This window comes from Cygnus atratus, chromosome 12, assembly GCF_013377495.2.
Source record: "Cygnus atratus isolate AKBS03 ecotype Queensland, Australia chromosome 12, CAtr_DNAZoo_HiC_assembly, whole genome shotgun sequence".
NCBI lineage: Eukaryota > Metazoa > Chordata > Aves > Anseriformes > Anatidae > Cygnus > Cygnus atratus.
In genome coordinates, this window is record NC_066373.1 from 3,904,940 (window position 1) to 3,977,028 (window position 72,089).

The window sequence follows — 72,089 nt, forward strand, 5'->3', positions numbered from 1 at the left end:
ATTATTATTTTTAAATTAAGAGTACAGGAGGGCCAACAGTTACAAAATTAATGAGCTAAACTTTAAAGTTTCAGGGCTGGGAAATTTAGATATTATCCCGACTGCAAACTCCACCAATTCTGAGCCCAGCTGACAGCCACGCTCCTCAAGCAGCCCTGCCGCAGGGACTGCAATAAAGGGAACCATTTCACCTCTGAAGGGAGAAAAGTCAGAGGAATATTTAATATGGCATTCATAATTATCCAGATGAGGTAATGAATCTTCCCCCCTCCTCGTATTTGCTCTTATTCTGTAGAACATAATAAACAAGAGGTCGTTTTAGGTTCAAAAAGCTTACAAGCATGTGAAGGAGCAACAGTGGAGGCTTCATTACTGCAGAACATCGGAGCAAGAAGGTGGTTTCTAAAGGCATCGAGTGACAGGATAATAAAACATTATTGATTTCCCTCTTCAGAAGGAAAACTGAATTCTATTTTAATAAATTAAATGACTGTGGACACAAGAATAATGCCTGTGTGAATTCTAGGCCCAAACCTACTTTGGCCTTGTGCGAGCAAGAATCAGAAAACAGAAAAAGGCCAAGCTGGGCCTTAGGCTTGAGTTGTTTTCAGTTACCTATAACTTCATTGTACTTTCAGTTAACTGGCACTTCTGAAGTATTTATATTTAATGGGTGTCATTGGGATAAAACCTCCAAAAAAAATCACTAGAAATTTGTGTGTGCTATTGGTACATGTGGCCTCTTACATGCTGCTTGGCCTATGCTTTATTTTTACTAAAAGCTATTCATTTTCCACTCAAAGCTTATCTGTGTTAAACTGCCAAAGACAATGGCAGATTTGTAATTATCATTAGTGTCTAGAAATATTTAAAGCTGAATTCAGTACATTTTGAAATGAACATTTAAGGAAGAAGACAGCTACCATTTTACTTTATGACACGCAGTCATGCATTAATCCCTAAACAATGTCCCAGATTTCAAAACCTATGAGAAATGTATTTCTGAAGTACTGTGTGTATAACTGCTTTTATGGTGCCCCTCCACTGCAAGCATCATAAAACACTGAACACATAACAAATAATTCATAGCTAATAGAGGTATGCGTGGTATTTGCCAAACTGCAGGACAAATCTGCTTTTTGTCAAAGTTAGCTTGCCAAAGCACTGAGTGCTTAAAAAAAAAAGGTTAAAATATAAGCTTAAATAATTTTAATATGACTGGCTTCAAAGGTATCATACAAGGAGACCTATATTTTTCAGTTATTTGAGTTTGAAGGAAAAAAGCACGATTTTTCTTCTAGTTTTTCTCTTTCTTAGAGGTGTCCTTGGGCTTGAGTAAAAATATCCTGTGTCAGTGGACTAGTACAATGCTCCCTTTTTTTTATCCAGTAATAAATTTGATGGGGCCTAGCAACGTAAAAAGAACAGCACACATTTATTAATTGTTCTTTCCTGAACGGGATCCAGACAATCTTAATACAGTTCAGCACAGGCCACTTCTAGCTCAAGCACAGCTTTCCTGGAGGCCACTTTCCATAACAGCCATCCTAAGCTTCAATGAAAATTACGTACCATAGCCCTACACTGAGAGAAATACTTCTGTTGTTGTTACCATGATCTGATATATGGCTAGAATGAACATCAACACTAATAAAATATTTAACAGCCTAGATTTAACTTGGCTTGCTATAGGGTACAATGAAGCTTTTGACTTGATTAAATATTCCACTTGAGTGTGGGATGCAGGTTTAGCATTGTTTAATTCTTCCCCAGAGCACCATGCCAGGTTTTCATATAATTAAGTGGGTACACTCCAGACTGTTTACAATTGGGTCCCTGATGAGACTACTGCCTGAAAACTTTATGTTCTTTTCATAACTACATATAGGCTATTAAGTTCTTTAATATTTCCTTTGTAGGGGCTGTTTCAGAAAGAGTTTTAAGTAATTTATCATTAAAGAAGCCAAATAGATGCCACTACCACCTCTCTTCCTCGCATTTTTTTTTATTTTTATTTTTTTCTAATTTGTTCTCTGCCATGGGTTTATGACTCTTACTTACACAAGTAATTAAGAAAAAGCTGAAACGGAACTAGCTTAATTTGAGGCATAGAAATGAGCCCTTTTACAACATATTAATCTGTGGAATAATTATAAAGCAAAGAAAAAACCTTTAGTTCATTTGAAAAGAATGACTGTCAAAGCTTCAGGAAGAGAACTATGCTTGATACATTAAAAATATTAAATTTGAAACACTGTCATCAGAATCAACTGCTATTGCACGGAAATACTCTAATAGCATATGAAATCATTCTCGCAATATATATATATTTTGTACAAATTTAATAAGAGAGAACAGTTCCTTTATTCAGAGGTATTTGTGCTTTATCAGTCTGCTATCCTGTCACATATTGTTAGGATGCAAGTATATATGTTAACAACAACAACAAACATCAGATTGGAAGGGGATTTCAAATAAGAAACACCCGTTCAAGGTAAGTACAACAGTAGACAAGGTAGGAAGCTTGTACACAGAGCAAGTCCTAGAGTTTTAAAAAAGATACTACTACCTACATTGTCTTTGTACAATGACACACAACCCAACATTTGCTTATTAAATATTTTGAAAATAAAGTACAATTATATTAATTATAAAAATAACATACAATTGATAATCTGAAATTTAATCCTTAAGTTTTTTATTTCCCTGAATATTACACAAAGCACTACACATCACTTTTTTAAAAAGAAAAAACACTTCTGTACTAATCTTTGTTAATCCATATATATATACACACACACACAGACCCCTCGATTATCAGTGCAAATATCGATTATCAGTGCAAATACCAAACTCTTTTGAATACATGGTATTACCGTGAATTCATTACACACACATTCAGCATTAACTCATGTTCTGTTGCACGCACATGACGGTGCACATCTTTGCACTAAATCCTGGTTTGGGCCCTGCAGTTATGGTGCAGAAGAGTTATCCACCCACTGTACAAAGGGAGACCAGACACACAGTACATCCTTGGTACAGCACTCAATTACAAGGGCAGAAATACAGTCGCATATCAAGAGACACAAAATCGCAATTTCCTCCTAAGAGGAGCATTCTCTCCCAAACCTTTTCAATTTCTAATTTTGTTATGCTTTAAATTGAGGTTGTGGCCTTGACTCTTTTTTTTCCTATCCTTCAGAGATTTTGCCAGCCACCATTGTATTTGCAAAAACCATCTGCAGCATCAGACAAGTCTCCCTAAGATTCCTCTCCCTCTTGTATAACTATATTTACCATCACATTAAATGAAATACACCTCCGCACAGCACGTTTTCATGCTCCAGTTTGTGGGTAATTTCTTTGGGGTCAGTAATCAACAAAAGTTTAAATGAAAACTATGAACTAGACCCAGCTGCATTTAGATCCCTAAGTAACGGCATAACAGTACTTTCACACACATTAGTATAAAATTCAGAAAACTCCCCTCTCCCCTAAACTTGGGCACAGAATTTACATTTCAATCTCTGCTCGCAAATCTCACGGGTACACATGAATTACATCAGCTGCATGCAGCGAGGCTCAAAAATTCAGGCCTAGGAACAAGGACTACATCACAGCCAAAATTTAATTCTGAAGGAGCTCTCTGCACTGAGTATATATTACATCTGAGCCTTAGCCCTTGGACTGATTGACATAGAAGTGTCTGGTTTTCACTTTTTCTTCTTTAATGACAGCACAATGAGCAGTTTCATTCGAAATTTGAGTGTTTGCTGGTGTGAGATACTTGCTCAAGCTTACAGTTTCGAAATCACTTCATTATTCAACACGTTCATCATTCACTTGAAGGCATTCTCGTGTTTCCAAACCACCAACTTGCCTTATATTGCAGCATGACTGCACCTAAATATTGTCCACTGTAAAACAGAGAGTGCAGATCTTTTGTTCTGGTGACTGTGCAACCCCAATGGTAATAGGGACAGGCCACTGACATCTGCCATTTCTGAATTACCGCGGTAGGCTTCTGTGGGAGGGAAAAATCGGCTGGAGCCTGACAAGAAAATGATGTGCAACTCTTGGAAGTAAGTACACTAAAACACTTTTAATCTCCAAGATACCTTGTATAAGTACATAAACAAGAGCACGATCCATTCTTGGCAGGCAAAAACAATGCACTAAGCAAGAAAGATTTCAATGTCTAGCAACAACCACCTCGGTGCCTGCTGGGCCGTGGCTTATGGAGCCATACCTCCAGCGCTGCTCAAGTTGAGCAGCAATCACTGGCTACTTGACACGGCCTCCTACAGAGCTTAGCAAAATCCCCTTCCACTGTCTAGGAGAAACAAAGGCGACCTGCTGGCCTGTAATCTGAAGGCATAAGGGGAATACATGCTAGCTAGTTCAGCTGGGTGATGATGGCTACAGGCACCAAGATTCCTCCACTGTCAATTGGGTGATAGGAAGGCATTTAATTCCCTTCTGCAAACCCGGTGAGATGAGCAGAAGAACAGAAGCTAATTGATATCTATTTCCTGCTCACCAGTGAGAGCTCCTTTGCATACACCACTTAAAAAGACCAGATTAAGTGGCTGACAAGACTTTTGTTGTTGTTGTTGTTCATTCTACAGTTGTAGCAACTTTAAGAAGCTAAGCAAACAGTATGTAGTACATACATGATAACAACAGAAATAACAAAAATTAGTATCACCATCTCCTCACCAGCAATTTACACATGGGAATATATATATACACACACATAGAGTCAATATAATATATACATTAACCGTGGGAATAAGGCAGAGAGACCTCAATGAGAACCAATCTTTCAGAGACCTTCAGAGGCGGTGATGAAGACTAATACGCTGGTATCATCAGTTCTGACACCCTTGCAAATTTGGTATTATCGGTTTTATACACAAAGTAACACTGTAAACACTTCAGTGCATCACCTTCAGCATTACACATATGATTAGTCTTCTGGCAACTTTATGAAATATGACCCTGGGCTTATTTCACATTGCAAATCATTGTGGAACAACAGAAGTGAGTCCAAGCACCACAATTATTCCAATACACAACTTTCAAAAATAAAAGTTGCCTTCCTTTCTTCTTTCCAGCAACATAAAGTCAAGTCTGTTGAAGACAATAATATAAAAGCATTATTTTAATTGCCATCAGTATAAACCCAAAAGATTTCAAAACACTTTGTTTTCTGAACATTAGGTGCCATGTTGTGCAAAGTGATTGCCACTTCTCTTAGTTTCCCAATATTGGCTTTATTCTGTTAAAACTAGTGAATGTTTTTAGCAAAGAAGAGACCACGTAAGTTTTCATTTGATTATAACAGCCAGCCTGCACTCATCCCCGCAGCATTAAATACCAATTGTAGAAGAAGAAAAATTTACAGGGTAAGTAACTATGTTGCATCCTGAATTGCTCCTCATATGATCCAGTAAATCCTTTAAGTGAGCAAATGCCTGAAGCAGAATTGGATGGAAAAAAATAAACAGAAATCACTCTAATCAGAGAGAGGGAGGGTGAGAGACTGGTCATCCAGGGCAATGCCAAAGCCACTCACAGGCAATGCAACACTGCACATAATCCAGTTACAAGAAATTAGGCCTCTAGTACAGTAAGAATGCTTTGACTGTCAGTGCTTTGGGTCATGTTTTGCTCTAAGCTCTGCAGAGCTCACTCTGGCTCATCGGGCTGTATGGAGCTATCCATCTAGTCTTTTATGATGGAAAATTAAAAGAAGAAAGCAATGAAAACTAGAAAATTCACATATTCTAAACTGCTTCACAAACTAAGTTAGAGGACAGGTGAGTTTAGCTCAACATCTAAAACCATGTCATGACAGATGAAAAGCTGTATGTCCTCCCACCAAGAGTACCAAATATTTCATTATATTTCTCATCCAGCTGCTGTGACTGAACACAGGAATGAAATACAAAGTAGTTTCCATATTCGAGACATGCAGCTTCTCCTTCTTGATACCCTTAAGTTCAAGGAACTGAACAAACTGGGTAAATACTAATAGAAGTACTATCTAAAAATCGAATCATGAACTAAGATTTCTCAAAAGTCAGGAAAAGACCAAAAAAAAAAAAAAAGAAAAAATGGCAATTTGCAAGAGGGCGGGGGGGAAAGGAACTTGTTTAACATTTTCAAAGTCTTCTATTTTTCATGCTAAAACAGAAGTTAATTATCAACAGAAGATGGAGTTTTATTGCTGTTTCTCATCAGTCCAGAATAAATGGGAGGAAAGAAAAAAAGTCAGCTTGAAGTCTGTATGTGCCAACTTCCACACTAATTGCAAGGACTCTGGAGTAATAAGGATGAAGTTCATACACAAACTCATTCACTAGATTCCATTTTTATTTGTTACCAAATTCTGTAAGAGCACAATCAAGCATCAAACAATAAAGTAAATAAATGTTCATCTGTAAATTAGTAGCTTCCAACACTGTAGTTAATCCCCATCACTGAAAATAAAAATATCACATTTGTTTTCAACTATAGACTGAAATCTTAGAGAGACTTCTTAGAATCAAGAACATTTCTTTTTTTTTGAAGTAAAATTTGAGCATGAGAAACGTACTCACCCTACTGAGTTATAAATATTCTTAAAGTTAGTAGAACTAGCAAGATCAGATTTTTTTTTTATTCATGAAAGCTCTGATTTTTCATGAACTTGTAAAAAAAAAATCCTTAACTTCTTAACCATTATTTCAGAAAACTGCTCAGAACAGCAAGATTAATCACTTGAGACAAATATTACAATGATCTGATCTTAAAGACAGACACCTATCCTGTTCAGTAATTCATTTTGTTACCTAGAGAACTACTCTCTGCAGGCAAATTAAACAAGTATTTTGAAGATCTGAAGAATCAGGAGTGAAAACACTGAACTCAGCTAGCCTTACAATAAAGCTCTAACAAAATTGTTCAGTTGAAAACAAAGAATTTAATCTATTGCCTCTGTGTATAAGCCTCGTGTTTAAAGACAAATAATTCTATAAAACAATATCATATTTATCTAAAATTAAGATTAAAGCTAAACAGCGGCTACAGCTCGCTATCTATTGAACATTGCTATCTAATTTTAAACAGAGAGATCTGGGAGTTGTAACAAAACAATCCTCAAAATTGCCATATAGAATTGCCTGTCTGGAGGGCCTAAATAATTGAAGGCCAACTACGAAAGCTGAAAAGATCCTGCTTTTTACTAAGTAACTAGAGCAGCATTTTTTTTCCAATTATACTTCCTGAGATTTATGAAATCTTCAAAACAGGATATTCTCTCATTTAAAGTCATTTTACAAACTCTTTCCAAAGCCATTACCAAACTCATTTAGAGCTTGCAACACAGCTTGCCACTGTGTTATAACACTGTAAGCACTGCTAACTCACCAACCTTGAAAGAAAAAACAGGGGAAGAGGCCTTTTATCATCTTTCAGCTTTTTTCTTGATATCAAACTGAAAAAGGCTGTTTTTCAATAAAAATAAATAGTTTGACGTTTTTAATATGTTCTGGTAGGTACTTAAAAAAAACCAAAAACTTTAATTTGAGAGCTCTGCTTAGAAAAAGAAATTGTGTATATGCCTGATGATTAAACGTAAGAATAGAAGTCATGATACCCTTATGGCAGGTGTGGAGTAACATTGCTTTATAAATCTCTCTAGGATGAACAGTTATAAACACAGGCTTTATTGGAAATGCCTCTTTCCATCTTCTTTCCTTTGAAGTTAATGGAAGTTCTGCTATTCTTTTTAACAGTACCACAGTTTTTTCCTCATTTAAGACTCCTATTTTACATATACTTGCACGCACGTAAGTGCAAATACTAAAACCTACAGGACTGTATTCACATCCAACATAAATCAGTCTATCTTAATTACAGAAGAATTACTGAGCAGAGAATCCAGGCTATATTCTTTATTTTTACTTAACATTTCAACTGATTAAAATGAGAAAAAAAAATAATTCAACAGTCAGATTGACTTATCTTTTTTTTTATGCTTCTCATTTTGCTTGGAGACAAAAGTTACAATTACTAAAGTATAATTAGTCTCTTTCAATCTCCAGCTTTCTGATAATATATATATATATTTCAACAAAGCCAAGAAAATACTTCACTTTTTAAGACTATCTTAAATTAATTTCCAAGTATCCCAAGTTTAGCAAAGCCTTTGTTATTTCAAGGAAGGCAAGTTCTTGAAGCAGCAGGGGTTGGCTGCTGCCTACAGGCCAAGGAGCTATAGCCAGTAGGAGCCCCGCCACCTGAGCAGGGTGCGCAGGGTAGGCCTCACTAGCAGCCTCCTTCAACCAAGAGGCCAGATCAACATGTAAATACAACATGTAAAGTCAAGCCAGGGGCATGAGTCAGAATCAGACCTCGCAACAGCAACCAGAGTCAGACACAGGACAGTAACCGCTAGGTAGGCCCACGGTGGCAGTCCAAAGCCAGGCCAGGAAGTGGTGATGCAGATAGGAATCAGTGAGGCCCGCGGCCAGGCACAGGCAGGGTTCTGCCTGAGCTGGAGACCTATGCTCCTACAACTTAGTTCAGAAAAAGTCTGAAACACTCCAGGCTGAGTCAAAATGGGGCTCCGAGGGCCATGGCAGGGTGTGAGAGGAGGCCCCAGGTGAAGCTGGTCAGGCCCCTTAATCTCCATTAGTGCCCTCAGGCCCTGACAGAAAGAGACCTGTTTTCATTTTTGAAGCAGCAGCTGACAATGATAATAGTTTTCCCAGGGGACAAAAGAAGTAATAGAAGATTTCAAAAGAAATCTATTACCTCACAAAGCCTTATATCTTACATCACACTGTATTTTCTTGCAGATCAACTAGGTAGCTAGTTTTTAACTGCCTGTAGGTTATACAAGAGAATTATGTTATTTCAAGAATAACCAAGGCCAGTCTGAGAAGGTCGTCAAAATGGATTTCTGCGTAGGATTTTTAAAAGCCAGAAATACTGGCGTAGATCCCAAGAAATGCTGTTTCTTGGGAGGTTGTAAGGAAGCCTTCAACTTATACCACCACCCTCCCTTTATTAACACTTCTGTCTTGAGCTTCCTAAAGTTTCTAGGAATCATTGAATCACACAGAAACTGAATTGGTGTGTAAGGCTTCCTATATTTTTGTAAATACCTTAATACTTTGATTTAATTTATTTTACTCATAGATACACAAGTGTCCTGAGACACTAAGGAGGCATGTCTTCCTGTAGTTACCTATGTGGATAAGTCTTTAGGTTTTCTGGCTGATGAGGCAGAAGTAACCATTTTGTAATACCATTTTCAGAAGCTGATGTGCACTACCAAGAACAGTCAGAAAGACTAACTAGGCACAAGCAGTCTTCTGGCACAAATTTTAGGCTTACATTAACAAAATCTGCATCATGGGTTGTAAGGAGGTTTATTACATGATCACGTATCTGACAAACAAATACAGCAGTTTAAAGATAACTATCAAGCATACAGAAGAATATGTTCAATTTCTAGCCACCCTGATGTAAAAAAAATATAAAAATAATAAAATAAAATAATAATAAAAAAAATCTTTCCACCTCTCATTATGGAGCATTGATGAATAATGGTTTATTTTAGTTTTCATGTGGAAAAAGTTGTGCCCAGCTAATGGGTACCCATTTAAAACCGCAGCATCAATGTTTCTAAACAGTGCATGTGAAAATATCATCATGTTAACTGGTGAAAGTCTCGGAATTCCTCTCTTTTGGAAAATATTAGTGTGTGAATCTGACATAGACAGAAGCTGGCTCTGACAGCCTGTTTCATTTAGAGGAGAAACAGAAGGAGTAACCAGCCAACTTTTGAGGGTTTTTACTTTTACTGAAAATGAAGTTATAAAGTTGTTAAGGGAATTTCTGAAATGTAAGTCATTGCCTCTGGATTTTTTTAGAAAGTATTTTTCATATATTGTAATCCTTCTGAGTCATATTTCCCTCCCTTAACGGTATCTAAGCTTATCTTATAACCCTCAGTTTCCCAGTGCTACACTGCTGACATCACTTCATTTTTTTTTTATTGTTATTTTTTTTCTTGGGAGCTCTAGAATATTATTCTAGAAAATTTTAATTATACTTCACACAAGTAGTGGTGCTGTTTTTATGTTTCTCTGTTCACTGGTAGAGAGGGCTTGATACTGTTTTCAATTCTTCAGCTGTGGAGAATCAAGAATCCTTATATTTCCCAAAGTGAGGACAATTGCTGCTCAGTCCTAATCTCACTGACAACAATCTGACCTACATGTTTTTCTTGGTTTAATGGGCATGTCATAGTAATAAGGATAGAGCATATGGAATGTCAGAAACAAATACATCTTTGTAAAACTGGACGTATAAATCCCATAAGCAGCATGTACACATTTAACTTAGTTCGTAAAGAGTCCTGTCACACTCCTCCCAAAGAGGATTTTTGGGTTTACCACTGGAGGCTTTTTTACAGGTTCCAGAGGGCACACTGCTTTCAGGACTACATCCTTAAATTACAAAACTGAATTTGCGCAATCTCATGCACTTATTTCAGACTGAAAATATGTCACCAGGCCTGGCCCAGATGTCCTGGGACTACGAAATAACCCTTGTACCCACATTGCTCAGCCACTCAAGCTGGCAGTCTTCCAGGAGCCCAAACAGGTTAACTCCCTTAAGACCTTGTGGACATGCGGTTTTAGATGTTGCCAGTCTTAAATCAGCATTATCCATGTTGCCAAACAAAGTTTTGTTGTCAGGGTCTTTGGCTCACCATGGAGCTTGGCCTAAAGCACAATTAGCTCATGCACTGGGTATGGAGGAGCCGGGAGGGAAACAGCAGTGTGCGCATGGAAAACGGGAGCAACAGGTGAAAAAAGAATAGGAACCATTGGGCTGTACAGCGAAGGCTAGAATCATAGAATCCTAAAACGGCTTGGGTTGGAAGGGACCTCGAAGATCTTCTTGACTCCAAGCCCCTGCCATACGCAGGGACACCACCCACTAGATCAGGCTGGCCAAGGCCCCATCCAGCCTGGCCTTGAACACCTCCAGGAATGGGGCAGCCACATCCTCCGGGCAACCTGTGCCAGTGCCTCGCCACCCTTTCAGTGAAGAAAGGAGGGCGAGAAAAGCTTTGTGCGATGAAGGCGAGCCACGTAGCACCTCTGAAAGAGGAAGACCGCTCACCTGCGCGCCACTCTCAAAATGGCGGCAGCAGCACCCCTCCACCCCTTGCCACACTCTCCTGCGCTTCTCCTTCTCGCCTCCGATTGGTGGGGGCTGCGACGGCAGCCAATCAGCGCGCCCGACGCAGCTCCGTGGGCGGTGCCGCGGCCTGGCCCCGGCGGCGGCCGTGTGAGGAGCGGCGATGCGCGGGCTGCGGCGCGGGCTAAGCCGGTTCGGGCCCCGCCTCGAGCCTTGGGCGGTGCCGCGGAGCCTCCGTCGGGTTTTGAGGGCGGCCGGGCCGTGGAGGGGTCAGTCCTCGGCGGGCTCCGTCTCCGAGCGTGGCGGCGCAAGCATGGAGGAGGTGCTGAGCCGCTCCGTGCCGCTGCTGCCGCCCTATGAGACTAAGGAGAAGGCGCCGCCGCCGGCGGAGCGGCGCAGCGCGGAGTTCGTGCGGTACTACCGCGGCCTGGAGGCTGGGTCGCGCAGGGCCGAGCTGCTCGGCTGCCTGGCCCGCGACTTCGGCGCCGATCACGGCCGGGTGGCGGAGTTCAGCGCCAAGGTGCTGCAGGCCCGGGAGCAGGAGAGGGAGCAGGGGGCCCTGCTGCAGGCCGAGGACCGGCTCCGCTATTACCTGACCCCCCGCTACCGGGCGCTCTTCCAGCACCTGGGGCGCCTCGAGGGCGGGCTGCGCTTCCTGGTGGAGCTGAGGGGCGACCTTGTGGAGGGGCTGGCGGCAAAGGCGGTGGATGGGCCTCACGTCAAGGTGAGGGCTGGGCCAGGGGTCCCCAAAATGAGTCGGGGGAGGCTTGAGGGGATGTGGCGTGGGGCGTCCTGTGATCCCACTTCACTGGTGTAACAGAGCAAAGCTCCTTCCCGCAGGCCATGGCACCAACAGGAGCTGGCTTTGGTGACACAGCTCAGCCTGGCAGGAAGGGAGCGGCTGGTGGTGTGAAGTAACGGCCTCTCCAGCGGGAACCTGGGCTGCGAGCTACTGTGGGCTAGCTTTAGGGCACTGGAGGAAGGGCCACGCTACCACAGCATGACATAGCGTGGCTGATGTTACAACTGCCAGGCGGTGTCATGCTGCACCAGACACTTATCACAGAAGTGATGTGACTTCTGAGCCTGGTATAGGGCCGCAAGTGACATAGCAGCCATGCTAATGGTGAAGAATATCAACAGGAGAAAGGAGTTCTGTCGTGGCTCGGTTCAGTACTGCGTAGAAAATGGGTGAGGTGGAACATCCACCATGATTATATGGTGCAGCAAGGTGTAGTGACCGTGGAAGAAAGAACAGCGTAGCAGCCAGCAGTGGCGGGCAGTGACAGGACTTTGTGAAGGCAATGAAGATTCTCGCTGGAAGAAAGACAAAGACAATGAGTTGGTCACATGTACTGACTAAAACTTGTCTACGTTTAGATCCAAGTTAAGTTTGTTAAGAAAAGGATGTTTTTGATGTCAGTGGTGAGTTCCTAATTTTGCTGGAAAAAGAGATATTTGAATGAAATGTGGTCAACACATGACTGAAGTAGTAACAGAATTGGTAAAACCAGGCTGAATTTGTAAAATTAGCAAAACAAATGCATAAAACATCTGAGTGTGTAGCAAATAATACGTTATGTCAGAAACACGCTAAACCCATTTGAAAGTAGGAGAATATTGTCTGCAAAACTGAAGCTTCAATAAAAGGGTTCTTCTCAAAACATTTTTGAAAGGTTTGGTGTTGTCATATGACTGTGCTTAGTTCTCCAAATCTGTTCTTGCAGCCTTTTTTTGCACTTGTTGGTAAGTTTTATTTTTCAAATGTAATAAGGGCTAAAGTGAGAGGTGGCGGTAAGTAACGCATAGCCAGGAAAGTTTAAGCTAGAACTGGTTTGCCTTGTTTTTTTTTTATTGTTTGTGACCATTCTGGCTGTGAGAATTTACTTCAGATACTGCATCTTTTCAATGTGGAGGTTCATTTATGTTAGTCTGATCTGTTTTCCGCAACAACCCAGACATGAAGCTATGTGTTACTCCACTCTTCTTGCTAGTTTGTCTGGGAGAAGTTAGGTCTTGCTTCTGAATTGCTCGGCCTTTAAAATCTACTTGCTTCTATAGCAAGCAACCATCAGAATAACTAGGGACTATTAAGGGAGTACCCAGCCCGTGGGAAGTTTTGACTGTCTCTGCAGTGGAGCTGGTTACTAGCAGGTGGTCAGCTCAAGTGGGTTATCAAGAAGTTGTGTGCAGGAGTGCGTATTTATTTTGACAACTCAAGATGTAGGTGTGAGTTAATGAATTACCCGTTCTGAGGTTAAATGTCAAGAATAGAGAAATCGATACGGCACAATATTCAGGCTATTTTTGAAGTGGGGATTATTGTTTTTTTTTCTATTTAATTAAGGATTTAAGTCTTGAGTAGAGAAGGGTTCTCGTGATACAAGATGTATCTTATGATCTTTCAGTGGACGGTTTTAGAGTGGCTCTTGACTGGATTCCCTCACTACAAGAAAGAGATGAAAAAAAGTATATAGAAGCTCTGGAATTAGGGATGGATAGTAAATCCTGCAGTATCATCATTACATATGATGAACTCTTGTCAATCTAAATTTCTTAAAATATATTTTTAGACCAAGAAGATGCAAAATACCTGGCGACTGTTTCTCCATTAATGTCATTGTTCTTGAATCATTAACACAGTAGATGAAGCTCTGCAAACCAGGGCAGTGGTGTTTTTTAGTTACTCCTGACTATAGACACCTTCATAAAGCTTTCAGTTGCCTCTTTCATAAATTACTTTTTACCTTAAACATCAACTAAACTTAAGTGAAGAAATACGTTTGCTTAAGTTACTCTGATTTTATGTACTGTGTGATATGTGCATCGCTGCTCTGCTCTCCAAATGGCGTCTCATTATTAGAGTTGTGGAAGGCTCAGAGCACTGAGGTCACTGAACTGTATTAGCAGTGTCCATTAAATCAGAAGTCATAGAAAAATTCTGTGTCTTATCTGTCAGGATCCAGCGTAAGGCAAATTGGGTTAGAAAGGCTCATTTGTAAGAAACAGAGAAGAATGGTGACTGCCTTACTGGAAGACCTCCATAGATCCTTAACATAAACTCTGAACAGTGTGTTGGAAATGCTTAAAATGGCATGCTGCGCAAAGAAAAGGCACGTGCAGTAAGCAAGGTTCAGTTCATATTTAATTTCATTATTATAACGCAAAACTGTCACCTAGATCAAGACAGAGAAAATTATTGGTACTTTCAGTGACAAGTTGTTATGACATAGTCAGTGTCTTTCTGTGGATGTTTAAAAGGCGATGAGCTGTTGATAATCAGATGGCAAAAATAGGCAGTAAACTATATTTTTGAAGCCGTGCAGCCTCTTTCCTAAGGAGTCCACCAAAAATACATAGAAGATGTATTGAAAAGAATTTTTTTTTTCATAACATGTCCCAGAGGTGGGTTTTCTTTTCTGTTAAACATATGGCTCCGTTGTTACTATCATAAGCCTTATGGATAATGTTACAATGACCATTTCCAAAAACCAGTAGTGTCAGAAGGCATTCTTTGAAAAGTTAAATTACAGTGTAGCTGGGCACAATTCTTTTTCATGATGCTGTTTGGAATTTTTCCCTTTCTCTCTTCTGGTCTTTTTATGTGTTAACCTGCCTTCCACCACAGGCCGTGCACGTTTTCTGGTGTCTTGATACATGAGTTAATTTTCTGATGCCTCCCCCTTACAATGCTCAGCATGAAGTTTGCTGAAACCCTCTCATTTGAGGGTAGTGCTCCCAGGTACATTACTTCTTTTTCTGCCCCAGCTCTTTCCTACTGAGAGGTGGTTTTTTTTTTTTTATATTTTTCTTGTTTTCTCAGTTCTGGCATTTGAAATATAGACTCTGGTGAAGAATTCATAACATTATCCTTGGTAGCAAACAGTGATCTATTGCATTTAGAATTTTCTTCATCTTTCTATATGATTTAGGAAAAAGTCAGTTGAAAGTTCAAGTTGCTGGCAAGAAATAATGGAAAAAGATTTTTTTATAAATAAGCCTGGTTCCATAATTAAGCAGTAGTTAAGATGTATCTGCAATACTGTGGTTCTCATATTTGTCTACTAGAAAAAAGGAAGAATCTCACAGTTGTTTTGACTTTTTTTTCCCCTCATAGCAGCTACTCATAAATACAAGGATCTAAAGTTACATATTTTCTTGAATTATTATTTTTTCTTAATTGTCTCAAAGGTTTGAACACTACATATAATCAGGGAAAATGGTTTTAAATATTCGTGGAGAAATTGGACTTCTGGGGAGAATTTTTTTTGGTACGTAGGCTGTACATGACTATCTGGGGAGAGGAGATATTTGTGGCAATAGGTGTTTTACCTACATACATCCACAGAAGGATGTATTTATTTGTACGTATTTCGCACAATTTTATTGACTTGAAATAACTGTAGTCTCCTTGACAAGGGCACCAATGTTCACTCCGAATATTGAAGCAGTTGCCTTTAAAGATCTAAGCAGCCCTTATCTAGAGAAACAACCAAAAGTTAAAAGTTTTTCCATGAAAAAAATAAAGTGTTTGGTATTTACCTATCAAAAGGCATCTCTAGCCGTTCAGTTACTGTAGATTTGATTTAAATTCTAACATACATAAAAGCAAACTTGCAGCAAGAGTTTTATAACCTGTGTATTTGTATCTGCATTGAAAGCGAAATGTGGAAATAAAATCGAATGGATCTTCATGATGCTGGAGGGAAATTATAGAATGCGTTATATGGCCGGCTGGGATTTTGGTTTTGCCCAGTCCAAAATATTTCTTAGATAGTCTTAGTTCTTACTTTGTGGTGTGAAAGGCCTATTAAAACAAGGATTACCCACTACTGTGGTGTGAATATAAAACACTTTTGTATTTCCTCCAAGCATATCAGTGCAGAAACAGCTTGGACTGTTTGATTGTAGTTGATAAAGCATTAATATTTTGTTCAGTAGAGTATATTAAATAACATGTACAGGTGATAAAGTCACTTGAAAACACTTGCGTACACTGTAATCATTGTGCAATTGAGCAAAAATGATGCCCCAAAAGAGGGAAAATTAAAATAATAATAAAAAAGATTTAGACATCCAACAATATAAAACACGAGACAGCTGACCAGCTACTGATGGTAACTGAGCTGTCTGCTTGATCTGCATGGAGTGTTAGTTGCTGCTGCTTCGTATTACATTTATTTGTTAACATGTGAATATGAATTTTTATTGTAAGGGATATTTTGTTTTGGTAGTTAAAGAGGGAAATGGAAATAATAGTTTCCTCATCAGAGGACGGTTTTCTTAATTAAAAAAATATTTTTCGTAAAATTTCCCATCTGTTGCCCAATAAATAGGGACCTGTCGGGAAGATCAGAAAGCCTGTGTTTTGCGACCTTGTAGCAAATCACTATTTATTATACACAGTTACTAGAAACCAAAGTATAGCTGGTAATTTTTAATACTAATCTGAGTATGTCTTGTTGCTCACATTCAAAATTGGGCTGCTAAATAATAAATGTGTGATTTTTTTTTTTTTTTTTTTAATGAAACATTGCCAATAATTTTATGGCTAGAAAGTTCTCTGAAATTAAAATAATTTTTTTTACAACTACATTTATGAAAAGGCAGAACCTTACTTGAGAATGTTGTTATTTGAATTGAACCTTTCAGTGACTTAGTGTATGTTACGATGTTAAACACAACTCAGTATTTTGCTCAAAATGACTTGAATTAAACAGAATTTTGGATCCTACAGAGTATGTTGTGTTTCCCTACGCAAAGAATTTTTGTCAGTATGCACAATTCTTTGGCCTGCATGCAGTCCTGTTATTGTATGAAACATTATTATTTACAAGTGACAGATTATTTTAATTGAGCTACAGTTGCCCATAAACAATATTCCTGTCTGCCAAAATCATTACCAAAAGCACATCTGCTTCATTTTCGTTGTTACAATTGCATGGCTTTTATACCAGGGTACCTTGGACCTAAAGCAGCTCAATAAAAGGTTCTGCATCTTGGAAAGCAACTTTCAGTTCAGCTGGGCAACATTATGTCCATCATATGGAGCGCACTTGCTAAACCTGTACCTGCTTCAAAGAGGCAAAATGCATCAGATTCCTGCCTTTTCCACTTGTACCAGTCTCCCCGTAGTATAACTGGCCTTCTCCCAAGCCACTTGTTGCCATCTGAGCCATGGTTGTGCCAGTAGACGCGGAGCAGTGCGCTTGAAATGACTGGTGGGAGTGCAGCCATCAGCAGCTTTCCCTCCTAGCTGCTAGCCTGCAGCTGGAAGTGCCGCTGCTTCTCCAAAAACCAGGTGGATGCCGGGAGAGCCGCAGGAATCTGATGGTTTGACCCCAGCTCCGACAACTGTAGCTAACTTTTTCTGGCATGTGTTGTGCCCTGACCAAAAAAAACCAAACCAAACAAAAAAATCACCAACAGTCCTGAAATATGTGGAGGTGGTCACTACACCAAGGGATATTAGACCAGTGTGATGTACGGTTATTTTTGAAAGTCTTCAGAGCTTTCAAAAGAAAAGCAAGAAATTTTATTATTATTATTTTTCTTCATTTATTAGCGCATATTGCCTTGTGATACAAGCACAGGTGGAAGTATATAGTTTGACAGAAGACTTTCAGGACATCTAGCTAGTCTATTATGTAACTTAAAGACAGCTCTACTGAGCAAGACCCACAAAGAATTAATTTATTAAGTTAGTTTCAGGTAAGCCTACGGTTCTGTTCAGGCTGCTGGTAAGGTGGTGCTGTTATCACACTGTGTCCTATATGCAAAGCAAAAATAAGAAAGAAAAATAAGCTTTAGAATCTCTAAGGAATATTCATGCTGTGCTGAGTTCAAGAATACTTTCTAAACTCAAAGAATTTTAGACAGAAAGTCTTTAATAATGTAGGCAGTAGGAAATTAGTACAGAATATAAAATTCATTATTATGATGAATGCTTTTTGAAAGTATTCGATATTAGAGTCGGCTTTAATTTAGTATCACACTGTTTCAAGTCTGTTGTGATTTTTGAGTTCTGTAGTTTTATGCTGCTCCTTTTGCTTTTCTTCCTCAAAATTTTTCATGTTTATATAGACATTAAAAGAAAAATTCTGTAAATCCTATGGTTTTAGGTACATAGTGGTCAGAGGTATGCGTTTTTCTGTTTCATTATCCTGAATGGGCGGGCATGTGCAGCTGCAGTGCTGTTGGATCTAGTGCGGTAATCGTCCTAAGGCATGACCTACTTGAGTACTCAGAAGAGATTCAGAGGTAGAAAATTTTCTTTAATTTAAAATCCTTATTTTCATCAAATTTCCTATGACTTGTTTCGTGACACTTAAATTAATGCATCTGAGCACCTGTGCAGCTGCTGCTTTATTGTCAAGACTACTCAAACACTTGCGTTTATTGTTTGCTTTTTATCTACGTTGTTTTGCGTTATCTTCCATTTTCCTATCTGCAGTTTACTACTGATGGTAAATTCATTTATCTTCCATTTTCCTATCTGCAGTTTACTACTGATGGTAAATTCATTCTGTCTGTAAACAGTCGTTGTTTTAGTCCCGTGTGAGAAAAGCTGAGCAGTTAGGCCTTTCATCAAATAGATGTATTGTTTTGCTTGAACTTCCCAAGGATGTAGTTTGAAGCAATTAAGGTTGTTTCTACTTGCATTTGTATGCTATACCTAGCTTACTTAGCAAATATGTCCGTCTTTCTTCTGTGTGCAGGAAATGAGTGGTGTTCTGAAGAACATGCTTTCAGAGTGGTTTTCAACAGGATTCCTAAATTTGGAACGGGTCACGTGGCAATCACCTTGTGAAGTGCTCCAGAAAATCAGCGAGTAAGTGCTGAAAGTTCCTAATGCTCATGAGTGAAGTGGTGATGAAACGCATCTAACTGTAGAGATCCACTATTTTCAAGATAACTGCTTCTTCAATACTTTGCCATAGGCAAAGAATAATTAAGGAGTAGTTGCATTTAATGCACTTAAGAGCACACTTAAAAAGATTGAATTAAACAGTGAAGGGGGACTGTTGTCCCACACTATGATCTTTCAGCATACATGCTGCATGTGTAGACAGCTGTCTTTTCTAGTAAATGAATTTCCTTTCATCCTTCTCAGTCACTCTCTCTGCCATACTCCCTGAGTTGGTTCCCTGGTTGGAACTGGTGAGGTGTGCAGAACTGGTGGTTGTAAACTCTATGTGAAGAGCACCCATTTTATTTTTTTTTTAATAAGCATTCACACAGAATCACAGAATTGTAGGGGTTGGAAGGGACCTCAAGAGATCATCAGGTCCAATCCCCCTGCTAAAGCAGATCTACAGCACTTATTCTTGACCTTCTGTCTAATACTTAAAATTGTAGTGATGAAGTTGGAGATGATTGAATAAAAGTTAAATTGTATGGCATTTTGTCATATTAAAATTTTTAAAAAATGAATCTATAAAGAAATTTCTGTAAGTACGTGACTTAAATGTTGATGAGGCAAAGAAAATAGGTCTTATACAAGCTGATTTTTCTAAATAAAAAAAATTTGTAATATGTCACTTAATCTTCAGGTTGTTTTGGCAAACATACTAGACTTTCAAATATAGTAGAGAAAAGAATGTTTTGAATGATTGTTTGAAGGCATGGTCGTGGGAGGGCTAGTAGAAATTTAATTTCAACTAGGTATATATATTGTTTGTCAAGATACATTAAAGCGTTTGGTAAGCTTACTAAAACCTATTGAAATAAAAGATGTTGCATTCTTGTATCTGCCCAGTACACTACATAAATCTTCAAAATAACAATTTACAAAACACCCTGGAGTAATATCTGAATACTTTTAAAAGCAAGTGACACTGTAATGTATATGGTTGGTGTATTAGTGACAAACACGTTTTAGAATAGGTTGAAGTAGAAGAGCAGAAATGCTCTAAGATATGCATCAGGCGGAGCTTTTAAAGTTGTGTGCTAGACAGCATTATTACTGGAAATCCTTTTTCACTTTTTTTTGTGAAAACTTTGAAGTATTCTACAAGGATGATCATATCTCTACTTTGTAGTTTGGGAAAGCTAATTCCTTAGAAGTGTGTTCACACTCATTCAGTGACTTAGTCATGTGAATCAGGTATCCTACACCAAATAGAAGGCGCAAGTGAAATCTTGTAATGCGCATATCCCAAAGCTAGAGAGTATTGGTATGCAGTAGGCTTTTACAGTTGACTTTGTCACAGTTTGGTGATGGATTTTACTTTTTTGAATTGCAGCCTTATTCTCCTTTTTTGGTCTGAGAATTTTGTTGCTGATATCAGTGGGAAAAGTACTGAGCTGGTAGGATTGGCAGCTGACCTTTGTTTTTAAATGAAAAAAAAAAAACAACAAAAAACAAACACTTTTTTTTCTTTTCCCCTCATTGAGTTCCGAAGCTGTGCATCCTGTTAGAAACTGGGTTGATTTGAAGCGCCGAGTTGGGCCATATAGAAGATGCTACTTTTTTTCTCACTGTGCAATCCCAGGAGAACCACTGATAATCTTGCATGTTGCATTAACCAGTGATATCTCCAGCAGCATCCAGGTACAGTCACTGATGTATTCAGTACGCAGCAAAGTGCTCAAATTACAATGTATGCCTTGGTTTGGTTTCATTTTTTAAGGAGTTGAGAGAGTTGGTTTTCCTTTTAAAAATGACAGGGATACTCAGAAAATTTTGGTGCTTTCTTCAATCGCAAGAAGAATAAGATAAGAAATAAATTAAGAAACGACAGTAAATGAGATTAAAACTTCAAAGCAGTTACAATTGCTTCTGAAAATTTTAAACCCCATTACAGTTATTTCCTGCACTTCCTAATGGATAAGTAGCTCTTCTTAATACTTTTTGATTAGATTTTTGTTGTTTTTCACAGAGAATAATGAATAAAACAGTGGGAAAATGTGTTAATACATTTGAAAGTTAAAAAGAAAGGTCCCCTCACCATAATTAGAGTAATAACTACAACTGATTTTTTTTTCTCGTTTTCCAGTCCATAGTAAAAGATGTGGAATCTTTAGAAACAGAAGATGCAGACAAAATCACAACAGCAATTTTCTACTCCATCAGTTTGGCTCAGCAAGGACTGCAAGGTGTAGAACTTGGGAATCACCTCATCAAACGGGTCGTAAAGGAGCTGCAGGTAAGTGTGGCCCGTAACATAACATTTGGCCAATGTGCTCCCCTTACATTGCTGTTTTAGTTTCCATTTCCTCACATCTATCAGTGTGAGGAACTGCCAGATCTGATACACTTTTAACTTCTTACCAGAACAGCTTTTGAAAACGTGGAAAGAGTTGGAAGAACATTTTCTGCGATTGGTTGATGTCAGCCAGAGGTAGATAGTGTAGATACTTGGTTGACATATGCTCGTTCCAGTTGGATAGGTGCTTAAAAATCAAATTAGTACTTTTCTATTGAACATATCTCTAATTTAGCTATAGTTTGACGTGTGTATTATCAGATTCACTGTTGTCCCACAGTTGAGAGGGTGGATTATTGTTAACGCATGCTAAACAGGAGCCCTCCTGTTCAGCATGTGTTAACAGGGCCTTGACCAACATCTTCTCTTTTCAGTGTACCTAATTGTTTATTGTTTGAAATCTAATGGCTGCTCCAGTAGGAGTAATTTCATTACAAAAATGAATTATTTTTCCTGTTTGTTACACTGAATTGCTGCTAGTTATGTGTAATGTTCACGTTTGCCTGCTAAAAAATATATAATTTAAAAAAAAATCTCTTTGCTCAGACGCTCCTTAAAATATAGGAAGATGTCTTCAATGCTTGAAAGTTACAGGAATCAGTTACTTTATGAAAACCTATGAATTTATACAGTATCGTGGCATGCTGTAGGGTTATTGTTTGTGGCTTTAGGACTAGTTCTTTTAGAGCCGTCTTCCAAGTAACAGGAGAAAAGAATGAAAACTCATTTATACAGAGTGCTGTGAAAGAGACAGATTTCTGTTTTAAGTACATTATTTCATTTAACAGTCTTTAAGTATTAAATTATTAACAAGGATACCACTTCAAAGTAATGGTCAATGCCTGTGTTTGTATTCATTGTTCCAACTTGTGGGTTAGCAATGATGCCTGGAAAATTGTCGATGATTTAGAACTTCAGTTCTATTTACAAAAATAACTCAAAATTGGATGCACCAAATTTCTAGTACTACAAAATGATTGATTAGTCAAGTACTGAATCATAGCTGGCTGCCCTGAAGTTTTTTTTTTTAATGGATATTTTGGCTGAATTTTGTTGCTTCTTGCTTTCAAAATGGCTTTCAAATTAATTGTCTAAAGTGCAATAGTCCAGGTATAATTAGGCTGTGCCATCTGTCTGATCTTGACTGAGGGGAAATTGGAATAAATTCATGCAGTTATCTACTTTCACATCTGAAAAATAATTTCTGGATAATTGAGTTGCTCTCGTAAAATAACCCCACTGACAATGTATTTGTCCATCACTAAATTGCTTACAACACTGGAAGAATTATGAGTGGGTTACAAAGGAAAATGGACAAACCGTGCTTTGATAACATAGATCCAAGTTCTGAAATTTGATTTGTCTAACAGAAGAATTGGTTTCTTATTCGTAATTAAGACAAAAGTTTCTACGTTTCAGCACTGTAAAATGCAGCCCTCCTTCATTGTTCGTCAAATACATGATGAATAGAAAACAGAATGGTTGAGATACCTTTAAGAACTGGATTAGGCTGTTCTCTTGTGATTCAGGAACAACTGTCATTATCTGTGCTCTTATTTCTCATTCCTATTCCCAAAGCTATTCCATGCTGCATGGATATAGTTTATTCTATCTGGGAGTACAAAAACTGATAGTTGGTTGTGTGTTGCTAGAAATTTTAATCTCCTCATCTCGTCAGAACAAGGCCAGATACTCTTCTTCATCCTTCAGTCAACCTAAAATGATCAGGCTGAGTGCAGGTGAAAATTTATGAAGGGGAGCGCAGGCCAGTATTTCAGGAGGCCTGATCTGATTGTACAATTTGACGTAGGCTTTAATAATCTGCCAAAAACAGCTTTTATTTACAGGTCAGATTTTTCCCTTTAGGTCAGACCTTTTAAAGTTAAATTTCATCCTCCCAATCTCGTCTTACTTCTAAAAATGTTAATGGCCTTGCAGACTTCGCATCTGGACAGTAAGTCACCTCTGCCCATTATTACCTCACCCAGTACACTTGGCTAGCCACCGATGTCCCTCAGAAGCGTGAAACTGCAGTAACAGTCAAACTGATGGTTAGGAGGGAGTGTGTAAGAGTATTTTCCCCCAGTTTTCATGTCTTCTTTTTTTTAACCATATAGCAATAGAATTTTCAATCAGCATAGGGAGGGGCTGTCCCTTTTTAGATTGAAGTACATTTGAAAGATAAAGATTTTAGTATTTTTTTTGTTACTTTCTTGCTTATCATAAGATTGACATTATAATAAATAAAGTTTCTATGTAGTGTTTTATTGTTTGTTATCAAACATATTTATACTACATTGACATTATGAACTTCTACGCATATTATCCCCATTCGCTTTGCATCTCCAGCCCTTTTCTTCTACTGAATCTTTTTAAGGCATAAAATAACTAGCACTGTTGTGTCCCATTCCTTGATCGGAATTTCTGGTCCTCTGCCTGTTACTCTTGAGTCACGTTTCATAAACAAATAACATTATGTGTAATAAGTGAAGAAAATAAAAAAAAATAGTAGTTTTGACACTAACCTTGGGAAAAAAAATCAGTAGTTTGTTGTGGCCATTAACAGCGTGTAAGACGTGTATATAATTGGAAATGCAAAGGAATGCTTATTTATGTGTAGGAGTTCAGATGCAGAAGCTGAGTGAATATTTTAAATCGCACAGTGATGAGATCCATCTTTGTATACGCATTATTAGGCTTATTTGGCCAGATACCAGTCACTTTTTTTTTTTAATAGCAACAGTCAAAATAAGGTGGTATTGTAAATCCAAGTTTTGTTCTGCATTGTGATTTAAAAGTATGGCACTCATCAGTTGCTGTGCCTTCCGAGCAACTTCATATAATGTTATTTTTAACCTGCACCTTGTAGTTAGAGCTAATTGATTTCAATTTTTCTTTGACCAGACATACAGTCTTACCAGTCTTACAAAATCAAAAGTCCACCCAGTTACTGTGGCTATTTTTAATAACAGTAATGATGGGAATTCAACGCAAGAAAAGACTTTTTTTCTTCCTGACTCTTTGGCACATTTCTGATTCAAAATCAAAGCATGGTTTTCGCTTACTTTGAGGTGGGGAGAACAGATAGATAGCTTCACCTCACATCCACTGCAGATCTGTTTCTCTGCTGAATGGATATGAAGAAAGTGTTTACAGAAGTGTAAAGTTACAATACATTTCATGCCTTCTTCCAGAAATCTTATTTGGTGTAGTATTTTATGACAAGCTTGTAAAGCTTGGACAGCAAAGGACCCCTTCTTGTAGGTAGATGGCAAGCTGTATAATTTTTGTGAGGTCTGGAGTGAAAAGATAGAATTTAGTCCCAAACTGCTTGAAGTACCACTTGCAAGCACGTGGAAGTGTTGTTATTTTGGTTCTATAATTTGTGAGTTAAAAAGGGCCTAAAGCCCCAATCTGTTGGAAATGTACAGTGATTTTAATGAAAGGCCAAGTTAAAGGCTGTTTTACATCTGTAACAACCACCGTTCCTTGTCTTCTTGGGGTGCCGTTGTAGGGCTGAACAGAGCTAGAGAGAGGAAGGATAATCCAGAACTGTTTATCCATGATGGATATGGTTCTCTAATATTATTTTTCACTTCTTTGGTATTTTTTTCTTATGTTCCCAATTCTTCCTTTCTTCGTCTTCATTCCAGAGCAGAGTTCTTGAATTTGTTGCCTTGAAATCTGCGAGAACCATTTCCCATTACCTATTTCCCATCTGTAAAGTGACTCTAAGTTCTCAGGCTGTTGTTATCAGTGTTTGGGGTGAGGAATTACTTAATGTACTTCTGTGATGCCTACTCATTCAGCTTTCCTTGTAAATGTGGTGACTTGCTTCAGTGGACTTCACCTTTCAGAGAAGAGAAGCTGTGTGCATTTCAGCTTCAAAATACTTACAGTGTGAAATACTTACACTGCAGTTAGGTTCAAGGCAAAGGCAGGGCATGTGATCGGCACTGCTCTTGGCAGGCAGCCTGTTTTACCCTCCTCTGAAAGTCCCACTTCAGTGCATTAAATTGCATGCATATGCACTCTTTCTCTCTGGTCGGGTCTAAGTAAAGGACTTTCCAAGGTTGTGTATGTTCAGATTGAACATAATTCTTTGCAGCAGCATAATAGTCACTTGAGAAGGCACACATGATATAACAGTAGTGCTGAGTTGACTTGGTGACAGCAGCTGAAAGTCTCAGCAAAAAAAAAATCTTGTTAGTATCAGAAATTACATCTCATTAAGCTTGCAGCTGCCTTTGTGAAAAATAGATAAGGTCTCTGGTAGGAAAATATTTTTTTCTGTAACCTTTGCATTGCTTTGGAATAAACAAATCTCTCCTTAGAGCACTGCTAAATGTTCAGGTGTTGTAGGTTATGTATGTTGAGCCTGTCTTTAAATTAACTAATTAAAAAAATACTTTGCAGAGAGCATTTGAAGGACTTGAGGATTTTGTTGTTCATTGTATGTGAGCAGTTGATGCTTAATACACTTTTGTAACTTGATATTTGTTTGAATTAACTTCTGTGGACCTCTGTTTGATCTGCAGAGTGTTATCCGATTCAAACTTTCCCAAGACACTGCAAACTCTTAAAACTTTTTTACCTTCTAGTAAAAATCCTTTATCTGACTTTGCCTTAGCTTAACCTGCTCTGACACTTCCACTTGTAAATGTCTTTGTAACCTCAAAACTGTATTCTCATCTGTCATTCCTCATAAGAAAAGCTCTGAATCGGGCATGTCGTGAATGTGTATCACTGGATCAGAAAAAGACATGCACTAAGTTAGAAACATGCTAATAGCCATTCTTTCCCCCTCCCCAACGAAGCCTTTATTTGGGAAGACTTTTGAAAACTGTACTGAAACATTGAACTAGACGGTATCTACGCTATAAAGTTATGTCTATAAATTCAGTTAGTACCAGATTCCTTAAAAGAAAATCTCATTAACGGACAATTTAGACCTTAAGTTTTAGAAAGCTTCTTGCTAATTCTCCTGAACCAGTTACGTACATTGCTGACTTATATAGGGTAGCACTGCTCACCTTCAAAGACTGTCTATCACAGCTTGCCTCGTGAAAATATTTCTTGCAAATGTATTTTTATTAGGACCATTCGGGGAAAGTGCAGCAGTAGAGGCTCTGGTGAGGATTACAACCCTCGGTGTTAAGCACGGTTAGTCTGAGGTTCTGCACAGAAGCCAACGGCCCCCCCTTTGAGTCCTGCACTAACTTAAGCAGCTGGAGGACATGTGAAGTTGAGTCACAGAAATGGGTCCTCATTTTCCTCTCTTTATATGCGCACATTCAGTAGGTTGAATCCTTAATCTCTGCATAGTCATTACGATTTGGCGTCTGCCACAGGTATTGTAATACAATTGGGTAAAAGGGAGGGATATAACGGGGAGAATAACAGGGCCTCAGGGAAGGAGCTTGTGTCATGTACAAAGGAAATACTGGGCGACAGTGTGCTGCTCTAAATATGGCTTTTTTTTGGTAGTTGCTTGATGAAAGTTTGTTACACAAGTAATTTAAAGGGTTTTGTAAACGCCCTTCTGTTGTTGTCTAAGTATGTGCCTTTTGGATTATTTTGGGGCAAGGAGTGGGATGAATTCATTCATCCACTGATGGTACTTTAGTCCCAGTTCTCCCTATACAGATCTGAGAGTAGGCTACATGTTCGTTCTTGGCTATGCTTTATATATATGTAAGGAAGGGAGCAGACAGCTTAAATAATCTCTTCTATTTCTTATATTTAAGCTTGTGTTGCTACTGGAAATGAAATGGATTCTGAAACAATCTCAGAAAACTAGTTTAAAGAAAAAAACAGTGGGTGCTAGAAAACAAGCAGGCAGATGCCTTTCTAGCAAGCTGATAGGTGCTGGCAAAAGAGTAGACAGACAGATTTCTCATTAGACAGACATTTAATTCAGAATGTTTTTATAGCTGATCTAAGTGGTCTGCAGCTCTGCAGAAGGTACATCATAGCAATTCAGTCCACAGATGACAGACACAGATAACTGGTGGAGCCTTTGAGAAAACTGCTTAGAATTTTATAGCCTGTGGCATTTGGGGGAGAAAACTGATAGCTACTATGCGACTCAATAGAATGCTTAACAATTGGTGGCAGATTTTAGCTTTCTGGTTGGACTGTTGATAATTGCTACCTTAATTTGATCTAGGTGACCTGGGGAGATTATGATTTCCAAAACAGGCTTTGCTTTCATTGATGAAAAATGTGACCTTGGACTACAGCTTTCAGAGTGCAAGACAGTTTCAGATGAGTTTTAGATAATAGGAGAAATCTGCACGCTTCTGCAATTAAAAAAAAAAAAAAGCCCCAAAACTAAAAGACAGTCAAAACGAAAAATCCACTCCAAAACAAAATGAGCAGCTGCTTCTTAATGGTGTGTGGGTTTCTGACAAGAAAATAAACATTAATGGATCTCCACCAATAGTCTTAGAAACTAGCACATCAATTTAGCAACAACATAAATGTGCACACTTCACTGCATCTATTTATTTTTACAAGAAGTGGCCGGCTAAGATAAGCTCCTACACTCAAGAATTTATCAGATATGTAATAGTCTGTACTGTAGCTTCAAAATGGGGTCACTTTCCTATGTCTTATCTGTCCTAAGAAGTTAAATAAATAAATCCATTTTCTAGCTATTAATAGAGCAGGAGCTACCAACTTCCTGATAAATATTTTTGCGTTGGGTTTGGTGAGCAGGTCGCTTCTGGAAGTGAATGATAAATAAAGAGCAGTCAACATCATAAGAAAGCGAAATGGCAGTACTTAATTAGGAACTTTGTAGTGGTTAGTATTAAGACACAGGTATGGGAAGAAATCATCCACTTGTTTCGTTGTAGTGGATGTTGCGTTACCCTCTCACCTCTGCAAACTGGGAGATGAGATCAGAATTTTTACCCTACGTAAGCATAGGGAACGTTGTGTGAAGAGCCATTAGTTTTAGTTCTGTTCAGTACCAAAACAGTATTTTCAAATACTGCACTTTCATAGAGGTAGTGCAAAAGACTTCTAGATTTCACTTTCTGGTAAGCAGCATTTTCTCTCGGTCCAGTTTTTCCTTTTAACCTGAAAGAATAATTTCAGCTTCCCAAATTTCAACACTACCTTCCATCTTCATCTCTCAGGTTTTAACCCCAAACATCTGTGAAGAACACATCAAAAACCTAAGCAATGTGTTCTCAAAGGCACTACTTTTTATAGGATGAAATAATATAATCAGGGGAAAAAAAAAAAGGAAAATCTTTAAGGAATATAATCCCATTTTGGGGTCAAAAGAAACACATCCTGTATTCCTTGAATTCCTGCCTAGAGAAAGATAGTCTCTAACAACCTTCTTTTTCATTTTCTTTTTCATTTTCAAACATATACATACATATTTTAGTTTACCATGGTCATTACTCCTTTTTTCAAAGGCAGAGGGGAAACTTTCCTAAAAATGTTGAACCGTCTACTCCAAGGAATATTTTTTAATTAAAACATATTTGCTATATTAATATCTTATGTGGCCGTGGTTTGCAGTAAGAAATAACACAACCATAATAAACTGTTTTGCTTTATAAATGCCATATTCTCTAAAATTGTGGAAAGAGATACTAAGATATCACCAGAAATTACCTTCAACAGACATCTCTTTCAATCAATTTCCAAAGAATGCTTTTTCTTTTATGAAATCCAAATGCAGTGAAACCTTGTAGTTGTACTGCACGAATCTTGCTACAAACACACGCTTCAGAATGACTCTAAAATATTTTCATGTCCTTGAGTGGAGACTTGAAAAAGTCAGAGATCAACGCCTCAGTAATACTGCACTCTGACTGTGGTAGCTGTAGTTGTTGGGAATATGACCCAGCCAGGATCTCCCGGGCTCTCTGATTACAGAAATGCTTGTTTTGTTCAATGTGATACAGAAATGAGTGTTTTTATTAAATAATTTGCTTTTTGCTTTATCCAGTTCTCCAAGGAGATGAAATGGGATGATTTTTTGTAACTTCTGTCTCCTGATCTTGTTCCTGTCTGTTCCCCAAAGAATTCTTTGCCTTATGTACCTGTGTTCTATTTAATGAACTTCAGATGAGGGGAGGTGGTGAGGTTAGTCAGTTTATGCAGTTGTAACTCATAAAACTGAGGAGATGGTAGGTCTGAGATGACTGGCTGTATCGTGGTGCTGGAAGCCATCAGAATAGCAGTATGCTATTTGGGAAGCTCCATGTGGAAAGGAAAAAGATGTAAATAACCAGCCGAGTATTATTTCAATTATTGAAGCTATTAGGAACATTGCAGGGCTTAGTGCTGCAACTCGTAATGGGAATATGGCACGTCTGCTTCTCCTGGCTTCTGTATCCTCACAAAACAGACCACAGACAGCAGCGGTGTGCGGAGCACAGTGGTACCTGAGGCTGCAGCAGTGCAGGTGCAGTTCAGGCGCCGTAGCAGCATGCATGCCATTAACATTTGCTAGCATAAGATAGCGTCTAAGCGATGATGACTTTTTAATGGTTATCTGGGAAATGCTTAAAGTAGAACAAAATGTGGTTTGTAGTCATTTAAAGACAATTTTCCGTTGACATTAAGATGCTTCTGTAATGCTGATAAATGTCTCTGTTCTTACCAGTGCCTCCTTTATGAACAGTAATTAAAACACAGTGGTTGTTCCACCTCATCAGCGGCTTATCTCAGTTCCTTGTCCCCCTGCTCCTTGAATAGGGTTGACTTTTGATATCAGTTTTGTTAAAACCAAGTAAGAGTGAGTTTAACAACCTTCTCTATTCTTTGCTATTGTGCCTCAAAACTAACATAGAGTGAATAGCATGAAAGGTAGCTGGCATGTATAAAGAACCTCTTCCAAAACTTCAGGAAATAATTATTTCCTAAAAAACAAACAACAACAAAAAACATAAACCCACCAAAACAACAGTAAAAAACTAACATCATACCTCTGCTGATTTCCTCATGGACTGAAATCATGAACCGTCTTTCATTAGTTAAACATAAAAAGTAAATTATTTAAAAGGTTTTGAAAACTTACATGTTGATTTATTTGTTTTTAAATCTTTTTCCTCTGAACAGCATCCTTATGGCACATGATTGCATTTGTTTTGTTCTGGCTTATCATTTTATAGGCAGAAATAAGGTTTGGTAAGTACTGTGTAAGTACTTTTAAATAGATGGTGTGTGCGGACTGTAATTCAGTCAGTGTTAAAATTTTCTTAGCGCTCCAAATGCTTTTTAGTCACTTAACTGTTACTGTTAGTGTGATAGATTTTTTTTTTCTTCCCCCTTTGGTCTATGTGTATCAGTTAATTCTCAGAACCTTCATCTTCACTCAAACGTCTAATTGTGAGTCATAATAAAACTCATGAGTTTTTTTCTCTTTTTGTCTGTAGAAAGACCTTCCTCAGATAAAAGCTTTTTCTTCTCTGTCGCCTATCCCTGGATTCACAAAATGGCTTGTTGGTCTCCTCTCCTCACAAACAAAAGAACTGGGAAGAAATGAACTTTTTACGGAATCAGAACGCCAAGAAATCTCTGAGATCACGGAGGACTCTACTACTGAAACTCTAAAAAAGCTGTTAACTAACAGTGAATGGGTGAAATCAGAAAAATTAGTCGAAGCACTGCATTTGCCACTTATGAGATTGTGTGCCTGGTATTTGTATGGAGAGAAACATCGTGGCTATGCTCTTAATCCGGTAGCAAATTTTCATCTTCAGAATGGCGCTGAGTTGTGGCGGATAAACTGGATGGGAGACACGAGCCCTCGGGGCATTGCAGCTTCTTGTGGCATGATGGTAAACTACCGATATTTCTTAGAGGATACAGCCAGTAATAGTGCAGCGTATCTGGGGACAAAACACATTAAAGCTTCAGAACAGGTTCTTTCCTTCGTGTCTCAGTTCCAGCAAAATAGCAAGCTCTAAGTACTAAGAGAACTAAGAACAGGTATCTTCACCTATGAAGAGCTTTAAAATTTACAGTGTCCATATTTACATGAGAATATCCTTTATAAATCAAATTTAGTCAGCACAGCAGGATGCAAAATTATTTAAATTATCAGTTGTTCTACTTACATTGCCATATATTCAAAGTCTGATTTGTTGTGGTTGAGTCACTACGAGTTCTAGACATCTGTTACGTACAAATGAATTGGAGGTATGTATTAAAGGGTGACTAAATTCTCAGTCAGTTTCAAGACAATGGTGACTTGTATGGAAAATATTAGAGCAATACCATTATTGTGTTGATGATAAACCTGTATAAATGTCATGCTTTTGGTGGGGATAGAGTTCATTTTCTTCACAGAGGCTCGTATGATCCAGTGCTTTGGATTTTTGATGAAAATAGTGGTGATAACACACCTATGGTTTTAGTTGTTGCAGAGCAGTGCCTACCCAGAGTCAAGGCTTTTCTGCCCCTCGTGCTGTAAAGCCGGTGAGGAGGCTGGGGGTGCGCAAGGAACTGGGAGGGGGCACAGCCAGGACAGGAGACCCAGCATGTCCAGAGGGATATTCCGTGTCATATGGTGGCATGCTCAGCAGTAAAAGCTGGAGTAAAGGAGGAGGAGGCGATGTACAGGGCGATGGCGTTTGTCTCCCCAAGAAACCTTTACGTGCAGTGAGCCCTGCTTGAATTCCTTGGTTTGCTTTGCCTTGTGGCTTTTGCTTTACCTGGTAAACTGTCTTTATCTCAACCCATGAGTTCTCGCACTTCTATCTTTCTGGGTAAGAGAGGTAAAAAACTCTGGAGAGAGAGTGAGTGACCAGCTGCGTGGTGCCCAGCTGCCTGCCAGGTTAAACCACAACGCTAAACCACAGCTTCAAAAAGAGCTGTGCTTCTCTGTTATACCACTACCATAAATAAATCAGTACCAAAGCACCTGGAAAGAAGCACTGTATGAAAGTAATTTTGGGGTTAAACATACTAGCAAAACAGTAGTCTACAATTTTATTTCTATAATACCTTTGTTTTTTTCCTCCATCACTCTTACATAAAACATCTTACTATTTTCCTTTATCAAACCCACTAAAAATCTCACTGAATCTGCTTTGTTGGGAGCATAGAAAAGCCTTGCATTAATGTTCTTGAAAATCGGGTCTTCTCAGGGAAGCAGGTATGTAATATTATTGCACTTTAGTCTGCTAAAATATAATGAGCAAGAAGGCAGTGTTCAAACAAAAGACTTGATAAAGAGCTATTTTTAATGAAGCGGTAGGCATGATGTGTAAACCAATAAAAACAAGATTTCTCATTAAATCATGTGTTGTGTATTTCATTGTGTACCTTGATTTACTTAACAGCTTCCGTCGATAATAGTATCACCAGAGAAGTAAGACCATCTTAGCACAGTTTGATGCTGTCATATAATTCCCGATTTCTTCCCTTTCTGGTCAAATCTTGTTGCTGTTTTTGAGAGAAGAATTATACAAGGGAATCGAAAGTCCCTGCTCATGTATGAAAACCGGAGTGAAGAAAGCTGTAAGTTTATTTACTACGAGAAATTAGCCTTTCTCCTAAAATGAAATTATATAATTGGTTTTACAATTTTTTTAAATATTCATTATTAGAGAAAAATCCTATCCTCCAGACTGGTAACCGTTACATGGATCTTTTTTATAAATACCTTCTAACCAGAGAAAAGCCAGGTTAACTAGCTTGTGTTCATGGTAGATTTCACAGTACCAGTGGTTAAAGGAAAGGGTATATCCCCTGCCTGTTACTCTCTTGAGGGGGAAAAAAAGACATTTTTATGCAGCAGCTGGTCATCAGAAGTGGCAATTATCCTATTCCAGGTTGCCTTCATTGTGTTTTTGCGAGCTGGGGAACTAAGGCCTAAGGTTAAAACAGTTGAAGTATTGGTAACTTTCAGTAAAAGACTTTGAAAAAACCACCTCCATCCTGGCCAATGTGAGGAAGTGATGGTCTAATTTTGCTTTTGGGGCAATAGTTACAGTAAGTAGTCTGCACAACCACATGTGTGTATAGTCTTTATGGTAGTTCATATGGAAGCTTATGAAATTAAAGTATATATATATGGTTTCCAGTTCCATCTGAAGTTTGATGTGCAAGTTTCAGACCTGGAACTTGAACATATGGGAGAACACTGTGTGTTACATATATACATATACACTCCATATACATCTTTCAAACACTTCATAAAAGGTAGCTATCTACAATTTAGAGCATCAGAGCAGGTGATTGAACAAACTACTTACACACTTTCTTTTGAAGTAGAATGGGCATTTTGCTAATCAGATTTTTATATGGAGCCTTAGGGTGAACATATGCACATAACTGTATTAGTACAGAAATTTTCACTGAACTATTACAGGATCGGCTACTTTTGTTCTGAACAGTAGTCAGAAGATGTCTTCATTCTGTTGTTGGGTTTCCAAGCTTTGAAAAATACTTTTTCCTTTACAGTTCAGGTTTCAAGTTGAAATTTAGTTGCTTGTAAAAATATGTACAAGGTACTCTTGGCAGAGAGGAATGAAGAAAGAGAACCCTTTCTCTCTCTTCTTTTTGTTTAAGCTCTTCAAATTTGAAGAAACCAGGTTACTTACTTCAAATGGAAGAGTTCTGAAAATGCATTTTTTTTTTTTTTGAAACAGGAGGAGCTATGAGGGCAGTGAAATGTGCATCCACCTCTCCACAGTTCAAATAGTACTATGGCTCCTGCTTATTGCAGATGGAAGTAAAAGACAATGCAATAGTCTTAATGGCTGGACTTACAGGATAATGAATTTTTTCCACTTGAAGTCCCAAACAAATGTATGAGAGTTAGTTCAATAATTTGATAATATCTTACAAGGAAGAAAAACAAAGCTTGCTAGCTTTTTGTTATCATTTCAATTATGTCCCCGGACCTCTGGCGTACACCCAGTGCAGAAAACACATTATTCTGCAGTGCTTATATCTGCCCTTGGCTTGAGGGAAACATGCACGTCTCTTTCTTCCTATCACTCCTAAAATTGGGAAGATAGATACTGTCATTTTGGCATGTCAAAACAGCCACAGAAGTTTCTCTAAAATTCTGATAAACTCCTGTACCCCATGGTTCCCAGACTGCCTGCATAGCTGCCTACCAAGGTAATTTAGCTGACATGTTGTGAACAAATCTGCCCCTTCCGCCTTACCTTATGCGTATGCCCCATTTCTCATGAATTGACTTACCAGTCGCTTCCTGCATTAGCAGTCAACTCAGTTTAGTCAAATTCTTAGGAGTTGTTCTAAGGTGCTTGAGATGTGGGGCTGAGCAGAAGATTAAAGGCAAGGATCTGCAGCATCTTCCAGGAGCCATTATGGATAGGTACGTTTGTTACCCAACATCTGTTCTCCATCAGAGCCCTAGTACCTGCAGAGATATTTCCTCTTCAGCCATTGTTATGGTTTTGGTTATTGATTGTGTTTTGCTTTCTGAGGTCACTTCATCTGTTTTATTGATAAGCTAGCAATGGGAGGCTCAATTTCCTACTGCGAGTTCTGTACCAGATTCACAGTACAATTTTAAATGCAAAAAAATCAGATGAGGGTGAAGGTGGGACAGTCCCTGCTCATAAAAGCCACCAGCTGTTAATTGCTATTAGTTTTCTTTCATTGGTCATTGACTCCTAAGCATCTAGCAGTGCTTGGATTTTCCAATTTCTAAAGAGCGATTTTAGCATGAATGATGCTGAAGAGAAAAAATAAATATTCACCATCTGTACTACGTCTTATGATAATAAGCATGTCATTAGAGAGGGATTTTATTGAATCAAAGGGTGTCTTCACAGCTCAAAAAGACAAGAGGAGGCCAGTTTCTTGCCCTCCTTCCTCTCAACGTGTAAAAATTGTTACTCTGGTTTTGAAGAGCAGGCTGTTAGCAGCAAGGGCATTGATAGCTGTCAGGTAACACCCACGGGTCTCTTATGGGGGGACAACTGGCAAAAATAAAAGAGCAGTAGCTTCAAATCTGTCACTTATTGGTTCTAAAATGAGACATACTAAAAGCTGAGAATGGTTTGGCAAAGTTACAGCTTTGTACCAGTGCCGTGTGTGACCATGCCAGCAGCCCTCCCAGCACTAACACTATTCACCTGTCCTCCCAGGTTAACACGCAGGTTTCTGCTCTGGTAGGAGGCAGTGCTTTTGAATGCAGGTTTTTAACCAGCACTGCTGAAATAACTGTGACTTTAGGCCACGATGTAACGCTGTAAACAGTGTTTGGGCTGCCCTGCTTGGTGCAGTCCACAGCGTGAAGAAAAGGCCAAAGCTGTAAGGTGCGGTGCCCTTCGTCCCTCACAGAAATTCATCTCGCGGCCTTGCCTGCTCAGGCCCTCACAACGTCCTGTGAACGCCTCCTCAAGGGGGCCCATTTTGCCAGTAGCTTTCACCGACCACCCTGGCCCTTCAGCCTGGATCCCTGACCTTCTCAGAACACTTCTGTCACAACTTGGGGTACCATTTGTCTAGAAGGAAAAAGCGGAGGCTGGTTGTGGTGTCTCGCTTCCTCAGTAAGCAATGAGAGCTGCTGTGCTGTTAGGCACATTGCGGTTTCGCAGCTGCATCCTGCTCTTGAAAGCAAATCAATAGAAATGATGTTACTTTGTCACTTAATGCTTGTTTTATGACCAACTTACACCATTTTTCTTCTCACAGGAGTAGGGCCTCTATCAGTACAAGTTGTGTCGAATTTAGCAGGAACTGTGCTCTCGCGTGTGCCCTGGAAGGGTAATAAGAGGCCAAAATACTGTTTGAAGGGAGGATATTCAGATTAGTTGCAGATGCTGAGCTATCACAAAGTTAAAGAAAGCAGTAAGTGTTTCTTGAATCAGATAAACTTTCTATGTATTTCGCTATACTCTTTTAGTTTATAGTCTTTTGGTTTAGTTCAGACTTTCACGGCCTACAAAACATGCCGCCTGTGGTCTCTTTGTGGAAATGAGTACAAAGATTTAGTAGGCCTGATGAACTAAGATAATGGTGGTCCGATTCTTCAGTGCTTTGATAAGGAAACCTCTGGAGCAGTTACACATTTTTAGCATTGTTTTCTCTAGAAAAATACGGAATGAGGAGCTATCACATTTACTGAAAGATTTTTTTTTTAAAAAAAAGCATTTGAATTTTTCAACAAATTAAATAGTACAGAAATGTTATGTCTCCAAGATACTCATTTCCAAACATAGCAAAAATCAGGTGGAAGAAAAAATCTTTATTAATGTTACTCAGAGGTGGTTTCTCAAGCAGGTGAGCCAACCACTAGGCTGTTGTACGGATGTTTCTCACCATTTAGTACCCCTCTTTGAAAGAGGACTCATGAATGGACCTAAAGGGAACTCCTATGTCTTAAGCACGTTCAGGCATGTTTCTGCACTTATTCAGGTGCCTGTCAGTAGATATTTTTCCACATGCAGCTACCATGAAACTTCCATCAAGCCATCTACATCCATGGTACGCAGGGTAATAAGGCAAGCTGAAACGTCCCAATAGTGTTGCATCCAATCTAGGTGCCTACATTTAGATAACTGAGCAATTGCAAGTGGGTCAGAGTCAAAGTACTTTGCAGTCAGACTTTTTTTTTATTATTATTTATTTAGAATATCTGAAACTCTTCAGAAAAAAAAAAAAGCTTGTTGCCACATAATATCTAATAAATGATAAAGCAAAAATATACTTATTCATCTTAAAATAAATTTGTATCAGCGTTAGTTAGTAGTTGGAGAATGCTGTTGATACAGCAATATGTAATCTGTCTTGGTAGTTATTAAGTTAAGTTATTAAACCTTATGTACTCAGATTTTAGCTGAGAGCCCAAGGAGAGCTTAACGTGGGATTGGGTTCCAGGCTCTGGTTTCAGCTCAGGTTTGTTACGGTAGTGCCCAGAAGCCATTACCCGCCTGATGAGTCTTGCAGCAGACAGTAGTTCACACAACACATGTCAAACCTCGCTGAAATTGTCACTGTTCATTGCCTTCTTCAAACTTGATACCAGCCCATCCATTAGCTACTACTCCGGAGCTTGGCTAGTTTCCTACAGCTCTCCTAATTCTCTCAGAGGTGCAGGGCTGGAAGAACAGCTGGTATCTTAGCGAGCTTTCTCTGGTTATCAACCTCAGTTAAAGCCTGGTATCAGCACCAGATGCTTGCTGTCTATGCAGATTTCTTAAGGTAAGGCTCAGAAGTTCCCTTTAATTTGGCTTGCTAAGCGCTGGAATCTGCTGATCTTATTTAAGCACTGCCACTGTTGAAGTCAGTGGGAGATTTGTTCTCTTGGAAAGAGTTGGATTTGGATGTATTGATTGTTTTCTCACAGAGAAGTCCTTCCAAATGCAAACACGAACTACATGCTTTCAAGACTGTAATAAATGCTGCAAATGCAATTTTTTAAAGGAGTTGCATTAATTTTTCATCTGACTGGAGCTGCAGTAACTGCAGAATGCACTATCTCACTGCAATAGTTCACATCACATTGAAAACCAGAAAAAGGTATTGCCTTTTTGTATTCTGTATAATATTTATGAATGTCCATCTCTTCCACTTTTTCTTATCCTATTAGAGCCTTTTAATTTTTTAATTTTTATTTTATTTTTTTTTAATGAAAGAACAGAGAAAAATTAAGGTAACTATTTTGCTGAAACAGATATGCAAAGTTCCCACCCCAATGTGATTTGTAAACCAGAAAACTCATGAACCCAATTACTGGGGATTAGGCTGGAATCACGTACTGAATCTTAACTGGAGCTGGAATTTGGGAGTGTTGGGGATGCAGGGGCGATAAAGGGGAAAAAATGAGAATTAAAATGACCTAGGTTGTTTCTGCTTAATTACAAAAAAAAAAAAAAAAAGATGCTAAAACTTTAAATAGTGAAAAAAATCATTAAGTTGGTACGATCTGTATCTAAGAAAATATTTAGATGGACTTTATGTTCCAGGACAGTATTTAAAATGCAATTTAAATATTTAAGATGTTTGCTTAATTTTTTTGTTTTGTTTTGTTTTGTTTTCATTTGTGTATGTGTTTTTTTTTTTTTTTTTTTTCTCCCCAAAGAATATTCCCCAGAAGAGATGGCCTTGTTCAAAGTTCATGTACTTACTGGAAGTACAGCTCTCATAAAGACTTATTTTAAAGTTAAGAGAATGGCTTTAGTGAAAATATAAGGTTTTAACTTGGTTTCTGAAAAAAAGTATTTTGAATTCTAACCAAATTTCAAATAGTTCTGTATTCAAAATACGTATTACACTATAGATCTTTGATCTTGTACTGAAATTCTGAAGCTCCCTGCTTTCTTTATGGCACACTCTCAAGCCTTTCTGTAATGTGGTAGTTGCAGACTTGGTCATGGGGTGCATGTCACTGTGCTACTTGACAGGGTTGTTAGCTCTGCTGGGGAAGAGGCAGGAAAACTGCTGCAGAGCCATGTGTGACAGAAGTGTCCCATTAATTTTGGGAGCCCAACGTGAGATGTCTGCGACTTGATTCGAGCTAGTACTCTCGTAGCACATTATTTGTGCAAAGTGGAGCGTCTGTGTTTTGACTGTTAGTCTACACTGCTTGACAACTTTATGAACTGGGGCTCAGCTGTCTCTTGCTTGACACTTAAAAACAATGGAAAAATCCCCTGCTGTGCCTGTGAAAGTCTGCTCTGGGGCTAACTCTTCAGAATCCCAGGGAAAATATGAGAACAGGCCCGAATAGCATTTAGGTCTGAAGGTAGACACCAGAACTCAGGTTCCCAAGGTGCCTGTTGCCCCCTTTCAGCACCACTCTCCTTCCTGCTCTGCTTTGGTCACACTCCTTCCCCTTTTTGTTTTGGTGACTCACAGCAGAACTGATGCTGCGGGTGACAGTTTGCTTGCATCCCATTGACTTGCCCCGTGCTGCACGCTGCCCTGGGTGCCAGGGACTCTACTGTAGGGCTAATCCTTGCTCAGACCCTGCAGACCTGACAAGGAGCATGAACTCAGCAGTACAGCCGAACCGCTTCATGGAATTAGCTGATTGGTTTCCCCAGAGCCTGGGCAAGCAAAGATTGTGGAGGCTTAGTGGGGAGGGAGAGCCTAAAGCATCTCTGTGAAATACTGGTAATATGCACTTGAGCAAACTGATACCTGTTCTCCCTAACTATATTCTGACGGAAATATCTAGCGCTTTTCTTGCTCACATTTTTTTTAACCAATAAATAGTTGTCCACTGTTTCCTTTCATTTTTTTTTTCCAGGCAGCCTGTAGGGGGATGCTTGACCGAGCCATGGTGAAAAACAAAGGTTAGATTTGAGCATAAGAAATTACTCTGTGAGTCAGAGCAGCATAGCTGTATTTCTCTATGTTTTTTGTTATGAATCTGATTAAGATAAGGTCACTCGGAAAACCAGTGAAAACAAGAAAGGCTATTGTAGTAGGCCACAGTTACAGAGTTCAATCAGGAGCCTGTGAAATGTCAGGTGAGAGAGCAATAACCACAGAATGAATGATGTAGGAGTGAATGCTTTTAAAACAGAACAAGGTTGTTGGAACTTCTACATAGACGTATCATTTCTTTTTCGGAAGGAAATGATACGGAGGATTTGAATATGTCCAGGCTGAAACAAGTGGCTGAGAAAGGGAGTACTGAGAGAACAGGCTTTTGATAGAAAATATATTGAAGTAAGTTATCATGTGAACACTTTGTGCCTCCCTGAAGTGCACACTTGTACGTGTAGGTCATTGTTAATGTAATAGGATTTATCAAGAGGGATTTATTCATTGTGTTGGCACTTCTGCTCTTTCTGCTCCCTCCCTAATGTACAGCGCATATACCAGTAAGTATTTGACGCATGTATACCATATATACATACATACCAGTATGTATGCTTTGATGCATACGTAATAGAAAAGTAGGAGGAAAGGAAGCGCTCATATTATCTTGTTTGTAGAAAAGTTCCTAATGAGAGTAACCTAACGTTTGAGAGGAATACATATCTGTGTCTGTTCCCTGAAGCAATCAGGCAATTTTGTTTCTTTAGCCTGTACTAAACTCTAGGGTGGTTATGGGTTCATATAAGGAAAACAAATATTAGAAAAGAGTGAACCAAATCTTGATTATTATCGTGTTGCATATGTATTTTTTCTCAGTAAGCTTATTTATTAGCGTATCAGTGAGTATCATTTGCCATGGCCAAGCTTATAAAAGGGAGAAGAGAACAATAATTAGATAATCTCCCTGACTCTTATAGGATTAAAAACTTCTGAAATACAGCTGAAATACTGGTTCTGTTGAAATCAACACTAGAACTCCTAATGACTTTCAGGGAGCCAATAGTGATTTGTCTGTCTGCTTGCTCATCTGGTCTATCTTGATTTATCTCAGGTTTGCTCTTCCTTTGTGTGCTTATTGCTCTTGATGCAGCCTATCAAACCATGCAACCCCCTATGATAGCTCTATAGAGATATATTTAATTTGATTTGCTGCTGTCCCCAGGAGCTTATTCTCTGTCAAACAGCTGCCTGTTGCAGTGAAACCACAATATAGAAGAGTATAATGGTTTACGGATAGAGCATTTAACCACCACCACTGAATGGCATATGTCTGATAAATATGTTCAAAATATAGTCTTGGATATGCAAAGGCCATTGTTCTGTGGCAGGTCCAAAGATACGGCTAAAAATGCAACACAGAATTATCTGGCAAACTTAGTCAAGAGTTTAGAAACGCTTCTGCTGTTTGAATGTTTCCACACCGTACATTTTAGTTCATTGCTTCTGCTCAGGTTGTTAATGTAAGAATAAAGTAGTTTCAGTATATGTTCCTGTGCTTTGTTCCTCTTCTATTCTTAATCTCTCTCCACCCCTTCTTCTTACTCTCTCTTCCCTCCTCCTCAAAAGGTGAAATAAGTGTCTACTAAGGCTGGCTCAAAATCTATGTTAACAGCAAATTAACTGAGACTGCTAAACCAAAAAAAGACACAGAAATGCACATCATTTGCATGTGTTAATAGGAATAAGGAAACAAAAGAAAAAATAGAAAGTGCCTGTACTCCATCACTGCCAGTGCAGTCATTTGTAGCTACCCTGACACTGATCTACTGACACTGGCTTCATGCCAGAGTACATCCAGTAAGTGAAGTCCTGCCCTTGGTGAAAGTGCTTTGATATTAATTTCAATAGGGCCTGGATTTTATCCACTTATTTTAACGGAGTAATTAATTTCTATTATTCCCATTTGTATGTTGCTTCCCACACGCTCTTGGGATCATATAGATGAGCAGTAAAACTAAAAATGGAAACACTGGAGTGTCGTGTTAGAATGACATTTTCGACTGGTCGTAAAGATGTTACCTTAAACCTTAATGAAGTTTCATGGGAGTCTGATGGCACATTACCTAAAAACTTGCCTGCCCACCCTTTCCTTGAGCTGCTTCCCACCCACACTGCTCCCCAGCACTTCAGGCAGTTACCTCTCTCCCTAAGACCCTCCAGCTTGATGGCTGTGAGGAATGTTCACTAATATATTTCAGTGCTCCAAAGATTCCCCTGGAATTTAAACTATTCGAGCCAAACCAGCTCATTGTGAGGAAAGTATTTCCCAGAGTAGCCAAGATGGTGTTTCAGAAGGGTACCAGCAAGAAGATACCATGGGAATGGTTTGTGTGAACAAGCCCTTCCTGTCCTTTAACAATTCTGACCCCATGGATCAAATCCTGGCTTTACACAGAGTAGAGGAGATGGTCTGTGTCTTCAAGGACCCTTTTGAAGTTAAGTTGAGTTTCACATAGGCGGTATCAAATTCAAGTTTTCCTTGCCTGATGGGTTCCTCTATTGCTTCCTCCCAATGTTGCTCTATTGCTCTTTTGTCCCAAGTTTTTGCTACTCTCTTACACCTGATTTACAGACTGGATTTCTGAAGTCTATGTTCATCCAGCTCCTCACACAGCAAGGAATTACCAATACGTGGCTTAGGCACTCACATGTGTTCAGGCAGCTTCACTTTTGAGAACATCTGAACAGATGCAAAAAGTCAATCTTCTTTTCTAGATTCCAGCATTAGCTTTCATTCTGGCCTTGGTACTCATCTCATAGGCATATTTACTCACAGGATCTTGAGTAAATACGGTCCAAAGGTCCTCTGAAGCCACTACCAAAGGGTCTTTTTTCAGAAATATTCATCATGCCAAAGGCATGCTTTTGGGGCAGATATATGCTTCTAAAAGGTCTTTTGCTGATCCCAGTTCTCCAAAATGCAGAATTCTAATTAGATTTTTTTTTTTTTAATAAGAAGAATGACATTTTACTTTTAAAGTGATAACTCATTTCTCACAAAAAAAAAAAAAACAAACAAAAACAAACAAAAAAAAGTTTCTGTGCTTTTGTTAACTGCTGACTAATGCTCTTAATAGCAGCTCCATGCTAATCATTGCATGACAAAAAGGCCTATAAATTTATTGGGCATTACAGGATTGCACCTCCTGTTTAGATTGTGTTAGTTTTCGTTATAGGAGGTGTCAGCAGCCATCCTCAAAGTGTTTTGTTATTGAGCACTAACTGCCACTGTGTCTAGCTTCATAAGCACAAATTTTGTCATCAGAATTTCACTGGGGTGAGGAAGAGAAAAATAACACTTCCTTACATGCTGCCAATCAAGTGACTGACACTTATATTACAATCTTGGCTGTGCTCTTCACATGAAACTATGGCACATTACTGCAAGCTTCCAGGGAATTGCCCTTTTTAAAGAGAAAAAAGAGAGGAAAAATGATATTTGCCTTCTTTCACCAGGGTATGTCTGTACACAGCAAGCACATTTCATAAGCTTGTTCTGTGAGTAGCAGGCTATCCTAGGGTGGTCACACATGTTCTAGCAATAAGAGGCACAACACATTCGGAGGGGAAAATTTGCAGAATAACTCTAATCCAAGTAAATCAGAAAATAGTGATAATCAGGAATAGGATTACAGTCCTAACCCAGATCTTTCATAATTTCTGGAGAAAATGCTGTTGCAAAATTGTACCAACGGTGTAGCCAATACCCATGCCAGAATAGAGGAGGTGGTGAATAATGATTAAAAAATATCTATTTCCTTATTTTTAATATATTTTTAATTTTACTGTATTTGAAATAACAGTGGAGATGAACCAGGTTTTGCTTCCTTGCCCTCCCACAGCCTCATGGTCATGATCAGCAGAGCCCACGTCGTGCCGCGGGCATGGCTGTGGTGGGCCGGCCAACAGCCAGCTGCTGCCGTGTTCGTGTCCAGCTCTTTGTCCCAGAGGAGCTGTGAGGATGTGGGGGTACCAGCTGTCAAGACCTCCTCATGTCTTAGATTGATGACCACATGCAGGTTCTGAACTTTTTTTTTTTTTTACCTGCAATCATAGCAGTCTTTGCCTTTCCATTGCAGTTCTATCCCACAGCTCGAAGAGGTTGCCTTAGCTGAAATCCCCAAGAGACATCTATAGATTGTTAAAGCATTTGCAGTCTCTGCAGTAGCCTTTATAATTCTCTAATATGTGCACTTTTTTTTTTTTTTCTGTGCGCAGTAAAATATTGCATTGCTACTCTTTTGCCTAGCTTTAGTAATTGTTTTATACAGTACTTCAGATAGTAAATCTTTTTGGTGTAATGGTAATGAAAAATTCTTCTGACAAATTAGTATATTTAACCAGTTTTATGGGATACGTGTACACCTCTGAATAATGAGATCATTGTTTGTGTGCTTTCAGTTTTATTTGGTGCCGTGGGCTTGAGGTGTTTTGCTTCTTGGAGAGTACAGAAGCTTCAGGATGTAGCAAAGAGGTCTGGGGAATGTTTCAAACTAAGAACGAGGGCATCAATGAAGACGAGTAAGCAGAAGGTGGCTGTAGAAGAAAACTGGATTAAAGGGAAAGTTATCATAGGTCTTACTTCTGCTGGGTCAGTATCAGTCTGTCCTGGATGCTCTGGTGTTCTTGAAGTTTTTCTTGATGAATTTGAAATGTTGTTTTGTGTGTGTGTGCTCAAACAAAAAATGTACTTATATATTTTTAAACAAGGTGTTGTTTCTTCTGGATGTATTGTTCTCTGAGTAGAGTTTTGCTGTGCATTTAGAGTGGGTGAGCACTCCAAGTAGATAAGCGTGAGGTCTGATAAATACTGCTTGAAGAGGAAAATGAAAAAAAAAAATCAAAAGGCCTGGACAAAGCCTGTCCTTTGAATGTTAACAACAAAAAAAATGAGGACATGAGTGCATGTTCAGGTGTTGTACATTTATTGCAGGTTATTATAGAGTGATCTGGGTTATAGTTTGAAGCTTTTCTTATTAATAGAGAAGTGTGGAAGAATGTAATATGTTTAGTTTGTCAGAATATCCACTAGAGGGTGAAAATCAGGGGAACCTTTGGAGGATTTAGCACTACCTCATTGATTCAGTGGGACTTTACCAGCTTGCCCTGGCTAGAATATAACCCAGTAAGTGTAAAAAATACATTAAGCCACACGACAATATGAAGTTAAGCAGCATGAAGATCAATCCTTCCTTAAGTGGCTTGAGGTTACCATTTCATGAGTGAAGGAATTTGTTTTGAAATTTGTCCAGAGTGACAGGGAGCAGCTGAGCATAGAAGCTATGAGAAGAGGAAATGTAAACCAAAAAAATAAATTAAAACCTTCATTTTTCTCACTAAGTAGCCACTCGTTAATCCAAGTAAGTCTGCTTACCCCCTTCTTTCTGTTCCAAGGCTGTACTTTGTTGGTAGCCCTCTATGGTAAAACATGCACACTACCTGTTCATGTTTTTTTTTTTTTTTTTTTTTTCCTCCAGTAGGGTCCCATAATTCTTTCTAATCTACTTAAAGGATTTAGCCAAAGTATTAATGTGAGCCCGAAGGGATAATGTTGTTATTTGATTATAGAATAACATTGAATATCCTTTAATGTAGGTAATGTCTATACTTCATACCCCACCTTTTCTATACTTTACAATTTCCTTCCCTCCCCTTGTTCTTTGTTTTCACTTTGGCAGTAGGTCAGTTCTTTCCATCTGTTTACACATATGATCAATAATTCAACATGAGATACTTCCCAAACAAACCCCTGAAAGAGGTCTAGGTGAGACCGAGCACATTGTCAAGGGATCTTTCTGAGTGTTCATTCTAGCAGCCCCAGTGCAACAAGCTGTGTAAGCATGTGCCAAATCTAAAGCCTGTGAGTGGTCCCATTTCTTTGACTTAATTACTGATGTACCCTGATGAATTAGGGCTACAAGTTGTACCAACATTGTATCAAATAATATCAGACAAATCCAGCCTTCATAGTCTATGCTCAAAGCTGGGCAGCTGTGGGCTAGCTCCATTGTGGAAACTGTACATGCCTATTAATAAAACAATTGGTTGGAGCTCATAAGCTTTGTTAATGAGCTAGCTTGGGCATGAGTCTGGACCCATTTATTTAAATGGTTTCAGATCGCAGCAGGCTTACATCCTACCAGTTATAACACACGCAATCCATGTTTGCCATCCTCTTCCCTCTTCCAAGGGGGGATGAGAGGGGACAAGCAATGACGCTAGAGTCAATGTGTGTGGATGAGTGGCTTACCCAGGGCTCAGCGAGGTCTCCTCTGCCAGCACCACTGGGCCAAGAGCTTGTATTTGTGTGTCGCATCCGTTGCAGAACCTGGAGATATGCTGACAGTAGTTATCCTAGTACAGCATTAGGCTGATGTTGAACTGGGAGGGTTCTAGACTGGTAGGTACTAAGGCTTCTGCTCCATCCCTTTTAAAAACATTTTGAGAGGCAGAAAATACATTTTTGCTTCATTTCAATGCCTCTGCAAAAGATTTACTATAATCCTTGTTTGCGGTAGTCAAACATAACCAATGATTCTAAGGTTTGATTTGGCAATTGAGCTTATAAAATAATGAATATAATCCCTCCATCCTCTACTGAACAGCTGGTGCAAACTTATTAAAAGGCAACCTCATTTTGCACTGGCTTCTGTTGGATTTTTAGCTATTCCATCCTCTGCATGGTGTGCTTACTCCACACATTCTTCTTTCTTTTCTGTATTTCCACTAGTCTTTTCTCTATTTACTTACTTTAAGAAACGTTACTTTCAGTACCTACTGTTCTGTATGATATTACATGCATCACTTCGTGTAGTATTACCTTTGATCTAATGCCTACTATCGACCCAAATGCTGTCATCATTCTCGACTTCTCACTCTATGATGTTTCTCAACCACTTTTAAAATCAACACTTCACAACCTTCTCTAATTGATTTCCCTCTACTACCACTCTGTGTTTGAAAACTTCTCATATTCTTGTCATGCCACACCTCCTCATTGCTGTCTGTCATCCCATCTGCTCACTTTCCTATGAGACCTCGGTCTATTCCATACACATTTTTATATACGTAGTGTGTGTTGGTGTTATTGGTCCTCTGTAAAGCAGTGGATTCTTAGACAGCCTTGGTGTTCAGCTTTTCCAAAATAATATTTAAGCAATACTGAAGCAGGTTATAGGGTTATTTTACTTAAACTGTGTACAGTAGTCCTGTGAAGAGACAGTCACGCATGTAATCACTCCAGTAATTAACCCAGACACAAATACCTGGCTCCTACACCAGAAGTTTAGCCTAACTCTGGAAAGAGTTCACTTCATACTGGATACTGTCTTCTCACCTACTGCAGTTTTAGCCATAACGCTTACATCATTTTACTACTTCTTGAGTAAGCAGTTCTTCCATGTACTAAGACAAAATAAAAAGAAGTGTAGAAGTGCTGTTTAATGGAATGGTTTCCCTATAACAATGTAAGTATGGGTGCAAGTGTCTCACTAAACATATAAACGTAGATAATCCTCGCTTTCTAACTCTCTTCTTCCAAGCTACATTTTTTCCTTTATAACTCATCCCCGGAGGAAGGTTCATAGTGAAAAATCATTGCTAACTTCATATTTTCACCTTCCCTGTGCATTTCTTTCCTGGCGCAATAATAAGAAATAATGGATGTAATGCTTTCCTACGGAGTCCATAGTATGTAACAAATAGTCTGTTGTTTTATTTGTTGTTGCCATATTTAATTTAAGTGTATTAATTTTTCTCCTTGCCTTATCTATTTTCTTTGTAAGTTCCGAGGGCCTTCCAAACCTTTTTGTAATAATATTTTAGGAGCAGATCAGTTTTGTAGTTAGATGAGGAAATTAAGATTCAGGTCTCAAGTCTCTCCCACTTCCTTTCTGGATTAACTTCCACAGTTCCCATTTTTCCTGAGCAATCATCAATAACAAGTTGTAGGTATCTAGCTTAATAAATTGATTGTGAACCAAAATCAATCAGAGTCTACAACTTAAACTGACACAGGAATACAGATGTTTTCTTGGTGTCTCTGAAAAGCAGGCCAGCTGAGCCACAGAAATCAGCCTTGTTAGTCTTAATTCCCGTATGTCTCAATTTTCAATTTCCTTTTTTTTTTTTTCTTTTGTAAAATGGTTGTAATATCTAATTTACAAGGAAGGAGCATTCAGTCTATTTAAAGCTTGTGAAACATTCACAGCTCTGAGTGGATTGCAGCTGATGGGTGCTAAGTTAAGTGACATTATTTTCTGTCATTAAGTGATTCTTCTGATTAAAATAGATTTGGAAAAAAATGGCTGGATGGGCAGATTCTCTTGTTATATCTAAGCAAATTTAGTGAATCCAAGGACAAAAATATTTCCTTAGTTACATCTTTGTGACCCTGTTTTCTTCATTCGTTCAGAGTTAGAAGAGACATTTGTATTATAAATGGAATCTGTAATAACTTACTGTTCACTTTCTGGATTACAGGTTCAACTTGGTTTGACTAGTGAGGATTCCCACTAAGTAAGGGTAGAAAAATAGAGACTGGAGAATCTAGGTCTGCACCATCTGGACCAGACTTGCTGGGACCCGGTTTATTCAGATAGTCCCTGTCCACCTGGACAGAAGGTTGGAGGGACAGCGAGTGACAAAGCAAACCATGCAGGCCTGCTAAGCGCTCTGGCGGTCCTGCAGCTGAGCAATGCAGTCACAGAACACAATTCATCCTCATTCAAGGCTAAAGTGGCACTCAGGTGTGCAATTGATTCTTTGTGCTTTGTGTCAGTAGTAGAGGAAACACCTCGCTGGCCTTTCTGTTCTGCTATGTACCCACACCATTCCTGCATGCTGCTGAGGCCCAGGCTTACCAGTCACCCAGTCTGATAAACATCAAAACACAGAGGAGATTTTTTTATGTATGTTAAAGAAAATGGTTTGCAGGAAGATAAATTCTCCTTCAGAGCTCTTAGGAGAAAAAAAAAAAAAAGGAAAACAAACAAACAGAGGTAAATAACGCACATTAAAATGTTGGTTTAAAATTTTTTTTCACTATCTCTTTAGATCTGAGGAGACTATATCTGTAGTCATTCTGTGGCATTTTCTTTTCTGCTCCTTAGGGTTGTTGAAAATAAACAGCTGCTTGCTGTTTATTTTGTATGTACTTGAGTACAGGCATTGTTCTGGATTATGCTGCAAATAACTGAAGACTTTCCCTTCTTCCTGTGGTATCCTTGCAGGTTCAGTTGTACAGGATCACCATAAACACAGAGTCACTGCTTGAGCACTTCATCCAGCATAGGGGAGCTTCCATTTCATGGATGTAGTTACCAAAGGAATGTAGTTGCAGGAGTGAGAGCATGACTGAGAACTGCTTAATTCTTTGGCTTATGGACCAAGGCTGGCAGGGGGTGCTTGTTTCCTCGTTTCTTTCTGGCTAATATTTGCTGAATGATTTTTCAGAAATAATTTAATCTTTTTTGGCTCCTTTGCAAAATGGGTAGCATTTTGTTCTTGCCCACATAAATGCTGTTTAATGGTACACTGAGATCCTGGAATGAAAGCTGCTATATAACTTCAAAACATTGTCAAGCTAAAAGTGCAGCAGCATCAAGTATGGATTCAGCTACCAATGCTGGAGGCTTAAAAAATGTAAAGAATTCTTGCTCTGGTATTTGAGATCTAGATGACTTGTCAGTGTCCTAGTAGATTGTCCTTAAGCAGACAATATTCTAGTGCCTCATCCAAGCAGATGCCCAACAGTATAAGCAGGGGAATTTGAGGTCTTCATCTGCAGCACAATGCTTACTAAAGATAGTCATTTATTTCTTTTTCTTCAGCTCCCATTCCAGATGGGAAAGTTTTCCCTAGCCAGCTCAGTTTGTCTTTTCAGGTAGTTCTCACATTACATTCTTTTGACGGATGTAAATTGCAGTGCAATTATAATTTACTCTATATGAAATTACTACTATACTTTATAATCTTTTCATTTCTAAATTTCTTCTCATAGCTGCAAACCAAAATAAAGACTTTCTTTTCTTGGAGAAAATTAAACATGCATATTACTGTTTTGTTATTAAATGCCACTTACTTTATTCCACTTGTTCTGTGCAAAGAATGGACCCTTTTAAAAATAATAATGATAAAAACTTACTTATCTTTCCATTCAACCCATGGGTAGTCTGTCCTTTAAATTACAAAAAAAATTTGTAATAATCTTTAAAAAATTTACACATCTCAGCAGTATTCACTTCTGAACCCAAGCTGCACTTTTTTCTTGTCAACTATACATATTTAATACACTTGGGGACTTATAAAACAATATGTCGTAGACTAACAGCTTAGACACAGCTGTTCAAAGGAAGTTTCAAATTATGTTCTTGGCCTGTAGCTAACAGTATTCTAATAAAATATAATAGTAAATAAAACGCAAATAAATAACTGGGAAATATAACCAAGAAACAAGAAAATAATCTCCCTTAATAAAAGTAAGATTGCATTGCATAGCCATGACTCCACGTGCCATTGGGATGTTGGTTCTCCATTATCTATAATAACCAAAATGTTTAATTTTCAGCTATGAACAATATTTAAAACACAAAAAAAGTAGGGCTCATGCAAAAATAATTTGGAAGTAGTTGAACACCCCAACTTTCAGAATAATATTTCATTTATTTACTGAATAATATTTCATGTTGCAATACTGAGGCAAGGATCCATGATTTGGTGCAACAACTGTGCTAGTTTGTCTTTAGGATCCACAGGCTGGCCCCTAAACTGACATAATATGCCTTATTTCTGTTGATGTCATTTGAATTACGATGGCTTACTCAAGCTGAGGTTCTGGTCCTATAAGTTAGTACAAAGATTATTCCCCTTTGGTGACTTTGAGCCAAAACAGAATAGAACTACGACAGTGGGAAACTGAATTAGTCATAGATGATAATTCAGCAGTGCTCTGGCCCAAAGCTCTGCTCTGGGCACAAGAGGGGATAAGGCAAGATGCTCCCGAGTTCAGGGCATGAACATAAGTCTTTCTGCAAGTTATGCTGCTGGGAAATAAAGCTATGCTAGCGATGTGTGTGCTTTTAACCTTCAGTACATTTATGTGAGAAAGCAGGGGGAATGAAAATGTGTAAATGTGCCTGTCAGAAACCTTGATCAGTCTGGGAGGTTTATAATGTGCTTGTAAAAATATAGTATGGTCTATGGCTTTTATATGGTAGTTCTTAAGACAGAATCACAATTTTTTAAATAACTGCTACTTAGTCATAGGAGAGCAAGTCATAAAGAAAATTGTACCGAGAACTTTCCGATGTTAAAATCTTGGTGAATTTAACAAATGAAATGTTTCAGCCCCTATCAGGCAGCTTCTTATTCTGTACATATTTATTCATGTGCTTAAGCTTGGGCTTTGTGAATTGTCCCATTAACTGCCCCCGATGCCCTGCTTTTATATTAGTTAGTTAAGATGGGTAACAGCAACAGCAAGTAACCCTGGAGAGACATCAGGATGCTACTGCACTAAGTACCGTACAGACGCACAATAAAAATGCTCCAAAAGTCTTCCAGGTGGAGTCAAGAGAAAAGAGGTGGGTACATGAGAAACAAGCTCAGAGAGAAGTAGGGAAAGCACCAACATTTTGTGGTCTGTCTGACAGGGGCTGGTTTAGCCAGGCCTGACTCTTGGTAGGTTTGAGGACACTGAAGGGTTTAAAGAAGGTCAAAGAAATTGTTTCAGATGTACTTGAAGAATACATGCCTCAGGGGTGAGACAGTGAGAGGACAAATGAAAGTTCCCCTTGGACAACTTAAACCAGTGGGATGAAAACTATGTACATGTACAAATCTTTGCAAGACCAGTAGCTATGTGTTTAGGGTTATTTTTCACGTTTCTCATAATGTATTTGGGTTGTATAGTCAGAGCTATAGGCCTAGCTCTGTGGGGTAAAATAATTGAAAATTAATAAACAGACTCAGCACAATAAAATTCTAATTATGAAGAGGCACAATTTTTCAGCTTGAAAAGATGTAGGAATAGATATATAGGCGCTATGTGTGAATAATTTCCATAAGGTTGGAAAAAAAGGCAAATATAGCTTTCACTATTTATGACTCTTTTCTTGGACAGTTGCTTTGGTTTTTAAAAACAGTTTTTGGTATTTCCTTAATTTCTTTTTTTTCCTTCCTATTCTCTTTATGCCATGGTTGAGGAATTGCTACCATTAATATTTCATAACCTCCAGAGTACGTGCTAAAAACATGGAAATGTAGAAACAAATCACATTTTGGTATTAATGCAATATTGCAGAGTGTAGTTCTCAAGGCTGTGCAAAGAAAGGATTAGACTTTATGGGGGAAAAACCTAGCAGTAAAAATGTGTCTAGCAAAACACATTGAGAGTTTTTAAACAGTTTAAACAATTTTATCACATTCTGTAGTGACTTATTAACAGTGTCTTCAACCTTTATATATTCCAATAACAACCTGATGTCTTCATCTTATCTTACGGAACTATAATTGGCTGAATCCAGGTACCAGTGCCTGGAGGCCATACAGTCTTATAGACTTTAATGACTCATTACGTATTTATTCACTTTAACTTAAACAGCTCAGCCATTTGTGGAAAATGAGCCTTTAAAATAGAATTAGGGTTTTTTTACCTAAGTGTAGTGTATAACCTGAACTGCTACTGAATTTAAATTTCCAGACCTGCCAGTTTAATTTGGCCTTGCTGTCTTCCCATTTCAAAATGGGTTATAGCTTTGTAATAACTTCTTATGCTGAAGCTCTGGTGGTAGTTAAAACTGTTTGAATTAAACAGAATGGCACCTTTAGTTAAAAAATAAACCAACCCACCGCTATATATCTGGTTAATGTATTTTGATAACTCAAGGTTAGGTGTCATCTCTACAAGCTATCTCTAGCCTTTAATCATCAGAAAGCAGGAACTGAAGGGGTCCTAATTAATCTGAATTTTAGCCAGGGTGGTGGGTGGTTCTACTTCACTGTTCAAAATAGCACAAGCCTCAACACACATGGTGAACCTTGGGTTGTATTCAAAACCATGAGCCTGTGAGAGAAAGAGAATGTAAAATATCACAGAAGGTGGGGAGAATGTGATAGGCGGTTGCCTTTAACAGCTCCAGTTGAAGCCTGTACTCTGCACATTGAGCAGTGGTCACACAACAGGTGAATCTATTGTCCCCTTCCACTTACTGATCTGGAAGGTCTGGCACAGAGGAAAACGTGGTTCATGTGCAGAATTTCACATCTCTGTGTATGAGGTCACAGAAAAGGCTGGGCTCACAGTGCAATGGCAGGCACTGTCTGCTGAACCATAGTTCTCTCTTGACAGGAATTGTGGTACAGCAGGTAGGGGCTAAAACTGAAATTATCACTATCCTGGAGTGGTTTGGGACATCAGTTCTGGTGGATACACACTCTCTATTGTCTCCCATTCATGCAAGTCCTCTCTGCACGTGGTAAAGATGACTGACAGTAAGAGCCCGTTCCATCCTGTTTTGACTCTTTGTCTTTTTCCTGAAAAAAATACAAGTAGTTTAACGAAAATGTACCATAACCATCATGTTGAATGGTTTTACAGGAAATTACTAGGCAAGGAGATATGCTATTGGGCTTAAAGGAAGTTCATTTATTTAATGTGGTTAGCTCTATGTAGCCATCACTGATTATTTTTCTTGGTGCATGCAAGTTTTGCTAAAGCGTGCTCGTCCTTCACTGCCCATGCTGCCATGCTAGGGAAAATGACATGGGCATGTGGCATGTGAAATAGAGAGCATTATGTGAAGGATATCATGGAATTTATAGCTGCATTAAGACTTTTGGACCATAGGGTTCTGTGTAGGAATGATGAGGAATGCTAGGAATAATTCTTGCCCCATGAGAATGCTGGCTCTGGTGGGCTTGTGATAATGATGAGTGAAAATTTTCATCGAGTCAAGCTACACAATTTTACATTCTAGTAGGCCTATTTCTTTCAGAGACACCTGTACCATTAGTCTCAGGCATCACAACCTACGAGAAGTTCTATTTTATGAATGCATAAAACAATAATAATCTGGAGATTGCTTTTAAACTGCCATTTTTCCAAGTTTCCTTTGTTTGTTCATTTCCATTACGTATTTGGTCTGGAAATGTCCATATTTATTCTATTTCATTGCTCATGTTAGAAGAAGATGCTAATTTTTTTTTTTTTTTGGGGGGGGGAGTATAAAGTGGAAAATTCAAAGCCCTTAAAATGCTTAGGAATTGTAATGGTACCTTTAATATGATCAGATTGTGACAGGCTATGCATGCTTCACTCTCATGGAGGCATGGGGGTGGGGGCAAAAATACAGCCTTGTTAAAGTTGTGGTCTAAAGAGCGAACAGGCCAGAACTGAGGAAAAACAGATTTTGTTTGTTCTTCCATTTAGAATCAAAGGAAAATTAAATACTGAAGGATTGATCCTCTTCCAGAATGATCATTAAGGTTGGTTAGTTACTTTAATTCACTTAGAGTAGTGCTCAAGACAATTTGTTTCTGATATCCCCATCAGCTGAAGCAAAAGGTTTTCTTTTCCTTTCCTCCTTTTTTACCTGATGAGACCACAAAAGGCATTGTGAAGAGGGAAGGGCAGGAGACAGGAGCCTGTTTACTCATGCCACGTCCCTTTTTCATTATCCCGTGTCTGTTTTCTGCATGCTGAACACTATCTACAACTTTTAATGCCCAATTTAAATTGATTTCAAATAAGCGTCAGAGGAATGCATAAGCAGAGATGTCTGTTTCACATCAGGGAACAGCAAAGAGAGTATCTTGGTCACCCTTTCTTTTAAGCTTGTATACTCTGCTGCATGTATGCTAACTACATGGATCAGCACCTTTGAAAAATGAGTCCATTATTATACAAAATGTCCCTATGAACCATTTTTTTTAAAAAGCAATATATCTACAAAATTAACCCCTGGACAGCTTTCAAGGCTCTCTCCCTTCCATAATAACATGGTCACAGTTAGAAAACACATCTTGATGTTTAATTACTGCAGACAACCAGGATGTCTGCAGTATCTATGCTATTGAAAAGACAACAGTGATAGTATCACCAGGTCTGCTATGATGTACATGAAATGCTGCTGTATCCTCTACTGTGTGTACCCCATATCAAGTAGTGAATAGAGGGGTCACAGTCCCTTAACCTTTCCTGTTCCCATCCCATCAGATCCATCCCAAGAAACATTATTAGGATAATGGATCTTCTGGGGCAAGATAGTTACCTCCTAAATCAACATTACTTCTTAATGAATAGCATTTTTTTTTCTGTGGAGCTCTTGAGTTGGGCCTAGCTCTGCTTAATTTAAAGTAGCTGTGTTGACATAATATATTTAGACTTCTGTAATGTGTTTGACTTAGTACTGCACAACATTCTGATTAAAAACAATTATCGCTATACAAAATCGGTGTTGTACATATTAAACGGCTCCCAAACTGTCTCAACGATAGCTTGTGGAAGGGAGCTGTAAATCAGGAATCATCACTCAGGGGAAGTTTCCAATTCCTCTGGGGTCTCACCGCAGGTTTGGTGAGACAGAGCAGAAGATCCAGCAAAGGATGGCTGGTATAAAAGACACAAAAGGCTGATTTCAATAGTAAGTCAGGCCATGCAGTGGACGGAAATCATCCAGCGTCTGCTTTCAATGTAACAAAACCCAGGTTCATAATTTAGGCTATACTTCTCCAGTAAGTGCTGTATAATAGAAGTGAATTAATCTGAAAATGCTGGAGGACATCACGAGAACCCAGCTGAATGTGACCCCTCAGAACAGTGTGGTAACTGAGGAGGCTGATGTGTGACCACATGAACAAGGAGGGTGAGGCAGGTTGAACCACTTCCGTAATGGCAGCCTCTGTCTGACAGAGAGACACCATGTCAGCTTTTGAAATCTGCACCTTTTTTCTTTTTTTTCTTTTTTTCTTTTTTCTTCTGTGAGTGGTGCCCCTGCCTGGGAGCCAGTAGTGGGGGCCTCTGTGAGGAGAGGCCTGCACTGCCTCACATAGGCCACAGCTGGTTCCAGATTATTCTGTGGTGGCCCCACCTCAGCACACCTGAGGCCCTCAGCGACAACGGCGCCTCAGGGACAGCGTATTTAAGAAACAGCAAAAAGTACTGCCTGGCAGTGAGGAATGAGGGAAAAAAGTGTGAGAAACAGCAATGTGAACCCCAAGGGCAGAGGAGAAGGATAAGGAGGTGCTCTGAGCAGGTATTCCCCCGCAGCCTGCAGAGGACCTAACATGGGAATAGGTGGATATTCCTGAAGAAACTGCAGCTTGTGGAGCAGGGGAAAAGCATGAGGAGGAGGCAATTGGCAGAGAGGAGCTGTTAGGTACAGACCACAGCTCCATTCCTATTCCTTTGTGCTGTTGAGGGGAGGGGAGGAGCTGGGAATGTATTAGTGGGCTGAGCCTCAGGAAAAGGGGGTGGGGAAAGTGAGGATTTAATTTTGTCTTTGCTTCTCACCATCCAAATCTATTTTAATTGGTAATAAATTAATTTTTCTCCAAGTTGAGCCTGTTTTTCTTGTGAGAGTAATTGGTAAGAGATCCCCTGTCTTTCTGCTGACCCACAAGCTTTTTCATCCTGTTTTTTCTCCTGCCCTGCTGAGGCAGGGGAGTGAGAGAGTGGCTGGGTGGGCACCTGGATGCAGCCCAAGGTCAACCCATCACTATTTCCCTTAGTAAAGGGTTCATAATAAACATATAAGGATCTGAATTGGTAAATTCAAGGTTATCAACCTATTAATCTGGCTGAAGAGAAGGTTTTGATGTATTTTGGACATAGCCTGTATGAGGGAACAGACTGCATGAGGTACAGCAGGTAACTCCTTAACATAACAAGCAAAGTCAGGATAAGATCCCGTTAACTTTGCTTAAACTATAGTGACTTATTCTAATTGAAGATATGGCCCTACAAGTCATTGGAAAAATAACTGTCCTGTGTTGACTTTGAGCCAAAATACAGTAACTTAGCAACTGAAAGCAGGCTGAGACCTGGTGGCAGACAACTGGAGCCAGCAGAAATCCAGGTCAGACTTCAGGTGCTAACATTTCTCAGAAGAAATAACTAAACATTGGGATGATTTGCTGAGAGCTGTAGAAGAGTTTTCATTATTTCTTTTGTTGTTGTTTTAATATTTTTCTAAAAATCTATTAACTCCTACCACAAAATAAGATGATGATGCAGAATTACCAAGTGACATATTTTGACCTGGATTATACTGGAAGTCAAACAGATAAATGTAGTAGTCCCTTCTGGTATAAAAATTCCATGAGACTGAATGAGATCACAGCCCACTATGATAGCGTTTGCTGTCTCCTAGCACCACAGATGATTAGAGGCAGAATTATAGCAGGGTGATTTCATGTCAGAGGACAATGCTTTATTACTGTTTGATTTACTTAGTAATATAAGTACATTGAATCAGAGCAGAGGAAGTTGTTTTAGAATTAGTTTTTTTTTACTTAGCTCAGTTATTTTTCTTTAGTTCTTTCTAGTGACCTTCATTTGAGTAGAAGAGTTTCTGTATAATAGAGATGTGAAATGTTTCTTTAAATTATGACTCACCCAAATGTAGCACTAGTGAAACAGCAATCTGCCGGGGGGACGGAGGAAATTCAATGGACTTGACAACAAACTGATTAGTTCTGGAATGAACTCTTTCTGTAATTTCTGTAAAGATGCTAACAGCTACTGTTGATTACTAGGTAATCACTGGTAAGACGGGTTTCTGTACTCAGAAAGCAGGAAGGAATTTATACCATTTAATTTGCCCATGTATAAGGTAGATTTAATCTAATTTGGGAGTATAGGTTCTCTCTACAGTCCAATGGAAAGAATTAAGCCTCTCCAAAGATGATCATCCCATCATAAGATAGGTTCCTGAGATAGGTGGACCAACGTAACTTCTGGAGATATCTGTAGTGCTATGTATCATTAGAGTCATCCTAAACAGTTGCCTAACTCTTAGATTCCAACAGAAAAAATACTTACTGCTGGCTTGAGCAGCCTTGTCTCTGCCTATGGTTTCAAATTCCATGCTGCCCATTTAGTAGCACCAGCACAATAGTTTGTGGACCTGTGTCATGTTTCACTGGGGAGCTGTCCTACTCCCTGCTGGAAGGGCATGATAGAAGGCAAGGAGAGATGGTGGAGGATAAGTAGAGCAAGATGAAGAGTAGGTGGGGGCTGCTGCCCAGGAAATCTTAGTGCATTTGTAGCCTTGAGCAGCTAAAGCTGGGGGAGAACCATACCTAGGTGCTCACTCTGATCACAAAACCTATAAATAAGCCAAATAAATAAGAGGATTTGTATTTTTAAAACTTGTTAGCATTTGATGTAATCTGTCTACAGCAGTACAAGAGATATGGGCAACATAGGTTAGGGAATAAGATCTGTAGCTGTGATTTAATGAGGGTGGTGATCCTTAACTTTCCATTAAGGCTAATTCAGTAGTTTTCCTGGGCACTTAAATTCACATGAAAAATACATTCTTTGCTATTGTATAGTTTCTGTCACGTTAACCCCTGAGTTCCCCACCCTCAAAGGTAACACCATTGTATTCTGTACAGCAACATGACATATAACATCTTCAGTGAATGCATTGCCCTTGAGTACACTAGGGGTTAGTTAAGCAGTATTTCTGGATGTTTGATTACCATGTTGAGTTAATTAATGGGCTGCATGCGATCTCTATTAATTAGACCATGCTCAAGCCTTGATAAAGTGTGTGTACTTATAGTACAGCATAATAGTTTCACAAATCCCCTACAAACTGTGGTTAATTACAAGCTCATCATGATTTCAGGATCTAAGGGAGGAAAAAAAGATTAAATGCCTTTTTTTTTTTTAAATGGTTGTTTGGTTCTAAGAAAAATCTTCCATGAAGTGAAAGCAAGGATGCTTTTTTGAAGATGAAATGGTTTGGTGAAAGGATACAATTTTTCTTTCAGAAAGACAGTTTTGACAGTTTTCCTCTAACTTCATCATCTTATGTGTATGTTTATGAAATTCAAAATAAGAACCCCAAGACCCTTTTGCTGTAAAACTCCGGAGAATGCACTCTATTTTTGTATCTGTGGGGTGGAGCAAGCTTAGGAAGGAAAAAAAAACGTGGGTAGACATTGCTTCAGTGTCTTTCTACTGTCAGTGGAAAGACAGTAACCTATACTGTTACTATTTCTTTAAATTTGATAGGTCTACACAGCAGCGTAAAAATCCCCATTCTACATGCCATGAGAAGACACCTGCCATTTCTCAAACTGCAAGTTCCCATTGTAGCAAGAAGCCTTGTTCACTCCTGCAATCTAGATTTCATCCTGTTGTCCTTGGTTCTGACCAATTTGACTGCTAGATTCTCACAGATGCTCAGAGGCAAAGACATATGACCACATTTAGCAGGTGGACTAAATGAATGCCTACACTCTTCAGGCAGAAGATCACATATATAGGTTTAGTAAGACAGAGACTGCTTATCTGCCAGCTCTGAAGGGTCAAATTCAAGGGTGAACAAGCAAATTAAACAGAGCTAATTGACAACTGCCTGCAGTGGGCAATCAGTAGCTGCCAGGCAATCTGTATGTACAATTCTCATGAATATAATTTGCCAGTTTGCAGGTTGGCTTTTGGGTTTGTGAAGTAGGAGTCCTTGACTAGTAAAGTGGAGATGTGACTGGTAGGGGATCCAACGAGCAGCTTCTTAGTGAACATAATTACTTATGTTGCAGCTATAGAAACATCCATAGTTTTTCTGTTTGTGTTGATCCAAACCCTTCAGTTCATTGCCCCTATTCTGGCTCAGCTGCCCTTATAGTCTACAAGAGCTTAGGTCAAGCAGGAAAAAGGCTCAATGTGTACCATAAAATTCTTTTAAAATATTAGCATTTAATATTAAATATAGTAGTTAACATTATTATATGTATTTATTATATAGAATATTTAATAAAATTATATTTAATTAAAATTTGATCTACGTGGAACTGAATTTGTGTTTAAATTACAGCTTTGCTGTTTCCTCAGTTACCTGGAGAACAGAGTCCTTGTGCAACATTACATATTGCCTGTTTACACTGATTCACTGCAGCATCACTTGGCCTCTTCAGCTATACCTCTCCATCGGATGAAGGCTTCTTGCATGGAAGCACCAATGTAACAGTAAGCTTGAACTTAAATATGAACTTTAAAATATTATCAAAACAGATTAGAGAGTATTTGTTCAGTTACTGTCTAACCAAGTCATTTTGCAGGACAGGAAAGGCAATCAGCTTCATTTTAGGAGTGCTGTTTCACTTTGCAAGCACCTTGATTATGATAGATGCAAATGCAAGTCTGGCTGCCTTTAAAATGGTGGCTGATCACAACTCTTAAGACAGTTTAAAATTACTTCAGGAAATGTAATAGTTGCTGGGGAAAAAGTAACATGTCTATCCAGACAAGTGGTTTGCCTGGGTAGAGAAACAGATTGTTTTCAAAAAGAAAAGGAGGAGAAACTCAGAGGAAAAAAAAAGCAGAAAAAAAGGAAGAATAAAGAAGAAAAACTTACCTCAGTAGGAGATGATATTACTCAATATTTCTTACAACAAAGCAGGAAGAATGATTCTCAACACTGTTGAATCAAACCATCATAAAAGAAGGTTTAGTGCATTGTAAAAGCAAGATAAACTTTTCCATTCCCCTGTAGAAACAAGCAACAATCTTGCAACACAACAAATTTCTCCTGCTTTGACTTCCTTTTCTCAACCATAACTGGAGTGTGGCCAGCAGCAGGACATATACAAAAGTAAACTATCAGTTCACAAAAGACATGCAACATTATTTCTGTGTAAACTCAGCTTGAGGACAGCGATCCCTTACTGTTTTCTGCACTAGATAAGTGGCAATCAACAACGTATATTTAGTATTCCCCTGTACCTTGTAACACAAGGAAGGACAGCAAATAAGAGCCAGATGTAAATGTTGGAGGATTAATTTTTAGGAGGCTGACAGCAGGTGAGTGAGGCAGAGATGAGGTGCTCACAGCAGCAGCTTTCCAGTAGATGGCTCCATTATTATATATCAGACTGTCCTGCAGCTCCTCCACCTCTCCCCAACAAACTTGTGTTTTGTCTCAAGCAAACCTTTAACACAAAACAGATGTACACATTTTTGCCATATCATTTGGGCACTAGTGTCAAGTGTAGGTGTCTTTTATTATTATTATTAGTTTTTCCCCTGGTCATAACGTAATTATGAAACTATCATGACACAGAAACTTTCAATACAGAATAGACCAGCACTTGGCAAGCTGATAGTCTGAGTGAGGACTGATAGCTGATGTAGAGAGTTCTACTGAATTATTGGTTGCACGTTTATTCAAATAAAATTTAACAAGATCAATTAAAGCTTTTTGTTTAATGCAAGATTACTTCACAAATGTTATTTCCAATTTCAGGATTTTTTGTGTTTTGTTTTTTGCAAAGAGCACAATATGGGATTGATGAGTCTTGTTATTTTGCCTATAAAGAGGTCTTAAATGCTCACAAATGCCTGCCAAGTGCAGCTATTCAGTTCTACACCACAGAATGAGATGAGTTTTGCTCGAGTTATAAAATGCATTAATTTAAGATTATACCCCTGTATGCTGTGGAACATATGTAGGTACAGCACAAAGATGACAATTTGTCAGGCCCTTCTCCAAGCCCTTTCTGTGAAGAATGAGATACCATTTGGATAGATTACAAGGGAACAGAAATTATACACTCAAAATCGTGCCTTTGTTGCTTAACAGTGCAAAATATTGTTGGTGTAATTATTTTTGTACAGTCCTCTTGCCCTGTGGCATCAATCCAAATGTGATTCCAGCTCTACCTGGCTTTAACCCAAGACCATTCCACATAAGGCCCTCAGGATCCTGATTCTCTCATTCAGCTATGACCAGTGTCTGTGGTTTTGGTTCAACATACAATGATCTGTGCAGGGAAATCCAAACATTGTTCTAGTTGTCAGTGGCCTTCTGCAAAAAAATTGTATTGATCTCTTGTACATTGCCAGTTTTTCATAGACATCTCCTATGTATCTGACACAATTTTCTCATTTCTTCACTTTAGCCCCTGATATTTTCAGAGCCATTATATCCTTCTGTTTAAACTCCTGATACATTTATTGCATTACATACAAGCAGCCATGCATGCAAGTAAAGTATGTTTCCAAAAAACCTTTATTAACTGGGGCACCAAATCCATTCTGAGGAGCACATAATTCAGAAGGGAGCTGGAGCATATGACATACAAGCAGAGGGCAGAAGAGCAGGATTTGTTTAGCCTTGAAAAGACAAGATTGAGGGAGCTGTAATTACAGCTTTCCAATACATAAAAGAGGATTAGAAATAAGTCAAGAGTCAGATTCTTCTCAGAAGGGTACAACAAAAAGGCGAGACACAACAGTTACAAATTTTAACGTGAAAACTTCCAATGGATTATGAGGAAGAAACTCTTCACGTGTGAACCACTTGTTTAAACACTGGGGCAAGGGCTGAAAGAGTTTGTGGAATTTCTGTCTTGGACATTTTCAAAATTTGAATGGACAAGTACCTTTGTAACCTTATACAACTCCCGAGCCAACCCTGCTTGGAGTGGGAGCTTGGATTAGATGAACTCTTGAGGTTCTTTCCATAGAACTTCTCCCCAGCATCTCTTCTGGGTTGTTTTTTTCGCTTCACCTTATAAGAAGCGTTCTAGAACAGTTCTAGAAGTTTTGGGTGAAGAAAGCCAGGACAAATCTCCTTGGATTGGAAGGACTTGGAATTTGTGATGCTCTTTAGATCTTTGAGAGGGAGGAGGAGGGGAGACAAAATCTAGGTATGGCTCTTAGGAAAGTTCATTTTTCTACAGTGATGGGTTTCCTTGTTACAAAATTTTTCTTACTGCCAGAGAAGCTACAATATTTAACCATAGCCCTTATTATTCGTGCTGAACACAGTCTATTGAATAAGTTGTAGCTACCTCCCGTCTAACAAGACTCCATTCTTGCTTTCCCAAGTCCTCAAACCCTTACCTATACTTTGATGTCTTTAAAAATTAAGTGGAAAACGAGCGTGGTGTCTTATGCTAGACTGTACTACTGAGCTGCAGAGTACAGTTTTCTGGAGCACCTGAAGTTTCCTGGATGGTAATGGTTCCTTCCATTCGGGTCCTAGCAAGATTAACGCTGGACTCCATCAGATGGTGCAATCTGACAGATCAGTCTTTGACTGAATCAGTGGTGCCCTGATTCAGGAAAGTCCTGAATCACCACATTGTCCTGTAGTTTGGTGTATAAAATAAATCCCACGGATTTTTCTCTGATGTTTTCCAAAGAGTTGAAGAGATGTGGAGTGTGGGCACTGGTCACAGGAAAATTAGAACTTTGGAGGTTTATAATTCAGTATACGTTTTTAGAGGCCACTAAGGAGGTACTTTTTACATTTGCCTACAAACCTTTGCCACAACATGGAGGATATTTTCTCCCTTATCAGAACTTACAGATAGATAATCGAGTCCAAGCTTTTCTCAGAAATAACTTGCAAGGAACAGCTTTTCATGCTACATAACATAAACAATTGCTAAAATATGCAGATCAGGAAAAGTAATGATGTGTAATACTATAATGTTTTAAATGTCTTAATTTAGTTTATAGGCACTCCGAAAAAATCTCTTAAGGAGCCAAGCATCAATAATGTGAGCCTGTGCTAGCTGAGTAATTACGTCTTGGTGCTGAATTCTTAAATATTAATTTGCTGTATGCTATTCATCATGTGCAACACTGTAATCTCTGAAGGAGAGGCAAAATCAGGGCTCCAAAGTAAAAGGAGAGAGTAACTTTTTCAGCCAAGGTTCAGAGTTGCCAGTTCTTTAGTCTTGCATCTCCCACACTTCCTGACAAACATGAATATGACAGTTTCCAGTGCCCATTTGCATGGCAAGTTTAAATACTGGATTAGCAATATCAGACGACATGACATCACTACATACTCTTCAAAGCACTGCTGTAGCTTGCTAGTAGAAACCAGTTTGATGTGATGGATGTATGAGAGAAGGTGTGAATCTCTGAGATTCTTAGAAGATGAAGATTTGCTCCTAAATTACTCAAGAATTGCTTTTATTTCCTTGTGAGGTGTCTAAAGAAATACTCATGGGTTTATTTTTGCCCTCAGCAAAGAAATGCATTTCCTGTTGTTAGTGGGGTCAGTGAATATCTTTGCAGAACAGCTTCTGTGTAATCAAGTCAGGATATATTTGCATTGCAAAGTGCGGTATGGTAAAGACACCCAAGGTAAGGTCAAATGAATGAGGTCAGATACCAAAGGCACTTCAGCTGTAGTAGAATACAACCACCCCAACTAATTCCCTGCGCCTGATAGACTGTAAGGAAACAAACAAATATTTAACTTTAAATCCTGAAATGACATATTTTAAATTGATCTGACACCATATCTCATGCTTTTCCACTAGGAAAACTTAATTTCTTGGACTTGAGCAATTCTCTGTCATTTCAGAGAGGCAAGCATGTCTTAGGCAGGTAAACAGAGGAAAAAATCAGTATTTCTTGTGCCCTGAAAATAAATAAAGCTGACTTGGAGAATCTTCTCCTAGATTGAGCAGGTTGTATTGGCTGAGGGGCAGTCTTTTAATGCAAATCTGCCATCTGGTGCTATGGTCACACTGCTGGTTAGGGTCACACTGTAGTCATACTTTATTATGGTTATGCTGTGGTCATGATTGCTAGCTGTAGCAATCACTGGGATAGCAGGTTAGGATAATCACTAGAATAACAGGTTTCTGACTTGAGAAGGAAACCTCAGCCCTGATGGAAGTCTCTAGTTCTGCTGTTAAGATGATTTGTACAAGTACACCGGTGTGCTTAATAGATAATGCTAATAAACACTGGGATGGAAAAAATAAAACTGCTTTTACTACTCATTTGGTGTAGGATTAATTGTAAGCCATTAGAACCATTTGGGGCCTCAAGGATCTAATTTAAGTGGTAAGTCTCCACACAGCTGGTGAAGTTACAATACCTAGTGGCAGAATTATGAATAAAAATCACTCCTTTTTCATTGTGCTTCATGTTAAAAAGTGCTCATTTGACAGGAGAGGTCCATCAGGGTGGATGTCTTCCTTCATCTGGAAAACAGGGGATACCTAAAGTTAGGCAGAGAGAATGATCTTTTCCAGTGGTTTATCCAGTAGTAAAATAGGGATAATTCTGCTTACACTCTCACAAGTGTGCTGTGGAGTGCAGGAGTTTTCCAAAGTCCTTCACAAATTTCCTGCCAACTTTTACAGTGAATCTATGAGCTAAGATAGAAATCTGTGGGTGGGTATTAGATGTTTGCAGCTGCCTGAAAGGCTGTGCCTCTGTACCCCCTATAATACCCAGGTATTATGAAGGTTTTTTTTTTTGTTTTTTTTTTGTTTGTTTGTTTAATCGTATGAGAGGACAAAACTGTAGGTAACATCTATGTGGAAAAAATATTTCTATATTTGGTCTCAGTTTTAACATCTGTGGCCTTTGAGCCAAAGCCTTCATGTCCTTCTGCCTTTGCTTGTAGTTTTCCTGTTTGCTCACACCTCCTGTCACAGCCTCCTTCATCCTGAGCTAGCTGGAGTATACCAAGAGTGTGTGCATGCACCACATGCATGCATACTTAGTAAGGAGCAAGTAGACAAGCAATCTTGTTCTAATTCATCGATTTCTCAAAAAACAGAGTCTCTTGGGTATGAAGATTGGAAAATGCTACAGCATAGTCAGACCAGAACTCTCACTGGCTATACAGAGAAACACAGTGTGCTTCTTGGGCTGATCCTTCAGGCAAGCACATTTTCAAACTCTGCATCATCCCATTTGGTAGTTGTTTACCTTTTTTTAACATGAAATTTTTAAATGATGCTTAATCGTACCAAAGAACTTTCTTTTCCTCAGACAAATTATGTATTTACATACAATTCTCTAATTGCTTGCTGTATGTTGTCTTCCAAATGTAACACCTGCTTGGGGATGCTGCTAATTTAGATATAACAAGATAAACAGTAGAGTTTTGCATTGTATGAAGCAGGAGAAAAATCATTCTTAAAACATAATTAAATAAGATTACATAATAATAGGAATAAAAATGTTTTTTCATATTTCATGTCTGCTTCTGTAGAATGATTTATTTTTCTATTGATTACGGGCATATTTCTAGGAAAATATAGCTTCATTATATGACAGAAATGAAATTAAAAATGCCTCCTGTTTAAAAAAAAGGAGTTGTTGGTTTAGGGCTGGTAGGTGGCTTTGCATCTTGCTTTAGTGCTCTGGTAGATGCAGGTACCTATGTCTTTTCTGAGTGACAGTACCGTGGTGACTCCTTCATCATATGCTTCACTTCTACATCTGCCAATGTCCTTTTACATCCTTGAGTCTTCCTTTATAGCTACAGCTTTGCCCACCAGAGTGAAGATGAAGCATGCTGATTTTGCTCTGTCTCCTTTTTGCTTTCTTTTGCTTTCCCAGGTCTTATTGCAGAGACCTCTCCCAAACCTTTCTCCTTCATGTGCAGCTGCCTGCAAGTACAGTGGAGAGCAAATATTCTTTGACCATCAGGAATTCACTGGCAGGGCTAGGTCAGTGTTGGTAGATAAAGCTGTGTTTGTCCTACTGGAAATCTTGCTGCAGTTCATAGTTGCTTCCTTTATTGACAAAAATGAGTTTCTGTTGCATTCTGCCTGCTTGTCTTGTTCTGCTCCATACGTCATAAACTAAAAGGCCAATCTGGTTGTGGCTGCAAAAATCTTGTCTGAGGTGAAATGACCTGGGCTGAGAAAAGCATTCTGTTTTTCACAAACCGTGTTTTGAATATTGTACTAGACCATTCATAGAAAATAACTGTACAGTGATATTTTGTAATGTTTTTATTCCTACCACTCAATTTCATTTGCTGTTTTTTGTTCCTCCCGTGGAAATAGTTTTTCTCTTCTGAAGATCTGAAAGTGCTTCACAAATTACTGTTTTCTCAAACTCATACGTAGTTAAATGTAGTTTGCCTCTTTCTAAAAAAATGGAGGGAAAATAGGCTGCCTTCTTTGTCCATAGTGTACAAGCAGGTTGGTTCCTGCTTGGTCTTAGTTCATTCAATGAGTTTCTGAGTTGTTGCGAACCCAGTTCGCCATAGCTCCAGAAATGTGTTCCCTCCCTATCTGGGGCCTGATTATCTGCTCTTTGTATTCGTACCATGAATGACAGGTTCCAACCTGCACTGCCAATCTGCCTACCAACCTTGAAACCCCCAAAGTGTGCTTAGCTGCCCGTCTGAATCCAGCTACATCCATTCCCTCCTACCTGCCTTACAAAGGGTTCCCGAGTTTATTAAAAATAATAATAATAATAATAATAATAATAAATATATATATATAATGCAACCTGATAAGCAAACAAATCCATCACAGAATGAGTTTTAAGTGATCTTTGTGTACTCACATCTGAGTCTAAACCAGAACTCATATCCTGTCCATGCTTTTAGCGTTTGTATCATTTGTTTTCACTGTGGAGCATTCCTGCTTACATAAAGGTTGCTCTGTGAAACCTAGAGGAGTGCCTTTGATAAGTGTTCTGTGACAAATGGTAGTCATGCCACATGATGCAGTGATCCCTGATTTCTGTGGCTTGAGAACTTTCACAGAATTGTATAAAGTCACTCTGGATTCTTTTTTTTTTTTCCTGAGGAACATATTTCATTTTACACATGGATCTTACTAAATTCTAAATGAGCATATATAGAAAGGACAGAAGAGGGCTGAGAGGTAATAGTGCCTTTTGCTTCTTGCTTGAAGTCTGTTCTTTGCTGTAAGCAAGCAAATAGCTTTGCCACCTGCAGCCGTTTGCAAGCCAAAATGAAATGAGCTGATGTTCTCTATCCTATTCCAAGCATACAGGTGTCCACTGTATGAAAAGTGTTATTGCCATTGGCATCATTTTTAATAGTGTCAGCACAGAAACCAAATGGCCCTGGTTGGAAATTGCCCTTTACACTGAACTGGGGCATGCTGGCTGGCAGTAGGGATGAGCTTTGACACAAAGCTGCACCTCGTTAGCAAGGAAACAGGATTTCAGTCTTTAATGGTGGTAGTCCAACATCTGCACCCAGAATATGACTCAAAATTCATTAAATCGCTGTGGTATTTTTATTGAATGCAAAAGCCTTTACAGAAAGCCCTGAAGTCCTTGTTAGAAAGGATGTGGAGCTTACATTTGCAAGGTAGACCTGAGTTTCTCTATCCTCATTCACCTTCTTGTCTCTGATAGCGTTGTTACCCACATTTGCTTCAGCAGGACAACCTGCTAGGAATTTTGTAGTGGAAGAAATGTGCTGCTCATGAACCAAAAACATTTTGTGGGAATATATTTACTAGTCTTGACGGGAAGCCTGTCTCAGACCTCAGGTGGAATTTCATTAGTATATTAACCTTACTACAGAAGGAAACAAGGCAGCTATCAGGGCACTTCTTTGCCAACTTAATCAGTCAGGATTCCTCTCATTGATGAGGACAAGAGGTTACTGTGTTCACAGAACACAAAGCTTTATTTGTGTGTGCTTAATTTTTAAGCATATTCACATACCAAAGCAACCTGCCTTGCCTCCCTTTTGTTGTATCCAAGAATCTAAACATTTTCAAAATTTGAAACATTTTCGTAAGGCAAAGAAACTGCATTGCCCTCAGCATTACGTTATAATTCTTTCTCCCTGCTCTACCCAGGTCTTGGACATTTTTACTAGTGTTATTATTGTTTTGTCTGGGACCTAAGGATAGGTACTGAATTCTGTTCTGACAGCAAGATTTTTGGAGGCTTTATTCTTATAACTCTTCTAATACTGTTAATAAATCTGGTGAAAGGTGACCATAATTTCAGCTGCCATGTCTGAGAATTGCCTATTTTAATTTTATTTTTGGCTTCTAAGCAGTGCCAAAAATCCAATACAATGAAAGCAGCAACAGCAGAGAACCCCCTTCACCTGAATTCTGGTCCAGTGCAGAGGTGAGCCTGAGAAAGCCAGAAAGTAAAGGTTGTGCAACAGCAAAAGAGTCAGCAAAATACAAAAGCCTGGATGAAACCAGAAGGAAAAAATGTCAGCGATGCAAATCAAAGCAGAAAGGCAGGTGAAAAACAGGCATCGAGGCAGTCGAGTTAATAGGGACTCAGAAAAATCATGTTATCATTTGGTTGGAAAACCCATCAAATGTACTTGGCAGGAGAAATTTATTTAGATATAACTTCAGAAAATCCCACAAAGGATCCATTCTGACATGTGAATGCCTCACATTATCTGTGAACACACAGGTGGCTTTTGGATGCAACATGCTGCATAACAGATGCCTTTGCCAGTGTCTCAGGAGCCCCTCTTTGTGTATTCATATTGAGCCAAAATACTTTGACAATGCAAAAGATTTGGGAAAGGCTGCTTGGCTGATACTTATGTTGTGAAGCAAGCATTTAAAACAGAAAATCAGGATTGTTTTCATTGTCTTTAGAGGATAGTTTAACTAGCTTACTGCTTACTGCTTTTATTCCCATAAAACCACTTAAAATAATTGTGGAGACTGAACCATTGCAAAATAACCCTTGTTTATACATATGTATATTGACATCACTATCACTGTCCAATTTGGTCTTTGGTACAAATTTCATTAGCACAAAATGCATAAACACAAGTTTCAAACAGCAATCAATACTTCACTGATATACCATAAAGTGCTATATCATACATTTACATAAATGATTAAAACTCCTGTTTTGCTAATGCATGCAGACTTGGTGCAGTGCAGATAACAATGCTGCTTACATGTCATTTATTAGCACGGTCACCAGCACTGCAAAAGTTCAGTGTTAGGGTTGAAGGAACTGCAGCAATACAGAGCAATTAAGTAAGAACTGTTGCCTGGAATGACAGAGTTCTGCTCAAAGAAATGCAGTTTTTTTTTTTTTCTCCTTTTTGGGGATGAATGTGATTTTGAAAACAAATCAACCCCCTTTTCAGCTGTGTCTGCTTCTGTGCTCTAAGACCACTAGGCTTTAGTTTCCTGCAACAATTCTGTTGGAGGAACAATTCTGTGTTCATTTCAGTGATTTAAAGGTGTAAGGGAAGCGATGCTAGAAGCTAAGGAGCATTGTGCTTCTGGCTCGCAGAGACCTCTGTAAATTGAACTTTCCCATAGATAATGCAGAAATATTGTAATGATTATTGTGGGCTCGTGGTCCTTTAATTAAGGTGATGCAGGTAGGAATAGCTCATATAGGACTTAAACTCCAGCTACCCAGAACTATAGTTCTTTGCATGTCTTTCAGCAGGATTTAGATTAGTTCCTTAAAAGCAAAGGAGTTTATCCATGTCCCCAGATTCAGAGCATTGCTCTGAAGTATTTGTAACCACTTCAGTATTTTCATTGCTATACCTCTGTTTTTCCAGTCTTTAGCAGAAATGCATTCTTATTTCCTATTTCTGGAGGGATGTTTGCTTATTTTCTTTCGACTGTCCTGGCATTTGGGAGGTTGAAACAAAAGGGCAGAGACCCACTGCAAGAGATTTTGCTTCACAGTGGTATAGTATGTTTTATTGCTGAATGATGAATACCAATTTAATTATACTTGGGAGCCCTGTTTGTGTTTTCTTTTGTTATGTCAGAACTGTGGAAATGAGTTTCAACTACAGTTAAAAAAATTGTTACAATACTACTATAAAATATAGAATTTCCAGTGTATCCAGCTTGTTCTACAGCCCTTCTAAATTGAACTTAATTAGACTGCATGGCTCCTTTATTGTCAAAAATATAATACTTTTACAGTCACATGTGGGATGTGGTAATGCATTAAATCAGGAGATTTGTCAATATCTCTAAACAGTGTCCTAAGGTGCCCTTTGTTGAAGCTCATTTTAAACTAGTGTGAATAACTGCTGAGATGATAATATGCCTTTATCTATATTTAGGATATTTATTATGGAATAGAACCAAGGGTTTGCCATAAGACAAGAATTTTTCTACTTTAAGACTTCTGAGCAGTGTTTGTGTGCATAGATAGATAAATGAGTATGATCACTATAAAATTTCTTTTGTGGCATGGGTGAAGAAGCTTCACATAGACACAATTTCCTTGAGTTTAGTTGTTCTGTAGAAATATTATACACAACATGTGTTTCTGGTAGAGGCTGGTGCATTTTCAAAGACTTCAGTGAGCTTCATCACTTAAAATTTGCAGAAAAAGATTGGCCTTATTTTGTGGAAAATAAAACAAAGCAAAACACATAAGAACCCAATGCAAAATTCCTTTAAGTTCACAGAAAGTTGTAGTGACCTCCATGGGCACTTTATGAAGCACTAGAATTATTCTTAATACCTGCTTTTGAGTCATTTTATCTCTGTTGTTGCTGGTTCTTCCCGCACCCCCTTTAAACTTTAGGAAGCAATACTGGTATTGAAGTGATATTTCCTAAAAGTATGTGCTCTAGATGACAAAATGTCAGCAAGATTTTAAACAACAACGACAACAACAAAATAAAATGAAAGTGTATTTATTTTATCCTAAAGAAGTGGGATGAGATGAAAAGCCCCATTGTCAGACACCGATTGGAGTAGTGAATTAAGAAGCAGCAGTATACTATTCAAATTCAGAGCATAATTCAATAAATACATACTGCATATTCACATTCCACAACTAGTAATTACAAACAGATGCAATCACCAGGTCTTTTTCAACATCTTTACAAACCTCACCGAACTGTTAAGGGACCTCAAAGAGGAGTTAATTGAGAAGTACGCCCACATCTCACGCTCTGCTCAAATGTGTGTGCTTTTAAAGCTCAGCACCCCTACCCCTAAATAAATAAATAAATAGAGAAATAGAAGTGTGTGGGCAGGCAGGATTTATATAGGGAGAGAATTCAAACTTCAGCATGTTTTCAATTATAGGAAAGAGACAACAATGTTACCTTTTAAAACAGACTGGGCCTAGCTTGTCAGTCCCCGTCGCTTCCCATTGTGATGTGTAAACCGCAGCATAGAGGGTGCTAGGAGAGGTGACATAGTTACTCGGTGATGCAGAGGTGTCAGAGCAGTCCCTGCAGCTGGGCTCTTCAGAAGTTATAGGACTAAGCAATGAATCTGTTGAGGAAGACAATACGTGCAAAAGTAGGTTTCCTTTTTTTTCTTGGGTGTAATGATGTCATTTAGAAATGCCACATTTGCCTGATGTGTGGGAGTGGCAAACTCTATTCAAAGCTAAATATTATTTTCATAGATTTTAACAGCTTTTGAAACACAACTAACTTTCAGTTCCACCTGCAGTTTCCT

General features: G+C 38.7%; 1 protein-coding gene across 1 annotated transcript; it reads left to right on the plus strand.

Annotated features, from left to right (window-relative positions):
* The first annotated feature begins 11,309 nt into the window (after positions 1-11,309).
* Positions 11,310-32,681, plus strand: MLYCD (malonyl-CoA decarboxylase). The gene is made up of 5 exons (XM_035543554.2): positions 11,310-11,932; positions 18,927-19,039; positions 20,605-20,761; positions 21,207-21,356; positions 30,821-32,681. The coding sequence occupies exons 1-5, from the start codon at positions 11,372-11,374 to the stop codon at positions 31,352-31,354; spliced, it is 1,515 nt and encodes a 504-aa protein (XP_035399447.1). The 5' UTR covers positions 11,310-11,371; the 3' UTR covers positions 31,355-32,681.
* Positions 32,682-72,089: the final 39,408 nt, after the last annotated feature.

Excerpts from the sequence above, each read along its gene's own strand:
- MLYCD (XM_035543554.2), top strand. The coding sequence starts at position 11,372 with ATGCGCGGGCTGCGGCGCGGGCTAAGCCGGTTCGGGCCCCGCCTCGAG. Across the intron at positions 20,762-21,206 it reads ATATCTCCAGCAGCATCCAG|TCCATAGTAAAAGATGTGGA; the intron begins GTACAGTCACTG and ends CTCGTTTTCCAG. Across the intron at positions 21,357-30,820 it reads GGGTCGTAAAGGAGCTGCAG|AAAGACCTTCCTCAGATAAA; the intron begins GTAAGTGTGGCC and ends TTTTGTCTGTAG.